Source organism: Talpa occidentalis, unplaced genomic scaffold, assembly GCF_014898055.3.
Source record: "Talpa occidentalis isolate TD23 unplaced genomic scaffold, MPIMG_talOcc4v2.1 talOcc4.5, whole genome shotgun sequence".
Taxonomy (NCBI): domain Eukaryota; kingdom Metazoa; phylum Chordata; class Mammalia; order Eulipotyphla; family Talpidae; genus Talpa; species Talpa occidentalis.
Window position 1 is genome coordinate 459,763 of NW_023604861.1, and position 66,679 is coordinate 526,441.

The window sequence follows — 66,679 nt, forward strand, 5'->3', positions numbered from 1 at the left end:
CCCCGTCCCCCGCACCCCCCCCGTCCCCCGCCCCCCCTCCGTCCCCCGCCGGCCCCGCGCTCGCGCCCGCGGGCAGCTGCCAGGGCCGCGCGCTCGGCGCCGCTCGGGGGCGTTCGGAGCCGCCCGCGGCCACTCGGGATCGCTGGGCCTCGCTCGGGGCCGCTCGGGGCCGCTCGGGGCGGGGCACCAGGAGCACGAGCGCCGCGAGCCGAGCGGGCGCCGCGGCCGGAACCTTTGAGCCCAGCCGGCGGCAGGCGGGGCGGAGCGCGCGGAGCGGGGAAGCCGTGGGCGGCGCACACGCCGGAAGAAGCGAGGCATGGTGGGAAGGGCCGCGGTTTCGGCGGGTTCCGTTAAAATGGCGCCCTCGTCGTCGGCGGCGCCCGCGGGGCCTTAGCGATCGGGGACGCCGGCGGGCGCGGGGCGGCCCTCCGCGGGCCCCCGGGCACTCCGGCGAGCATGGCAGCCCCGGATCAGAAGTCGCCGAACGTTCTGCTGCAGAACCTGTGCTGCCGGATCCTGGGCAAGAGCGAAGGTAGCGGGACCCGGGCCGGCGGCGGGGCCGGGCGGGGGTCGGGGCCGGGCGGGGGTCGCGGCCGGGCGGGGGTCGCGGCCGGGCGCGACCCCCGCGTGCCCCCGCCCCGGGAGGCCTGGGCGCCGGGGACTCGCGCTGTCCGCCCGGCCCGCAGCAGCGCGGGGAGAGTCCGCGCAGCGGGCGCCGCCGCCAGAGCCCAGGCCTGCCCAGCCGTGCTCGGTCAGGGACGACGCGTTTGTCATCTCCCGATGTCTGCCTCGCGGGAGGGAGGCGCATGGGGCTGCGCCCGTGAGACAACCCCGGGAAATTGGCGCCCCGGGTTACATGTTTCTTAAGCAGCAGGCGTGGAAAAGAAATGGTGCGGCCTTTGCAGAGACTTTAAACAAAATGACAGGGCGGTACTGAGGCCGCGGCTGGCCTTGCGTGAGTGGACAGTTAGGGCATCATCTGTTTGCTCTTGTCCTGAGCGCCCCCTCCAGGCCCATGATCACTGCAGGCCCCTCACACTGGCCGGTCAGATCCCAGTACGGTCGGTCAGAAATGGAATACTCTGATTGTAGCCGTGGATTAAGTGAGTTCATGGAAGAGTTGCAGTCTCATCCCCTCGCCAGGACTCTTGTTGGAGGGCCGTGGCTGGGCTGCATTTTAGAGCCTGCTGACTGGACTCCCCCAGGGAGCTGGACACAAGGGTCTGCGCCGCCTCCCAGCAGGCTCCCGCCGCCGCGAGCCTTAAGAATCCCACACATCTTCACATGTCATGGCTTTGTTTTCTTTCGGCTGGGGGCATTTGCAGGTCTCAAAGGCTCCCCTGGCCCGTGCACTGTTGACTGTGAGGCACAGAGGGTTTCCCCGACATCGCAGTCCGGCTCTGCTCTGTCCTTGCTAGAGAGCATACCTGGCATTTTACGCTGTACCCTGCGAGGCTTGTTCTGTGGCCCCGCGCAGTCTGGCTTGATGGGTGTTCTGTAAGCACTTGCAGAGGCCGCATCTTCTGTGCTTGAAGAGCTGTTCTCCGGTCTCAGCTCAGGTGTCTGGGGTTCAGGCCTGGAGCGGTGCCCTGAGGGGCTGTATCGCCCAGGGCCCACACACTGCAGGGGCTTGTTTTTGTCATTGCCTTTTGCTGGTGCAGGAGGGAGCTGCACTCGCAGGGGTTACCTGGCAGAGGGGGCAGCAGAGACCCTGGTGAGGGGATGCTGACCCAAGTCAGGTCTGCCAGTACCCCTTTATTTGCCTGGGGTGGGCTCACAGCGGTAGGCTTGTGGGGTGGGGGCGAGAGCCCAGGAATCCCTTCCTGACTTCCAGCCAGCCTGGCCTTCTGATCCACTCTCCAGAGGCATCAGAGGAGGGAGGCCCCCGTACCCGCTGCCAGCAGTGCTGGGTTTCAGGTTCTCCACTCAGTTTCTACCCCCCTGTGTCCCGGCATCGTCTCACACACATGGCTTCTCTCTGGGCACTTCTGCCTCGCTCCTCTGCGCTGCAGGGTCCGTCTGGGAAAGCAATCCTGCTCCTCTCCGCGGTGCTGCGCGGGGCAGCCACTGGGTCGGCCTGTTGCTGGCTGGCCCCGTGTCGCAGGTCTTGGGGGCAAGTGGCCGTCCGGGTGGCACATCCCCTTGTTCTGTGACTGTCTGGTCTGTCCGCTGGCGCCCAGGGGCTCGCGGCTTTCTGTGCCCGTGTCCCCGTGTACCCTGTGGGGCTGCAGTCCACACGCTGCTTCATTGTTCATTTCGGTTCTTAGCAGCTTTTCTGCCCTCCCAGCTGAGCCTGGGGGCGGGTGGCGGGCTGTGCCCCTCCCGCGCAGGCAGCGCCACGACGGGTCAAGTCGTGACCTGCACCTTCTGTCCTTGCAGCCGACGTCGCCCAGCAGTTCCAGTACGCCGTGCGGGTCATTGGCAGCAACTTCGCCCCGACTGTTGAAAGAGATGAGTTCTTAGTGGCCGAGAAGATCAAGAAAGAACGTATGTATTTTCCTGCACGTTCAGTGTCTGCGTGTCATTGCCAAGCATGTCTGAGCTGTAGGTTCTGGAACAAGCTGGGCGGCTCGCTGCTGTCTGATGGGAGCTTGGCAGGTAGGGGGTCCCTTGTGTCCTGAGGACGGGCGCCGGCGCCCGCACCTGGGGCCAGGAGCCTGCTCTCTGCCGATGCGCAGGGGAGAGGGCGCCCGGTGAGCGCATTCCTCGAGGGTGCCCCGAGGCGCCTCCGCACCAGCAGGGCAGAGGGGAGAGCTTTGCAGGGGGAGGCCTGGCACTCCCTGCAGTGAAACAAGTAGCAAAACGTTCAATACCTTTTGGTTTCTTAGTTTTTCTACACTAAGAGTGGGACACATTGTAACCGGGGATGCCTTTGTGTGTGGAAGTTCCTGCTCCCCTTCCTGTGCTTGCTCACCCCCCCCCCCCCGCCCCCAGCCCAGGCCAAGGGGCCTTCCGACCTGGCTTTCGTGAGTTTTCAAAGCTGGTAAGTGACGATGAACGTCACTGCATTAGGTCTGTGGCGCGTGCTTTGTTGCACTGCGTTTTGAACACGGTGTTGCCTGTCTGTGCGTGAGCCGCTGAGGCCTGCTGCGAGTGCCTGCTGCGGGTCAGCTCCGAGGCCGCCCAGCCCCGGGCTCACCACACTGGGTCACACCCGGGCTATGTGGGCTGGGCCTGTGGGATCGGAACACGGCGGACGCGCGCCCTCCCCCATGGTCGCAGGGTCCCCCAGGCCCGCCCCGGTGGTCTCCTGGGGGTGGCTTGGCTCGCCGGCCAGCCTCGCCCACGCTGCTGGAGACACTCAGTAATAAGTGAATTTCTGCAGGAAGGTGAGCCGTGAGCTATTTGCCTCTTATTCTGAGGCGGTAATTGACTGGCTCCACCAGCGGGGGAAGCTCTGCCCGCGGCAGACGGGGCTGGGGAGCGGTGCTCCGTCACACGAGCCACGGCGACGGGTCTGCGTGTCTGTGACTGTCCTCTGGACGCGGGCTGCGCAGACACCGCCCTTTCCTGCAGGGGCCCCGGCGGCTGCAAGGTGGTGGCCGTTTGCTCCGGCTGTTGGTGACTGCTCGGGAGAGCCGCCCTGCCCACTCCCGTGGCGCGCGCGCCGGCCGCTCTCTGCCCCTGGCCTGGCCTCTCGCAGGCCGCCTCGCAGGCGTCGGGGCGTAAGCGCATGAGCAGACTCTCCCGCTCCAGCGGCGTCCTTCAGAGCCGTCGCTCCTCAGAGGGCGGCGCGGGGGTGGTCAGGTCTTGGGGGCCGGCGCGCTCATCTTCTCGCTCCTTTCAGTTACCCGACAGAGGCGGGAGACGGATGCTGCTCTGTTCTCGGAGCTCCACAGGAAGCTGCACTCGCAGGTGGGCCCGGGTGGCGGGCGGGTCGCTGCGCCGTGGGGCGGCTCCGAGGGGCGGCGCCGCTCTCTGTGTTCTCGGGGATTTTCCGCTCGGCCGGCTCTGGCTGGCCGGGCGCAAGCCGCGGAGATGCGTGAGGCCGAGGCGGGCAGGTGGGGCACGGGCTGGGGCTCTGGCGCCGCCGTCCGCCCCGGGCAGCTGGTGGCTCGGCCCGCCCGCCGGTCAGCCCTGCCCACTTTGTGCTGTGTGCTGAGTCATAAAAAACTCAATTTCGCATGTTTCTGGTGGTGCTGGACGCTGAGAGCAGCCGTTCGGGGACCAGAGGACACTGACCGCTGTTGGGACAGGGTTGTTCGGGGGAGAGGGCGGGGGGCTTCCTGAGAGCGGCGCAGAACCAGTCAACGCTTCTCTCTGAGCAGGGAGTCTTGAAAAACAAGTGGTCCATCCTCTACCTGCTGCTCAGCCTCAGCGAGGACCCCCGCAAGCAGCCGCACAAGGTGAGCGCCCGCCGCTGCTGGCCCTCGTCTCCACCTGGGCTGCGTCGTGTTCTGGGTTGGCCAGCGGCGCTTAGGGGGCTGGAGAGCAGGGGTGAGCGGGCGTGCGTCCCTCCGCCCGGGCAGCGCCGGCGTCCAGAAGGCCCAGCCCTGCGCGGCTCCATGGAGGGACTCTGAGTCGAGGGTTGCGCCAGCGGCAGGGCAGGAGCTGTTGGGGGCAGCTCCGAACATAGGCAGAGCCCGTATGTTGGTGTTCTGGGCACTGGTCCTCACGCATCGCCTCCCTCCGCCAGGTCTCCAGCTATGCGGCCCTCTTCGCCCAAGCTCTACCCCGAGACGCCCACTCGACGCCCTACTTCTGTGCCAGGCCGCAGACACTCCCGCTGAGCTACCAGGACCGCGGCACACAGTCGGCACAGAGTGCAGGCAGCCTGGGCAGCAGCGGCATCAGCAGCATCAGCACGTACGCCTGTGCCCCGCCCTGTGCTGCCCGCCCTGCCATGTACCAGCTCACATCTGTGCGCACCAGCACGTCCTGTGGGTGGAAACTCCCTTGGGGGCCTCCCGGGTAGGGTGTCCACACGGGCCGTCAAGGGCCGCGCTCACCTCCAGGTGGTTCACCATCTGTGCATGCACCTTAGCCACTCGGGGCACTGGGCCCCAGCCCTGAGGGCTCTGGTCAGGCCCCGACAGGCACTGGTGAGGGGTGCTGCTCCCTGGTCTGGGGCTCAGTGCGCGGCATCTGCCACTTCGAGGTCAAGGCAGGTGCCACACTGTCAGGCAGTGCCAGAGAGTTGGTATTTGTTTCTCTGATGCCCAGGCCTGTGTCTAGTTCTTGCCTGGACATTGCCTTGTGGCAAGTGTTAAAGGGGGATTTTTCTAGAACAGTGGCCCAGGATTCATGAGCAGGTGGTCGTCCCACAGCAGCACACCGTGGTTATAAATCCTTGTGGCTTAACGTGTTCTGCACAGAAGGTGTGTCCATGGTACGGAAAGTCCTAGAAGGACAGCAGGTGTGTCCTGCAGCATCCTCCATATGCCCAGCCTACCTAAAGTTAACCGCTGTCCACCCTGTCGTGGAGTCTGAGCCTGCCCCGGCAGGTCAGGGGGCCGTGTGTGAGACCTGCAGCGAGCACAGGCCGGGGTCCTGCCTTTATCGGCAGGGCTGGGGGCTTTGGCTTAGTCCTTGCTCGTGACTAAAACAAAACAGTGAACACTTGGTGCGAGAGAGACCGAAGAAAGAGGGCAGATGTGTCCAGCCCAGCCAACCAGTCGCCTGCGCTGCCCGGGACGCCTCAGAGGGCCGGCGCCGGCCTGTGGGGCTGAGCCCCGGGTCGCTGCCTCGCTTCAGGGCCTAAGTCGGGGCTCACATCCCAGGAGGAGGCCGCGGGTGTCGGCTCGCGTGGGGACCTCCGCGGGGTGGGTGGTGCACCGGCGCTGTCCGCTGAAGGAGTCGGGTGGCCGTGCGTGCCGGGGCAAGCTGGCCAGGCCGGGGCGGGGGGCGCCTGCTCACTGCACCACAAGGGCTTCCTTCTTCCTTCAGACAGACTCACCCCGCCCCGGGGCTGGGCGAAGGGCTCCGGCAGCAGCTGGGCCCGCGTCTGGCCTGGACCCTGACGGCGCAACAGCCCTCGGCGCAGACCACGGCCTCCAGAGGCCTCCCCAGCACCGCGGCTCGCAGCCTGACGAGGCCCCAGAGAGAGGGGGGCACGGGGGGTGAGTGCCCCAACAGCGCCCGCACCTCCCTGCGCCGGTGTGGGCAGGGCCTGCACAGAACCTCAGGGCGCCCCCTGCCTGGGCACAGACCTCCCTCCTCCCTCCGCGGGGCCTTCCTGCACCCCGCTGTGCTGGTCGCGTGGACCTTGGACTTAGCTTTTTAACGAGGCTCGTGGAAGTCATGGGACGTCTCTGTCCCGTGAGCGCCTCCCCGTGTGGTGTCTTCTGTCGCTGTCGGGGCCGCTTCTCCCGAGCACGTGAGGCGACTGCTGCTCCTGCCCCAGAACGCGCTGCCGGTCTCTAGGGGGGGCGCGCGCAGACGTTCTCTCGCCCTCCTGCTCCGTCCTGGGTTGTGTGTTTTCAGTTTTGAAGTTGCTCCGGGCCCAGCTCCACGGTCCCCGCGCTGCGTCTGGGGGCGAGGTGCGTGGCGGTCACTGTTCACGGTCACCTTGCAGGCGCTGCGGAGATCACCGAGGCCGCCCTGGTCAGGGACATCCTCTACGTCTTCCAGGGCATAGACGGCAAGCACGTCAGGATGAGCAGCACCGAGGACTGCTACAGGGTGGAGGGCACGGTACGGCCTGCACCTGCGTCACGCTGCCGGCGGTGGGGCTGCTCTCTGGTGAGGGTGTCCGCGTGGTCAGACCCGCCCGTGCCACCTCCACGGGTCTGGCCCCTGGGCCGTGGTGTTGGCGCCTTCCCGCCCGCCTCCCTGATGCAGCTCCCGCTTGACTGCCCGGGTCGGAGCTCTGCGGGTGGCTGGCTCGGCCCGCACGCGGCACCTCTGCCTGCTCGCATTCCCTCCGGTCCCATGTCCTGTCCCTGCTGCACACGCATCCCCCTGGGCCAGTGGCGCCCTCCCCTGCTGCGTGGCCCTGGGTCTCGCCGGCGCTTCCCCTGTGGTGGAGCCGCGTGGCTGCCCTCAGGTCCATGTCTGGACGGCCAATGGCCACAGAGCCCAGGCCCGGGGCGGTGGGTGCGTGGCTCCGTGCTGGCCTTGCGGCTCCACCAGCCTCTCCCCCCAGGCCAGCCTGAGCAAGTCGCTGCGGGACACGGCCGTGCGGCTGTCCGAGCTGGGCTGGCTGCACAACAAGATCCGGCGCTATACGGACCAGCGGGGCCCCGACCGCTCCTTTGGGCTTGTGGGCCAGGTGGGTGCCGCCCGGGAGCCTGCGGGGTCCTTTCCAGATGGGGAGGCCTGAGGAAGCGCTGGCTGGCCGGCGGAGGTCCACTCCAAAGAGGGGGGCCCTGGCAGGCCCGGCCAGATGCCACAGCGCCCAGGACTGCCGTCGCTGTTGGGGCCGTGCGCGTGTGTGCGGCGTGGAGACCCCACATGTGTGCGGCGCGCGGCGTGGAGACCACGTGTGCCCCGCCCCTCATCGCCTGCCCCCACAGAGCTTCTGCGCGGCGCTGCACCAGGAGCTGCGGGAGTACTACCGGCTGCTGTCCGTCCTGCACTCCCAGGTCAGTGCCGCGGCGTCTTGCGCCCCCGCTGCGTCCAGGCGGACGGGCTTTAGCACCGCTCGTTAGTTGGAGAGGAAAATCACCGCTAGCGCCCTTCGTGAGGTCTGGTTACCTGCAGTTTCAGGGTGTCCTAAAACCCGCTCAGGGCTCACTTTCAGGGTCCCGTCTCCAGTGAAACAGACCCCAGTGGCAGGAGGGGATGGCGATTCTCAGCCCGCCCCTTTCTCACGAGAATGCAGCCCCCGCTGTCTGGCCGGCGGGCGCCTCGGGCAGTTCCCGTTCGGCTGGGGCCTGCCGGCAGGTCGCTTTTCATCCAAAAAACGTGCCATATGAACGAGCGCGATGTGTGTCCAGGCCCCAGAGTCACCCGCTGCCGTGTAGCAGATGGGCACGTCCCCTTTCAGGCATGGGGTGACCGGTGGTCCGCTGGGTCCCCGCTGCCGGGGCTGAGACGAGGCTGACGCGCACCCCAGCGGCGCTCACACCCGGCGTCTTCCTGGCCCCCAGCTGCAGCTGGAGGACGACCAGGGTGTGAGCCTGGGGCTGGAGAGCAGCCTGACGCTCCGGCGCCTGCTGGTCTGGACGTACGACCCCAAGATCCGGCTGAAGACCCTCGCGGCCCTCGTGGACCACTGCCAAGGTCGCGCGGCTCTCCACGCGGGCCTCCGGGCCTGCCTGCTCCAGAGCGGCTAGGGAGCGTTGCTGAGGTGCCCCTGGTGGCCATCCGTGTGGGTCGGGGGCAGCCTGGTGGGTGTGAGTGCACGGGGAAGCGGCCGGCTGCCCGCCCACCCGGTGCTAGCCCCTGGAGGCTCAGCTCCTCATCCAGGCGAGGGGAGAGGGGACCCGACGGGAGGCATCCCTGGGTCCCTGTTCCGGGGCCCGTCCCCGAGTTTGCCCTGCCCTGGTCACGAGCTGGTCTGCCGCGAGGCCACGGGCGCGTGTTGTGTCTCCCCAGGAAGGAAGGGCGGGGAGCTGGCCTCGGCGGTGCACGCCTACACGAAGACGGGGGACCCCTGCACGCGTGCGCTGGTGCGGCACATCCTCAGCCTGGTGTCGCACCCCGTGCTCAGCTTCCTGTACCGCTGGATCTACGACGGGGAGCTGGAGGACACGCACCACGAGGTGGGCCTGGCAGTGGGCCTCCCTCCCTCTCCCTCCCCGCGGCGCCCCTGCCGGCCCTGGGAAGTGCGGGCTCAGCCCCTCCTGGCAGGCTCCCGGCAGGCAGCGGTGCCACCCGGGGCTGGAACCAGTGTGAGGTGGCCGGAGGGGGCAGCTGCTCTGGACCCTTCGGCCCGGGGCTTGCCTGTGGGGTGCAGGAGGGCTCTCTGAGCTGGGGCGTGTGAGAGTGCAGGTTCTGGGGCTTGGGGGTGGCCCATCTGTGGGTTCCTGTTTTCCTCCAGTCTCCCAGTGTGGCCCCTTGGTGCCCTCGTGGCCGCCGAGCTTCACAGGCCCTCCCGGCGACACCCCATGCCTGCCGCGAGGAGCCCGGCCCCCCAATCCCGTGCGCACGAGGTGGCGCCTGCTCCTGCCGGGTGTGTCCGTGGAGCCCTGAGTGAAGCTCCGGTGCTGAGGGGCCTCGGGCCGCCTGCGCTCGGGGAGGCTCCCGGAGGGAGTGGTGGGGGAAGGGGTAGCCGGCGCGGCCTGGGGGTGCGGGCACCTCTGGCCGCCCTCCCCACTCTGGTCCCCCCGTCCGCCTGCCCGCCCACGGAGTGAATCTCTGTGGGGCAAGACCGGGCCACGTCCAGGCCTCTGTCCTGCGGGCCTCCGGGTGGCTCTGCCGCTGGGGCGAGGGCGGATTTTGGGTGCGAGCTCGCGTTCTCCTCCCGTCCTCGTAACCGCTTGGTGTGTCGCTCTTTCGTGGGGGACCCGACTGGCGGCCTCCCCGGCTCACGGCGGCCCTCGGTGTGGCTGGTTCCGGAAACAGTAGGTCAGAGTTTGAATTTCCAGGCCCCCTGGGTTGCCTGTCCCGTGACGTCTGAGGCCTTTGTCTCACCCGAGTGCTGCTCTCGCTGCCGCCTCCCGCCGGATCCCGAGTCTCTAGACGCTCCCCTTAGGTCTTTGAGTAACTGAGGATGCTTTTTGTTTATGTATTTGTTTTAAAGTTTTTTTGTGTGTGCAGAACTGGTGTGGGCCGAGGTACAGGGGGTGAGAGGATTCCCCAGAGACAGAGCGGGGAGCAGAACGGGCGGATCCACTGAGACACACTGCTGAGGGGAGCAGCGGGGAGGCAGGAGAGGTCTGCTGCGCCCTGTGGGTAGCTCCCTGGCGGGAGATCGCACTCAGGCCGCAGCAGTGACAGCCTTAGACTAACCGGGGAGGCCCCTGATTTTGGGGTGCTTTTTAATTCCCTCACAGTGGCGTGCTCATCGTAGCACAGGGGCCTCTCCGGGAGGCCTCCTCCGGGGCCGGGTGGCTATGGCGTCTCTCCCTTAGGGACGGAGCGTCCCCAGCACCTGTGCCCCGGCCTCGGGCCGGCACTGCAGGGACGTAGCGGGAAGGGGGCAGCCGCTTCAGAGCCCCCGGCTCCCTGGTTGGGGGGGGGGGCGCCCTCACTCCAGGGCCTGGGGACACAGTGGGCTGGACTGATGCTCTTGAAGACTCAGATCTCCAGGAAAGACGCGCTTTGGTCGGTCTTCGGTCTTTGAGCTCCGAGAAATAGATGTTCAGTGTAGAGAGGTCGGGCCGGGATGCTTTGAAACGGCGCTGACAGCGTGCTGGGGGGGCTCGCGGGTCTGGGGTGATGCCCCGCTGCCGCTGCCTGGGGTTGCGCCGCAGGCTCCTCTGCCACCTTCCACTGCTCTCTGCTTCCAGTTTTTTGTGGCATCTGACCCGACCGTCAAGACAGACCGGCTCTGGCACGACAAGTACACGCTGCGCAAGTCCATGGTGCCCTCCTTCATCACCGCGGAGCAGTCCCGGAAGGTGCGCCCCCCGCCCCCATCCGCCCGCTGCCCTGGCCCCCTCCAGTGCCTCGCTCACTCGCCGCGTCCGACGTCCTCTGGGTCCCAGTCGGCGCCGCTCGTGGCTGGCGAATAGGTGCAGTTCAGCGTTTGGTCTTCTTGTTCCGTAACTAACGGGTCCTGACTACGACGGGACTCTCCGCAGAAAGTTCTCGAGGTGGACTCTCCACACGGCCGCTTCAGGAGACGTGACGTGGGTCCCTGAGTAACTCCAGGGTCTTTTCCTCTTTCAGGTCCTTTTGATAGGAAAGTCGATAAATTTCTTGCATCAGGTCTGTCACGACCAGACGCCCACCACCAGGACCATCGCTGTGACGAAGCCTGCAGAGTCGCCCCAGGACGGTGCGCGGTGGGACAGGGCGGTGGTGGGGGGCGGCGGGGCAGGCGCGGGTGCCACGTGCGCGGCTCCAAGCGGTGTGACGGGACCAGCCGGCGCCTGAGTGTACATGTCACTGCCGGGACCCCTCCTGACAGGCAGCGGCAGCAGGTGCTGGGGTCGGCGTGGCCGTCTGACCCTTTGTGGTGACTTAGGTTTTTAATGACAAAGCGACCATGCTCCAGGGCCAGAAGATGCAGAAGCTGCTAGTGGGAGACGCACTCTGGGAGGCCCAGGCCGCTCTGAAGTCGGGTGGGGGGCGGTGGGCAGCGTTGCTCGGGCCCGAGAGCCTGTGTGCCCTGTTGGCTGCCCGCTGCCTCTTCCCGCGCACGCCGGGCTGGGGCTGGCTCGTGGCTTCCGACCCAGAAGCGGCTGTTTGCAGCCATCTGGGTTCATTCATGTCTCTGTGGGAGCCACAGGGGAGCTGACGTGGCTTTGCCGTGATGGTCCCCACGGGCTCATGTGAAGAGGCCAGATCCCTGGCCCTGGGCTGTGCGGGCTCTGCTCTGAGGGCGGCCTGTCCGGGCACCGCGGCTCCCTGCTGGGCCCCGGCCCGGAACCCCTGGCCTGCTGGCCGCCTCCTCAGCTCTGCAGCCCCATGTCCACCGTCCCACACAGCGGCCGCCTCTTCCTGGCGTGTCTCAGCGCCACCTCCAGGCCCTCATGTGGCCACAAGCATCACGAATTCTTCTTTTCAATCTGGCTTTTCCCAGCACCTTGCATCCACCAGGGGCCTCCACTCACATGGGGGCAGGAAGCTCGCTGAGGTCCTTGGGCCTCACACCCAAAAGTGGGGTCACTGGGTCTCGGGCGGATCTTCCCCTGCTGTCTTGAGCCCCCGGCCTGTCTTCCCTCCGGGCTGCCCCTCCACCCGTGGGCCCGCTGCTGGCCGGGCTGCCTGGTCCCCGTGCTGACCACCGCGCTGAGCCTGGTGGTCTCGGGTGCGCCCTGGAGAGCAGGGGTGCGGGCTCCTACTTGTGGGCCCCTGGCCAGCCGCTCCTTGTCCCGGAGGACTGGCTAGAGGAGAGTTCCGGAACACTCTGAGCGCTGCGCTGCAGGGCCGGGTGGTGGGCCGGGCCGCAGAGGCGGGAACCCTGTGCTGGGGAGTGGACATGGGCGCCCCTCACGGCCTTGGGGGGCTGGCGGTACGCTGGGGCAGCGGGCGCTCTCCAGGGACTGCCGTGCGGGGAGGCTCGGGCATGAGCAGGCTGGAAGGCCCCGACCGGCCGTCAGCGTGGGCAAGCTCGCCGGGTGGGCGCTGGGAGGCCGCGCGGGCCGCTCCTCTGGCCGGGAGCCGGTGCCAAGGTGGACATGCCTGTCCCTCCGCAGCCGCGGACCTGGTCTCGGACCTGGAGAACGCCTTCCAGGGGAAGATCGACGCGGCCTACTTCGAGACGAGCAAGCGCCTGCTGGACGTCCTGAACAGGAAGTACAGCCTGCTGGACCACATGCAGGCCATGCGGCGCTACCTGCTGCTCGGCCAGGGAGACTTCATCCGGCACCTGATGGACCTGCTCAAGTAGGCGCGGCGGGGGCCGGGGCAGCTCTGCCTGAGGCCGGCCCTGGGGGGATCCTGGGGTCCCAGCGCCGGGCTCCCGTCGCGGCCAGCCTGAGTGCGGCGTGGGCTGGGGAGGGAAGCGTCTGTTCCTTTGGTTCTTGCATTGTTCACGTGAGAGCCCCTCCGGCCAGCGGAGCCCCTGGGTGCGTTCACCGACTTGCTGGCGGCCTGTCCCCGCCCAGCTGCGTGTCCCCCTCACCCACAGCGACGTGGGCACCGTGTGCCAGGGCCTGTCGCGCCCTGTGACCCAGCGCTGCGGCCGGCGCAGGGGCCCTGCCTGCGCTTGTGGCCCGTGAGCATCTCCGCCAGCCGCTGTTGGCACCCCAGCCCGGCAGCTGCCCCCAGCCAGGCTGTGCCTGGGGGTGCCTGGGCGGGCTCACGTGGGCCCTGGGGGTGCAGGCGGCTGCCTGCCCTGGCCCGGCCCTCCCCCAGGGCGCCCTCGCTGGAAGGGACAGAGGCCTGGGGGCCCCTCAGGGAGGCGGCTGGGGGGCTGAGGCCGGCCAAGTGGCCACTCCTGCCGGAGGCGTGGTCGGCCGTGGGCACAGCTGGCGTTCCCGGCCCGTCCCGGGGTACGCCGGATGGGATGAGTTTGAGATCCCCAAGTAGCTCCTTCCCTGGGTGCCTGGTGAAACGGCTTCTGCTCACGCGGCGCTGTGAAGCTCGGCTGCTGCCGCCTCAGCTCCCTGCGTCTTTAATTTTTGAGATCTCAGCTCTTTAGAAAAGAGTCCTAAAAAGAAGCGCCTAGGAAGCTCTTGAGGAGATCAAGTGACTTTTCGTTTTCTCTCTGACCACCCCGTGAAGGCCAGAACTCGTGCGCCCGGCCACGACCCTGTACCAGCACAGCCTGACCGGGATCCTGGAGACGGCCGTCAGGGCCACCAACGCCCAGTTTGACAGCCCCGAGATCCTCCGCCGGCTGGACGTGCGGCTGCTGGAGGTGCGGCCGGTCTGGGCGCGGGAGGCGGGGGGGCCGGGCTGGCGGGGCCACACGCAAGGCTTGTTCCCAGCGCTGTCCTTGCTCCAGGTCTCTCCGGGCGACACGGGGTGGGACGTCTTCAGCCTGGACTACCATGTGGACGGGCCCATCGCCACGGTAAGCGTGGACACCGCCTCTTGCCGTCCCCTGGAGCCCGGCAGTGGCTGCCGAGTGGCCGGGGGCAGAGCCCCACCACATGGGGTGACTCGTCCGCTCCCTCGGGGTTCTGAAAAACCCGCCTGTTGTCCCATAGCCCTGGCAGCACGCAGCAAGTGGAGGTGCGTCTGCCGCCCTCCGCAGGCTGTGGCGGTTGCTTGAGGACGACTGAGAAGAGCTAGAACGTGTTTCAGGGAAGCCGAGTTTCACGCTGGTCCTGGCGCCCCGAGCTCTTGCCGGGCGCGCCCTGGGGTCACAGCCACGGCCGCCGTGGCTTGGCTGGTCCGTCAGGCTCACGAGCCCGCAGCCAAGATGCCCTCTGCCATGCTTCTCTCCTTCCTGCGTGTCCCGGTGAAGGGCAGCGTTTCCTTGGTTACTCAGGAAAACACTTTGTTCAGAAGCGTGGGGGTTGCCACCAAGGCTTCCCCTCAGAGTTCCTGGGGGTCAGCGCCGGGAGCGACTCCCGCGGACATCCCGCCTCCCTGCGGGTCCCATGTGGTGCCAAGCAGGGTCCGCAGGGGTCATGTCTGGGTAGACTGACCCCTTGGCTGGGTTCACAGACGCCCTGGCTGCTCAGGACACAAGGCGGCGTCTGGATTTCGGGCCCTGCGGGGGCGGCGCCTGGCAGTGAGCGTCCCCGAAGCCTCACGTGAGCCGGCGCTGGCAGAGGGCCTGGCCGACGCTGGGAGCCGGTCTGCAGAGCGAGGCCTTCCGTGTGTGCACCATGGCGCCCGCTCCGCCGCTGGCCTGGCAGTGGTGGTGGCGCGGGCAGCAGGGCAGAGGGTCCCCAGCACCTGGTGGGCTGGGAGTCCCTCCCCACCCTCCCAACCCGTCATCTGCATTGTGACCCCAACAAGGGCGCCCAGAGGCAGCAGAGAGCCAGCAGACCCTCGATGAGCCGCTGTCCTCAGACACAGGCGTCCACGCTGGGCGGCTGCTGGGCTGTCGCGCTCTTCGACTCGTTGGTCGAGCAGAGACGGCGGTGGGGGGAGGGGTGTCTGGGTCCCGCACACTCAGCCCGGCCCCCTGCCCGCAGGTGTTCACGCGAGAGTGCATGAGCCACTACCTGCGCGTCTTCAACTTCCTCTGGAGGGCCAAGCGCATGGAGTACATCCTGACCGACATCCGGAAGGGCCACATGTGCAACGCCAAGCTGCTGAGGGGCATGCCAGGTGGGCCCCGGGGTCTTCCCGCAGCCGGTCCTCTCCCGCGGAGTGTGGCTCCCCTCGGGTCACTGACCCTCTGTCCTGTCGTCCCCAAGATGGAGCCACCAAGTCGTGACACAGGCTGTGCGCGCGCGCCTTGCCCCTCCTGGCCGGGCGGTGTTGCCCGTGTCCCCAACAGCGTGATCACGTCTTGGGTTTGACTGGCGCGCGCGGCCGTGGGGGTGTCTGTCCAGGGTGACACTTGGAGATGGGCCTGCTGGCCTGGCCAGTGTGCATGTTCTCTGGTCTGTGCTCTGACCGCTACCCAGATGACACAGCCCTGCCACCCCAGGCTCGGCTCGCTCTGGCCGGGGTCGGGGCACGGACTCAGTGGCCTCTGCAGGTTGGCTTTGCTGGGGCCCTGAGCGGGGTGCCCAAGAGCTCAGGGGTGCTTAGGTGCCTCCTGGCACGCTCAGGCCCAGCCTCGGTGTGCCCGTCTCCCAGCGCACCTGGAGCCCACCTGACGTGGGCAGGAGACGCCGCCTGACATCAGAGGGGCTCGCTCCGCGCTGTGTGCGGCCCCTTGGCCAGGCGCCGCGGCCGCAGGAGGACCTCTCGGGAGGAAGGTGTTCCCGGGCTGTCCCTCTAAGAATACTCGACAGAAGTGTCTTAGCGCTGTCGCTGAGCGCTCCTCGCGCAGTGAGGCTGAAGGGGCGGGCAGGGGCCCATGCGGGTCAGTGCAAGGGAGAGCCGCCCCCACGGCCAGCGTTCATGCTGCCCAGGCTTGCGACCCGGTGGCGGATGACAAGGGGCTGGGGTCAAGGCCACTGTCTGGGGGACACGGCTGTGCCCAGGGGTCCATGCCCTGGGACCGAGCGGCAGGGCCAGTGGACGGCAGGGCTGGTCAGGAGGCCCATGCCGGGGGCGGAGCATGGCCGGGCGGTGCCGTCAGCTGACAGTGATGTCTTTTGTGCCTGCCAGTGGGTTCCCGAGTGTGAAGTGACACCCCTGAGGTCTCCGGCTAGCCCGAGGGCCCGGGAGGGAACTGTGGAGCCGCTTGCTGGCTGAGGGTTGGGAGTTGCAGCCTGTGATCTCCAGGCTCGGGGCCGGTGGGCGGGCGGGCGGGCGGGCGCACCCCCGCACGTCCCCCGTGGCTGAGACAGCATGGCCCTTGCAGAGTGCTCTGGGGTGCTGCACCATTGCCACGTCCTGGCCTCTGAGATGGTCCACTTCATCCACCAGATGCAGTACTACATCACCTTCGAGGTCAGTCTGGCGCGTGGCTGGGTGCGTGGCTGCGTGCATGCCGCGGCGCTCACCCACATCCCTGCACTGTCCCCAGGTGCTCGAGTGCTCCTGGGACGAGCTCTGGAACAAGGTGCAGCAGGCGCAGGACCTGGACCACATCATCGCTGCGCACGAGGTGTTCCTGGACACCATCATCTCCCGCTGCCTGCTGGACGCCGACTCTCGCGTAAGACAGGCCCGGAGGCTGCGGCGGGGTCTGCGTGGCCTCTGTCCTGCAGTCAGGCCCTCTGGGCGAGCAGGGCCGCGCGCCTGGTGGGGTGTGTGGGGCCGGCACAGTCCCGCCACACGGAGGGGCCCTGTCCCTGGGCGAGCCCACAAAGGGCCTTGCGAGTGGGCAGGGGCCCTGCTGGCCGGCCCGGCTAGGTAGAGAGGGCTGGCTGCCACCCTGTGAGGCTGCTGCCCAGACAGCCCTGCATGGCCCTCAGCGTGGCAGGCCTGCTGGGGTTTGCAGTTTCCCGGGTGCGGGCAGCCGGTCTGCGGGGTGCTTCCATTGCAGCCGTGGCTTCTTGCGGGCCCAGGTCGCAGCTCTGGCCTAGCTGCCGCGGGATCTGCTTCAGGGCCGAGCTCTGTCCACTTGTCCTAACCCGGGCGCCAGCCCTGGCTGGGACGGCCGCTGTTGATGGCAGCTTCTTGGCGAGGCCCGCGTGCCTGTCCTGGGGGCGCTGCGCGCTCCGCACGGCTGTCTGCACGTCGACGATCTCATCCACTTTTCCCTTCAGCATTGTCCAGACGGCCTCGTAGACCCAGCTGCTTCTCTAGAAAGGGGGTTTTGTTTCTCCTCCCAGGGTGTGTCTGCTGCTGTCGCTGCCTGCAGGTGCGGGCGGGGCTGGTGGGTAGGACGTGGCTCACCTCCGGCGCCAGCTGCCCCTGGGCGCCCCGTGTGGGGCCCATCCTGCTTTGTTCACCCGCGTCACGCAAATCTGTGGGCCCTAAATATCAACGCAATTTATTTTTCCTCACACTATTGGAATTACCTTTTTCCCCGGCTCAAACTGTTTATGGATTGAAAAGCAGCTGAGGGCACTGCCCTGTGCATGCGCTGTGTGGGCGAGCGGCCTCTGGACCTTGCAGAGCTTTTTCCAGCAAACATGCCGCCCACCTTGGAAACACCTCACTGACCTTGTTCTGGGACATCTTGTAAGGCTGTCCTTCCTCGCCTCTGCATGCCCCTTTGGGCGTCCACCTGGGTAGGGCGTGTGGACTCGCCTGCCCACCTGCGTTCCGGGCGGCACGGGCCTGGGCTCCTGGGCCAGGTACACGCCTCAGTTAGGAGCCTTTATGGCTCAGCTGCGGTCTCGTCTGTGCCGCCGCGGGCTCAGCGCTGCGGGGCCTGGCGCCTGCGTGGACGGTGCTCACCGGGCAGCAGCGGGTGGTGCTCGCAGCTTCCTAAGCTCACCGGGCAGCGGCGGCCTCTGCGTTCAGGAGCGACGCCTCTGGCAGCGGGGCCGTGGGTCGCGTCTCGCCCAGAGCAGAGCTTCTTCCAGACCCGGGGCCGGCTTCTCCACCTGCTCACTCAGGCCCGCGGCACTTCCACACCCTGGTGGCCCTGTGGGCAGAGCCCGGGGTGGCCCCGTGGTGAAGGGCCCCGGGCTCTCTGACTGCTGACGGCACTGGCTCCACTTGCGGTCACGGTGCTCCGCCGGCAGGACGGGCGGCTGTCCCCGCAGCTCCCCTTCATCCAACGCGCGCTTCTGGGCGACTTGCCGACTGCTCCCCGCGCCTCCCTGCGTGGGATGCTCTGGCCTGCCCTTGACCCCAGAGCCCTTGGCCGCTGTCCCCCACGGCGTCTCCCCTCTGGCCTCAGAGTGGAGAGCTGGGCCTCGCGGGAGAGGCGGCTGGTCTTCCTGCCGGCCCACGGGCGGTTTCTCGGCCGTGAGCTCCCGGCACACGGGCCCCCTCTCGGCCTGCCTCCCCCACCGGCTTCCTCGCTCTCGCTCCTGGCTTCGGCTCTTTCCTCTGCCGTGGGAAGCGCTCGCTGGCCCAGCTCGGGGCTGCTGTTTCTGGGGCAGGGGTTTCCACGGACCTTGTGCCGTCAGGCCCAGGGTCGTGTGTGGGCACCCCGAAGTAGTCGCCGTGGCGTCCTCAGAGGTCACTGATGACAGCTCCCTCACGACGCAGCGGGTTGGAAGGCGGGGGGCCCTGTGCGCCGCTGCGGGAAGTGCTGGGGCCGCAGGCGTGTCGGCCGGGCAGCTCAGGAGCCTGTGTCTCCCACCCAGGCTGCACGCCCCTGTGGGGCGCACAGAGCGCCCCTGGGCGCTGGTGACGGAACGTGGTCTTCCCCCAGGCCCTCCTGAACCAGCTCCGAGCCGTGTTTGACCAGATCATCGAGCTGCAGAACACGCAGGACGCCATCTACAGGGCCGCGCTGGGGGAGCTGCAGAGGCGCCTCCAGTTTGAGGAGAGGAAAAGGCAGCGTGAGGCCGAGGTGGGGCATTGAGCGGCGGGGCCGTGTGTTGTGGGGCCGGGGAGCTGCTCCAGGCGCCCCGCCTGGTCACCCCAGCTGCCCCTTTGTGACGAGGTTCTCAAGTCGAGCCTGGGACGAGGGGCTTTCTCTTGGCCTGGTCACACGTCACATGGCGACCTTGGTGCCCGCTGGGGGTTAGCTTGGTGCCCGTTAGCTCCCTGGGGTCTGCTTTGCACACCCCGCCCTGATCCTAGCCGAGCTGCGGGCCCAGCAGAGGGGTGTTGTTAGGTAGGGGTGTCTCTCACAAAGGCCATGGCTGTGGAGGGGGAGCCCAGAACAGTCTTTACGAGGGCCAGGTCGGGCAGGTGGGCTGGGCCCCTCCCCTGCTGCAGGGGAGGGCACAGAACTTGGAGTCGGTCCTGGGGAGGCCTGTCAGGCAGGACAGCTGGGAGACCCATGTAGGGTGGTGGGGTGTCACCCTCAGGCCTCTGCCCGCCCACCGTGCCCCTGCCGCCTGTGGCTTGTGCAGAGGGGGCAGCATCGAGGGGCAGGTTGTGGGGTTCCCCGTGGCTGCAGTTCGCCTGTGGGGAGGGCAGGAGGCGGCACAGCGGGGGATGCTCCCACAGCTTGCTCGGCCCACGGGGAGGCGGCCCCGCGCTGACCCACAGGGACAGCAGTTGTGGCGGCGCCCGCCCGCCAGCATGCAGTCCTGGGAGGGCCTCGGGTCACAGGGAGTGTGGCCGCTGCTGGCGACGGGGCCGTCGCCCCAGGGCTGGGTGAGGATGTGGGAAGACAGGAGACGCTTCGCGAGGCTGGAGGTCGCGCTTGCCAAAGCCAGGACCGGCCCCGGCGGGCTCCAGGCCTGTGCCGGCTCCGTGCGGGTGGCCGCGGGGTGGGCTGGGGAAGGCTAGCAGGAGGGGCGCGCCTAGGGGGTGCTCTGCCGGCCGGGGGCGCGGGGCGGGGGCAGCCCGGGAGGGGCCCTCTGGCCGGCGCAGGGCCCTGTGTGGCCGCACCTCATCGGCCTCGGCGCTTTGGTCGTGCGCCCCGCCCCTGCCGCCCGGCCTGCGATGCCGCTGCCGCCAGAACAGGCCCCAGGGCACGTTTCCACAGACCCTGCGTTCATGGCTGCTTCTGGCCCCCAGGGCCAGTGGGGAGTGACCGCCGCGGAAGAGGAGGAGGAGAAGGGCCGGGCCCGCGAGTTCCGGGAGTCCATACCCAAGATGTGCTCGCAGCTGCGCATCCTGACGCACTTCTACCAGGTGCCGCCCGCCCCCGGCCCCCGCCCCGGCCCTGGAGCTGGGCCGTGCGCCCGCTGTGGGGGAGGGGTCCGCGGACAGGTGGTTTCAGGGGGAACCCGGGGCACCCCAGGGCGCAGCCCAGCCCGGTCCTCTCGTGCACGCAGGGCATCGTGCAGCAGTTCCTGGTGCTGCTCACCACCAGCCCCGACGAGAGCCTGCGCTTCCTCAGCTTCCGGCTGGACTTCAACGAGCACTACCGGGCCCGCGAGCCGCGGCTGCGCATGTCCCTGGGCGCCCGGGGCCGGCGCGGCTCCCGCCCCTGAGGCCGCCCGCCTGGGCGCCTGGGCCGCGGATGGACTTGGGCTCGGGCTCGCCTCCGAAGACGCGGGACTCGGCCCCGACCCCGGTGAGGCGGACACTCGGCTCTCTCCAGAGTCCACTTCCTTCGGAGAAAGTCAGGGCGCTGGACAGCGCGGTGGTCGCCTCGTGGCCGTGTCCCTAACACGCCCTCGGGGCGGTTTGCTCTGCGCGAGGGAGCGTCTAGATGCCGTTATCGGCTCGGGCTTAGGACCCTGCCCTGGGGGCTCTGAGAACTCTGCCTCGGCCAGGGCGCTCCATCCTCCCTCCGCTGCACGCGGACCCCAGTCCCGTCGCCGCTGGCCCCGGGCGGCCGCAGCCAGCCAGGCATTGTGCTTCAGGTTCCAGCAGGCGTCGCCAAGAAGCGGACTTGGGTGGTGAAGATGTCCTTTTCCCTTGCCTATTTTTTCATTGTAAATGTTTGTACACGTGGGCGGAGCGCAGGGGCTGTGCGTGCCAGCGGGCGCCGCGCTGACCTGGCCCCGAGGGACACATTAAAGCGATTATCTTTCCCACGTGCGGCTGCTCCCTGGGCGTCTGCTGACCCGCGTCGCCGGGGGACGGCCCCCCTCGGCCCTGCCGTCCACCTGCGACCCTTGGGCCAGGCGGCCCGCAGAGGTGAGTCTGCACGGAAGCCGGGGCCTCGCGGGGCATTTCCTGCAGAAGCCCATAAAGCTGGCCACGGGGCAGGCCGTGGCCCCGCGAGGACGTCCTGCCTGGCCGCGCCCGCTGTCCCTGGTGGCTCTCCGCGCCCCGCCCTGGGGTGCGGTGGGGTGGGAGCAGGAAGCCCCTTGGCCTGGGAGCGGGAGGGGCCGCACCTGGCACAGACGCCCGCGGGGTCCTGCCGGCGGCGGCCTCAGGGCTCCAGGAGGCACTTTTTTTCTTTTTTGAAAAAAAAAAAAAAAAATTGGCTAAAGCCCATGGCGACGTGCAGCACCAACCGGCACCGTGCCCGCCGGGAGCCCACACGTCACCAGTACTGGGAGATGAGTTCGTGTTGAGCTCAGCTCACCACGCAACGTGATGCGACGCCGCGGGCCGCAAAGGCAAACAGGCCTGGAGCGGCCGACACCCAGAACGCGGCCCGTCCGCTCCCGCCCGTCGGCCCAGGCCCGCACCCCCCAGGCCCGTCCGCACCCACCCCCGCCCCCTACCCCAGGCCCGCGCCCCCCAGGCCCGTCCGCACCCACACCCGCCCCCTACCCCAGGCCCGTCCGCACCCACACCCGCCCCCTACCCCAGGCCCGCGCCCCCCAGGCCCGTCCGCACCCACACCCGCCCCCTACCCCAGGCCCGCGCCCCCCAGGCCCGCGCGGCTGCGGCGCAGCACCCAGACACCCCAGTCCCGGCGGTGACTGACCTGCTCTGGACGTGTCGCCGGCGTGGCCTGGAAGGGGTGTCCCGTCCCGCGTGTGTCCGCGCTCCCTGGCTGCAGCCCTAGGCGCCGCGGCTCGGGCGTCTCCGGGGCATCTGGGCGGGCCCTGGTCCTGGGCACGTGCCCACCCCGCCTCTGCTTCCGGGGAGCCCACGGGTGCTGCTGACGCGGGGGAGGAGCCTGCACCCCCTCCCAGAGGCGGCCCCTTGGCTGGGCCCTGGGTGATTCCTGGCGGGGGCGGCCTCTCCCCACGCGCGGGAGCCGCCCGGAGCCCAGCCTGCAGCGGGGTGGACGCCCCAGTCAGGGCCGAGGGCTGGGCTGAGCCCTGCGGGGCGGCCGCTCGCACTGCGCGGCCCTCCCAGGTGCGCCTTGTTGCTCAGTCCCTGAAATTAGAAGGCCGGGCGTGGCCAGGTGAGCGCCCGCCAGGGCCCGGAGCGGCAGCCGTGGCTGTGCGGGTGCGGGCTCACCCCACGCGGCCCAGGGTGCCAGGTGCTCCTCGCAGCTGGCCCTGGCTTCCTCCCGCCGGTGATGGCGGCTTCCCGGCCGGCTGTGCGGCCCTCGGCGGCTCCCCTGGCTGCTGCCTGCGCCCTTGGAGCCCCGGGGCCTTCGCGCCACCGGCTCTGCCCTCCACATGGCCCGGGAGTGCCTTGGGGGGCCTGGCCGGCTTCCTGTGACGGCCCTGGGGTGCCAGCCATGCCCTGCCGGTACCGGGGCGCTGTGGAGGGGAGCAGCCACCCTGTTGTCTGCTGAAGTGTGGGACCCCCAGGGCAGGGCCCCTCCCCCCACCGCATCCAACCCAGGGGCATGCCTCCCGGTCACTGTCCCCTCCCCGGCCTTCCGGCCTCCCTGGTGGTCTCACCCACACCCTGTTTTCGAGGGCCCGGGAAGCAGCCCCTCATCTGGCTGCACCTCTGACCACCCCAGGTCCCCGCTGTGGCGGGCAGGGGCTGGGGGTTGGGTGGTGGCCCCACAAAGCTGCACCCTGTCCTCAGGGTGCACGTGTCTTCGCAGACCTGGCCTCCTAGGGCCCCTGAGGTGGGCGTCCCAGTGGTGCCTGGAGCCGGCAGGGCCCGGGCAGCAGGCGGGTGAGGGCTCTAGCCTTGCCAGCCAGGGAGTGCCCAGGCGGGCCCAGATGCACGCAGCAGGGCGGGGCGGAGCCACGGAGCCCTTGGGGGGCACGCACTGTGTCCTCAAAGCTAGTCACGAGGAGGCGAAGGAGCTGCCCACAGGACACAGCAGCCCCCTCCTGTCTCCCGCTGCGCCCCTCAGCAGTGGGTTTCAGTGGCTCCTCCTGTCCTGCTCCCCACTCTGTCTCTGGGGCGTCCTCTCACCCCCACCTCTGGCCTGCACCCCGGTTGTTGTGTGCATCAGTAAACCTTAAAAACACAGACGACGCGCCACAGCGGGGGGAGCAAGCTGTCCCGGGAGGACTTGGGTAGAAAATCCCCGGGTTAAAGCCAGAGAACAAAGAACGAAACGTTTCAGAGAAGCGTGGCGGGGAGAGGCGGGAACTGCAGGGCCGTGAGGAACTGGCTTGGACCCTTGGGAAAGCCAGACGCCAGGGTACACTCCGGGCGTGCAACAAGGGACGGCACCCCAGGGCGTCCTGCCCACAGCGACGCGCAGAGGCGAGGCTGGATGCGCGGGTGAGTCTGAAGTCAAAGGAGCCGCAGCAAACTAACCATCGTGTTTTGCGGGATTTGAAATAGACGTGGCGTTAAATTCACGATGACGAAGATGGCTCGTCGGAAGGGCAGGAAGGGCAGCGAGCAGGTTTGCCATGACCCGGGCGCACGGGGTAGAGGGGCTGGAGCCCTCAGCAGCTTTGCCGGCTTTACTGGGGGGGGCCCAGCACGCGACAGGCGGGGGAGGCCGGAGGCCGGCAGGCTCCCAGCCCCCAGCAAGTCTTCCCTCTGCCTGGGCTCTGCGGCCTTCTCCGGCGGCCTCCGCTCCTGCTGGCGTCCCCGAGGCGCCGCCCCACACGCCCGTCTCAGCCCAGCTGAATCCCAGGCGCACAGGCCCACACCCCGCTGCAGGCGCCGCCATCGGGCGACCGCAGGGTTCCGTCCTCTCTCCCGAGGCGGGAGGGCAGGAGGGCCTGACGCTCTCACCCACCCTGCACTAGAAATGGGGTTCAATGTGCCCCCGTCTTTGCCGTTTCCCGGGGGCAACAAAAGCACCGGGGTGTTGTTATACAAACCTCCAGGGTGTCGTGGGGAGGCACAGCAGGGTCTCTAGACCGGGCAGGCAGGTAGAGGAGGGTCCCGGAGCCCTCGGGGCTGTTCGCGCCATTTCACCAGGTACCGGGGTGGGGGTGGGGGTGGGGGGAGGGGGGCGGGGGGCGGCCTCCCAGCTCCCGGCGAATCTTCACTCCATCTGGGCTCTCCGCGTCTCTCACGGGCTCGTCTCTCTCTTCTGCTTCCCTTTCGTTCCCTCGCTGGCTCTCCTTCCGGGCTTCCCTTCCTCTGGCGTCCCCGACGCGGCCCTCAGAGCCCAGTCTCGGCCCAGGCGAACCGGCCTGCGCATGCCCACCCCCCACCCCAGGGGGCCGCCGTCGGGCACGCATTCGGGACGCGGGACCCCGCTGATGGCGGGAGGGCAGAAAAGCCCAGCATCGCCCACCGCGCAGGTGGCTGTCGGGACCGCGCCATCACCTTTCAAGAAACGCTGGAAGAACGTGCGATGAGCGAGAGGGAGAAACGGAGTGAAAAGATACTTGACTGATGCAAGCGCAGTGATAAAGGGAAAAGGCAGGCCCGCGGGCAAAGCGCGCACAGCAAGGCAAGAGAGCGGAGCCCGGCTCCGGTGGTCACGACGTGAAACGGGGGCGGGTTCAGTACTCTAATCCAAGGACAGGAGGCTGAGAGAACGCGTCATTCTGTATATTGCCTAAAAATCCATACGTTATTCCGTGGCTGTCCTGCCACGGAAACGTGGGAAGGCCTAGCGCCGGAGAGGTCACACGCTCACGCGTCTCCCAGAAGGAAGTGCGGCGGAAACAGCAGCCAAAGCAGAGTCGAGGGAGGGAAACACTGCAGGTGAAGAGCACGTCAGGAAAGCGCAGCGGCGGCCGGGGGCTGGTGCCGCGCCCCTTGTGCCCCTTGTGCGTCTGCCACGGAGCTCTGAGATCCACAAAGCAAAACCCACCACTGTGAGGGAAGGCGCCACCAGCCGCAGCGGGGTTCAGTGCGCCCCGTGGGGGACACGGGGCCAGACACACAAGCGCGAGCGGTGGGCGGAATCTTGACGCCAAAGAGGCGCAGAGCGCACGTTCCTCCCGGGCTCCAAACGGGGGTACCGGCCCTGTCCCCAGGACCCCGGGCCCAGGGGTGTGGAGGCGGCAGCTGCAGCTGTCACGGTGTCCTGCTGGGTCGGTCACGGGCCCCGGGGACAACTGCTGGACAGCCCAGCTGGGAAGCACCGCCCGTGGGCTGGGCGGGGGGCGGGGAGGCCAGGACGGAGCGCCAGGGCCACTGCGGAGCCGGTGACCGTGACAGTGGGGAGCCGCCTTCTGGCTCTGGGTGGAAGGTGGGAGACCCCAGCACCAAGGAGGGTTCGGGGGGACGTGGGTAGAAACACGTCACGAGGCAGGAAGTGCTCTAAGCTCGCGTCGCCAGGGCAGCTCCGAACCACAGCTCGGCCCAGAGCAGAAAGCAGCCGGGCCCCTGGCGGCGGGCGGGGAGCAGGTGGGGCGCGCAGGGACCGCTCTGCCTCAGTTTCCCGTCTGGGCCCTTGGGTCTGCGTGGACGCCCCAGCCTGCGTTTATCACCGGCTTGGCGACGTCGGGAGAGGACCGGCCTTCAGGGGGCTGGCTCACTCCACCGCAACGGCGCTGAGGGGGCTTTGGAAGAGCCGGGGCTCCAGGCTGGCTTCTGTGGGCGCGATTGCTGGCCGCGACCGCCCGCCCACGCGCTGCCTCCGGCTGCCGCCGCTGGGTCAGAGCGCTGCTCAGAGGTGGGCTGTTCACCCCGATGCGGGGCTGACGCCCACTTGGGGCCCGGGGCCCTCACCAGAGACCCACGCTGCCTGCTGGTCGGGTCCCGCGGGGCCGTGTCCCGGGCCCCATCCCTGGCCGCTGTGATTTCAGACTCGGAAGGCTGACACCCAGGGGGACCCCACGGAGCTGACGGACAGCGGCGGGGGGCAGCGGTCGGGGCGCAGGGCTCCCCAGGGAGAGGTGTGGGGGTGCGTGAATATAAACTCTTTATTGCTAAGTAGGGGGTGGGGTGGGTGGGGTGCTCAAGCAGGCAGCGCCTGCCTTTGGGTTCCCGGGCTGGGCTGCTTCTCTGCGCCTCCTCCGGGACGCCCCCTCCGCTCACTGCAAGGAGTTTCCTGTTTGGACAGAGGCGGCTTCCTGAGAAATTGCAGGTCCACCCGCTTCCAGGGGCCTGCCTTTGAGGCCCCAGGGCCCGCCCGGCCTGGACGTCCGGGTCTGCGGCCCCTGTGGACTGGCCAGTGTTCTGGGCATTGTCCACAGCGCCGGGGCCCCGCAGGCAGCCTCTGCCCACTCCTGCCAGGCCTGGGACTGAGGACGGCCTCTCTCGGGCGGCCACGGCCCGATGCCCTGGCGCTGGCCCTGTCCTGGTTCTGTGGTGCCCTTTTGAGGCCTGGGGTGGGATCAGGGGAAGGTGTGGGTAGGGAAGGGCTTGTGGGGGCGTCGGCCCACCGCTGAGTCACCCAGTTGGTCATCCTCGGGTCCCGAAGCTAAACCCACAGGTCGAGAGAAGTTGCCACCTGGGCGTAGCGGGCTCCGGCCCAGCGTGTGTGCAGGTGCGGGCTCCGGCCCCCCAGCAGACCCCGCTCAGCCCCATGCCCAGGGGAGGCGCTCAGGGCACCCCACTTTGAGGACAAAGACGCCGAGGTCAGGAGGTGCCACCCCTTGCCCGAGGTCGCCTGCGGCCACTTGGGCCCCGGGTCGAGGCCGATGGCGCCTTGAGCTTGGACGCGGGACTCGGTGTCCCTGAGCTGACGAGCGCCAGGACGCTGCGAGGGGCGCCTGGCCGGCCTCCCGGGGCGCCACCTGCCCGAGGGGCCGCCCTCGCTCGGGGACCAGCTCCCGGGGGAGGCAGGGGTCTGCGGCTCCAGCTTACCTGAAGACTTCCCGATGTTCTGAAGGATCTTGTCCAGAACGGACAGCTTGTACTGATCATTTTTGGAGTCTTTCTTTGCTGTGAGGGGACAAGCACGCGGTCAGTCTGCGCACCGTCCGCTCGGGCAGGGACCGAGGCCACCCACGCCGCCGGCCCAGCGGAGGGAGAGGCACCGGGCACGGAGGGCAGAGCCGGCCAAGCCGAGGACCAGGAGTCCGGTGCCCAGCGGGCGGGACGCAGGTCGGGAGACAGACGCGGCCCCGAGGCCCAGCCTCCCGCTCCAGGAGAAAGGCCCCCGGCCTCGGGAAGGGCTCGGAGGCAGCGGGGGGGGGGGGTTCCTCGTCTGGGGGCGCCGCGGGGAGCTGGAGCAGGGGCTGCACAAACGCTCAGAAAGTTATGCCTGAAAAACCATGAACGTGTGAAAGACAAACTCGGGAAAGTATTTGCGACACGCATCTCAGACAAGCGTGTCTCCTTCACACACGAGGACCCGGAGGCTGGAGCAAGGGCGGCCCTGAGACAGCCGAGCGACACCCCGGAGGAGGCGACGGAGGGGCAAGGACGGGCTCGGCCTGCCTGGTGACCCACGCCCTGGCAGCTCAGGCCGGGCGGGGGCGGGGGCGGGCGGGGGCCTGGGCAGGGGGGGCAGGGCGGGCGGGGGCCTGGGCAGGGGCGCACCCACCCTCACTGTGCTTGGAGACGCTGTCCTCGGCGCCCGGGGCCGCCTGCACCTCGCGGAAGCGGTCGGGGCTGGCGTAGCTCTCCTCCATGCTGGGCTCTGCGGGCGGACGCGGGGGTGTTCGTGGCCGCCGTCGATGACCCCGGCCAGCGCTCGCGGCGAGCCTGTCCCGGCCTGGCCGTCCACCTGGGCTGGCCGCGCAGCCCTCCCCGGGCTTGGGCCCACCGGGACGACCGGGCGCACTTACCGTTGTTGAGGATCTTGTCCTCACTGCCCACGGAAAACCGCGGGTTATCCAGGAGCTCGTGGATGCTGTCGGCGTTCCCGCCCATCTGGTAATTCTCCTCCAGGCTGACTCCTGCGGTGGAGAGCGTGGGGCAAGGGAAGGACGTCCTCGGTCACGCACGGCGAGAGCCGCCCCCCAAGCACTGAAACCCGAGGCCGGGGCTTGGCGAGGTCTCGGCTCTGCCGCCGGGCGCTGGAACGGGGATGTCGGCAGACTGGGGCGCCCGCTGACCGCCGGAGCCCGGGGCCGGCCTGCAGAGGCGCCGGCCGCCGTCTGGGGCTGGGGTTCACGGAGGCCGACCGCGGACACGCTGAGCCTCCCGCCCCAGCGCCCCTCGCCCGGTCGGCCCGGCCCGCGCACCCTTCTGCGAGCACTGCCGACCGGACGCGCCCCCGGGGCCTGCAGGTCCGCTTCGTCCACTGCGAGCTGTGTGGCCCGGCGAGCCCCTCGGCCGGCTCCGGCCCCGGGGGACCGCCCTGTCCTCCAGGAGGCGTGGGGGCATCCACGGGCGGGAGAGGGCGTCGCCTCCGGTGCCCCGCGTGCACCCCGAGGGCAAGACTACGCCTGTGCGTGCACCAGAGCCCGGCCGAGCGAGGAGAGGGGAGCCTGTCCTGCCGGCTCGTCGGCCCCGGAAGGCCCCGCAGAGGGTCTGGGCCGCCCGCAGCTTCCCGCCCCCGTGGCTTTGGCCCGAAGCTGCTGACGTGGAAGACGCTAAAGCAGGAGGACGCGCACGCACGGAGGCCTCTGGGCGCGGCCAAGCAGGCCCGGACTGTGGACTTGCCTTGTTCCTTGAGCGGCTTTGTTGACATGGTCGCCGCCGTCCTCTGGGCCTCGCCCATGACGGATTTATTTGGGTTCAGCATCTCTTGCACCAGCATCTCATCTGGGGAGAAGCACAAACACGCGTTACAGCCGGTGACGGGGCCCACACCCTCTTGCTCCTCGGCCGCGGCGCCAGGGTCCCCGGGCTAGAAGCCGGAGCTCAGGGCGAGCAGGGGCGGAGCCGGGGCTAGAGGCCGGGTCTGGGGAGACCAGCGACCCCTGCGCAGGGTCCGGAACCGGAGCCAGCAGACGCCCCGGGTGTGAACGTCTCGGTGCCGGGGAGCAGACCGGCCCTTCCTGCGGCGGCGTCTGCCCCGCTCCGAGACCCCGAGGCGGCGTGCGTGGCCCTGGCCCGGCCGAGGGAGCCCAGCTCGCGGGTCCTGGCCGGGGCCCCCGCCGGCTCCACGCGCCGTCCTGCCCTCGCGGGGGTGGCTGAGGCCCGCCCGTGGTTTCTGTCACCCCGGCGTGGACTGGGCCCCACCCATGGCCGTGGGGAGCCCCCGCAAGGGCCACGGAGGCGCCAGAGAGCGTCTCGTCAGCCCCTCTTGCTGGCCTGGCCGGCCCCTGCCTTCGTGGGCCTCGAGCCGCTGGGCGCCCCGCCCGCTCCCAGGAGCTCCCCACCTGGCCCCACATCCCGGGCGCCCTCGGCTCCCGCGGGCCCAGTTCCGGAGAGGGCGGGGGCTGGACCGTGTCTGGAAGCCGGGACTCGGCCGGCACCCGGAGGAGACGTCCGGGCCGGGGGCGGGGCGCGCACCCCGGGCCGCTTGGGACCCTCGGCCGCGTGGCTCTGGGGCTCGCAGGGGTGAGTGGGGCCTGCCGGGCCCGCGGGGGTTCTGCTCCTGACACAAGAGCTGCCCCCCCTCCCCGCCCCGGCCCTGGAAGGGCCGCGATGCCCGCAGCGGTGGACGCCAGCGTGACCACAGGCCCAGGCCGGAGCCGGCCGGAGCCCTCAGGCCACGCCCCGCGGCCCCGAGCAGCCGGGACACGAGCCCACGCTGCGGCCAGCCCGCCCGGAGAGGGCCCGCACCCGCACCCGCCCGCGCCCGGGCAGGACTGGCCTCCGCTCGAGGCCCGCTCGGCGTAGCCCCAGGAAGCCCAGGGCCGAGGCTCCGAGCTCTTCCAAGGACCGAGGCTGCCCCAGGCGGCGGCCGGTTTGGGATTCTAACTCGGGCTGCGGGCTGGGCAGGCCGGCGGGGTCTTCAGCAGCCGGCACCCCACTGCCCACCCTGGGGGCGCGGTCTTCATGGGCAGTGCCCGGGGAGGAGCTGGCTGCGCCTTCCTGAACATTCTGTCTGGCCACACGCAGCCGGTTTGCCCCAAGCCTGCGCGGGCTCCCGCCGACCCCTCAGGGAACGGCCGTTTCGCCCGCAGGTGTGGGCCTGGCTCGGGCCCCGGGCACCTGCCGGAAGACCCTTCCCTGCCCGGCACTCTGCCCGCCTCCCTCCTGACCCCACGGGCGGGCCAGCGGCCGAGGTGGCCCCGTGTGGGCGAGGGGTCGGGCCCCAGGCTGCCGGGCCCAGCCGTCTGCTCCGAGGGCGTCTCTGGCCTCAGCTTGCCCGCGTGAAAGGGGGGCGGGCCGGGACCGTGGCCTGGGGACATGCGAACGTGGCTGGTCCCCTCGGGCTGTCCCCTGAGCCAGGAGGAGCCTGAAAGTATCCACTGATCAGGAGCCTCAGCACACGTGACGCGGCACCGGCAGGGAGCAGGCTGCTGGGGTCCGGCACCCCCGCTCTTCAGTGCGGCCACAGGGCATTTGAAACGACTTTCTGGGCCTCGCTGTCCTCTGCGGGGGGTGGGGGGGGGCGGGGGCGCTTCCAGCCCAAGGGACGTCCCGGGCTGGACACGGCATTTCCCACACGCTCCAGGCCACTCGGGCGCCCCGGTCTGCGGACTGGCCTGGCGAGGTGGGGCTCAAGCCCTTCGAGGTCTGAGGCGCCCCAGTTCCGTCTTAACGGCGGGAAGTTTGACTCGGGCCTAAGCCTAAGGCGAGGCGCTGGGATGGGGAGCCTGGCCTCGGGGCGGACCCCGAGCTGGTCCTGCGGGAGAGCCCCAGGCTGACCCCCCACCACGAGCAGGGTTGGGGCTCCCCGGGGTTCTTACCAAACACCCCAGGCACGTCCTCCGGGCCCTTCGTGCGGGGGGGTTGACGCATGTCAGTAGTTGAACCTGGAGGAGAGAAAGACCCTCAGAGCCCAGCAGTGTCCACTGACCATATGGGCCGCCCAGTGTGTGACCCTCAGGGCTCAAGGGAGCCTGTGCGGACGCGTGTGTCCCTTGTCAGGAGCCCTCTCCCTCCTCCAGCAGTGCGGGAGGCCAGGGCGAGGGCGCCCCCTCTGCTTCCATCAGCCTCTGCTTCGCTTTGGGGGGGGGGCAGGACAGGTCAGAGGCGGAGCCCCAGGGTCCCTGCCTGGCTGAGCTGTGTGAGGTTGGGGCCGGGAAACCGCACTGCGTCCTCCCTCGATGGCCCCGCCCTCCCTCAAGGTCCAGCTCAGCCTCCTCCTCCGTCCCAGGTCCTGTCTCCGACCTGAGAGGAGACTGAGGTCCCAGGACCGGCAGGGCCAGAGCATTCAAGTGGCGTCTGCAGACTGAAGCCCCGGCGCCAAGCCTGGAGGCTGATTTTCAAAGGCCTGTAATGACGGACAATCTGCATACCAATGGGCTCATCTGGCGGAGGCCTAACAAAGCGGGGGCTTTGCAAAAAGGCCGGGACGACAGTCCCTCCAGCGAGCGACCTTGTAAGCGGAGCAGACAAAGTGCAGTTCTCCTTGAGGAGACATTAATGGGCCATTAAGAGCGGGTGCAGCTGTGTCGCGCCAGCACTTTGTTAAAAATACTCTTCATTTTGCGCCGGTCCCGCCTGACAAAGGCCCCGGTGCAGCCAGCGCGTGCAGGGACACGCTGATGCTGCCTGACGGCGCGGTCGTGAGCGCCTTGGCCGCCGCCTGGACGCCCGCCTCCCGGGGGTGCGGTGTGGTGCGCGGAGTAGAAAATTGAGGTGGCAAAATGTGTGTCCGTGAGCCCTGACGGGCTCTGCTGTCCCTGCCTGGGGAGCCTGGGGAGCCTGGGGAGAGGGCCACTGTAGAGTGCGGGCGACTCTCTCGGGGTCTGGATTTTGAAAATCGAAAAACTTCTCAAGTCACTCCCTCCCCCAGGGAACACGTGGCGGCTGAGGAGGGCGGGGCCGCTGGGGTGGGCGGCTGCTGCCTCAGGTCAGGCCCAGGCTGGGGCTGGGGGGCTGGGCATCCCAGCGCTGGGTCTCTGGCCAGGTCTTGGGCAGTCTTGGGGCCGGGTCTCCAGGGCTCAGGTCTTGGCCTCAGGTCTCAGGGGCTCGGGGGCTGGGACTCGGACCCTCAGGTCTCGGGGCCCGGGGCTGGGGGCGGGGTCCCCCGGGCCATACTGAAGGTCATGTTGATGGGCTGGAGCTCAGCGCCTCGCCAGCAGCACAGCAGCAGGACCACCAGGCTCGCCGCCCCGGCCGCCATGTCCCTCCAGTGCCGAGGAGGACCTTCTCCTGTGGCAGCCCCTCCGCTGGCCCTGGTCTCCGGGAGACGCGGAACCCTGGGTCTGTGACCTCACGGCCCGCCGGGAGGGGGAGGGGCGCCCCGCCCCGCTGTGACGTCACAGGAGGGGGTGCGGGCCTGCCCCGGGGCGGTGCCCGGCCTGCTCTTCCCCGCCTGAGGCCTGTGGTGAGGAGCGTGGCCAGCGGCCGGCCTCCCAGCTGCCCCTGGGCCCTGCTCCACCCCTAGCAGGTTCCAGGGCTTCTGGTCAGCCCTGAGGAGGAGGCCGAGGAGCCCTGGGTCTGGGTCCCACCCAAGCCCTGCCCCCCCCCACCGCCGTGGAGCCTGGGCCCGGGAGGCCTCACCACCGGGCACCGGGCCAGCACCCCCGGGGCTCTTTGACCTGTTTCCTCGGGCTGACTTGGGAGCAGGGACTCCCGGGCGGTGGTCGTGGGGGCTCACAGCGTCCACTAGGGCGCGGCAGCGCGGCTGCGGTGGCCTGGGTCCAGGTCGGGGAGAGCCGGCTCGTGGTCTGATGATCAGCCAGGCCCCAGACCAGCAGCCTCAGCTTGGGTGGCGAGAGTCCAAGTGGACAGCGGCCGCGAGTGAGACCCTGAGCAGCCGCCATGGGTGAAACGACCCCCGGCGGGGGCCGCTGGGACCTAGTGTAACAGGGGGGTCCCCAGGAAAGGGGGAGGTTCCCTGCCCCACCCAAGGGAGGGTGGAGCTGAGCAGGAAGAGGAGAAGCTGCAGAAGAGACTGAGGAAGGAAGGAAGCAGGATGGAACCAGGAGACCTGGAGGAGGCGCGTGGAGCCGAGAGACACGTGAAGAAACTGCGCTTGTCTTTTGGTCGTGGACGGGGTGACACAGATGTGGGTGAGACCCGTGGGGAGGCGACCATGGCAGCTTTTATCTTGATGTTGATTTTGCTCTTTTCCTTCCGGGCTTGTCTGGTTGTTTGTGACCCTTTTCTGTGGGTCCCCACTGGAAGGTGCTTTAGACTTGTGGCAGGCTTTGGGGCCTTGCTCTGGCCCAATCCCATTTGGATGGACTTTTACCCACGAGGGGACGGGTCACTTTGGGTGCTTCATTTAGAAACTAGACTCTTTGCCTTCCCTGTATTGTTTCCTAGTTTTATTAAAGTTCCTTCCCATTAAAGTCTCCTATGTTTTGTGTTGATGCGGCGGATGGCAGAACCCATGTAGAATAGGCAGGTTTGCGGGGTTTGGGCTGCCCCTCTCCCTGTCCTGTAACACTAGTGCCCCTGGGGGACACGCAGTCAGCCATGTGTGAGAGCAGCGGACGTGACCGGCCCTGTCACCACTGGCCCAAGCGGCCCGAACGTGTCAGCAGCCGAGGGCGCCCGGTGTGGCCCCTCCAGCGGGCTCATGGGCCTGTCCAGTGCTGTGGCCTCTGGTCCCGGCCCCATCAGGCCCTGCCCTCGGGAGCCCCGGGTGGCAGCTGACCGGCTGGCAGCCGGCGGCCTCTGTCTGCGCGTCTCCTGGCCATGGGTCATTTCCACTTCGCCCGCAGCTCTTTAGAAAAGCAGTTTTGGGGCCAGCTCAGACCCCTGCGTCAGACTCCGCAGGGCTTCCTGTGCCCGGGCAAGTGGGGCAAGGCCGCCAGGTCAGCCCAAGACACCCGAGCGCGCGGCTGAGCTGCCTCCGGGGGACGGGCCCACGGGGGACGCATCCGCCTGGGCCAGCTGGTGGGGGGCTCGAGGAGGGGAGGTGGGGCCTGTCCTCGGGTGCAGAGGTCACCGGCCGGGCTGACCCCGGCTGAGGAGGGAGGTGGTGCCTGCAGCGGGGCACACGGGGCTCCTCTGCGGGCTCCCCGGAGGGCTGGCCCAGGGGCCTGGGTCTCGGCCAGAAGCGCTCACCCCCCTCCGGACAGGGTGACAGATGCTCTTAATCTCCGCTGCGTCTCAGCAAGGACGGTGCACAGTGGCGCTTTCCTGCATCAGAAGCAGAGGGGTGTGGGCGCCCCAGTGGCGTTTCTGGGGGGCCTTCCACGGGCAGGTGCCCCTCCCGGGGGCCGGCCCGGAGATCCCAGGCTGCCACCCCAGGGCCTCCGTCTCTGCCGCGTGACGCTCATCAGCGGCGGCTCGCGCACCTGCTGAAGCGAGTTCCGGGGAACAAGGCCGAGGGCCTCTCACGAGCCGCGTTCCCTCGCTGGCCCCATGTCTGGGGGGTGAGCGCTGGGGAGAGGAAGCCCCTCAGGGCACCGCCCAGAACCAGCACCCGAGCGCCTTCCAGCTCTCGCCCTCCGTAGTCTTCGGATTTCAGAAAACTGGTTCATGCATGAGACAACAAAGCACCCACGTAGCGAACACTCGCGTTTGGAAATGCGGACCCTTAGCCGTCACCCTGGCTGCAGCGGCAGCCTCCCCGCGGACGCGCTGACCTCGCCCTGCACGGCCGAAGCCCACGTGTGGCCAGCGGGGGGCGGGGGCTCTGCGCACGGCCGGGTGCAGCGCGGCCTCAGCCGCCCCTGCCTGCTCGGCTCTTGAGCGCGCCTCCGCCTCGGGCAGCCCCGCGCCTTCCTGCCGCGCCCGGGGATGGGTTTCTCGCCCCCCCGCCAGCCCTCGGGAGTGGCTGTGTTGGCTGGTTTACCAGGTGTGTGATGACAGGTCTCCACCATGTTAATTCGCGTCTCTCCACTGGCCGCCGCTTCGCGCCTCTCTGTGTGTTTGCGTCTGGAGACCCCCGGCGGCGCCTCGTCTGAGACTGAGTCATTCCCTCTGGTCTGCGGTGGTGCCGCCGCAGTTGGCGGTTGCCCCGAACAGCATCCTTTGGGACCCTATCGTCCTGGGCCAGCAGGCCTCGGGCTACGGTCAGGTGTGGGCGGGCAGGGCCTTCCGGGGAGTCTGTGCCCACGAGCCCGCCCCTCCCCTCTGCGGAGCCGCCGTGACCCGGGGCCGCGGAGCTGCTCCTCCGTCTTCAGATGCTCGGTCTCTGCTTCTTGCCTCGTCTCCCTCAGCCCTTGCGGTCATGCTGGGCCCTGGAGGGTTGAGTTTATGTGTCAGTGTGGCTGAGCCTGTGCCCAGAGATGAGGTCAAGGGTTGTTCTGGATGTTTCTGTGAGGGTGTGTGGATGAGATCTCTGTTTAAATCGGTGGATTTGGGTAACACAGGGTGCGCACCACGAACTGGGTGGGCCTCAGCTAATCCCAGCCGTCCCGGGAGCAAGGGTGACCTTCAGATGAGCCCCCCGGCCCCTCCGGGGCTGCAGCCACCGGCAGGTCTTGGACCTGCCACGTCTGCCATCACGAGCCTTCGTCTAAACGGCCCTCCCCATGTGACGACCCCGTGGGCTCTTTCCCCGGCAAGCCCTGGCGACTGCAGACCCACTCAGATAAGCGGGGCGTCTCCCCAGCTCAGGTGCAGCTGACAAGAGGCTCCGGCCGAGGCCTTCATGGCCCTGCGCACGCGTGACTGTGCGTGTCGTGTGACTCCAGTTACTCGCGGGGCGGGGCCAGGGGCCTCTTTGGGGACCACTGCTCTGCAAACAGCAGCATTCTTTGCTTCTTGTTGTTGGATGTTGAGAGCCCTCTGAAGCCGAAGGACACATGGTCTGCAAAAGCTTTCTCTCTCGCGCATCTGCAGAGTCCTTTGTGGAGCAACAGCTACTTGTACTTCGGCTGAAGCCGACGTGGTCTCTCCTCGTGCCTGCGCCTTAGTGTCGTGCCTGAGCCCCTCGCCAGCCGGGGGTCCTGCAGCCCTTCCTCTGCTGCTGCCAGAGGGCTCGCAACCCGATGCTCGCATCAGTGGTGGGTTTTGACGGGCGTGGGGTATAGCTAAGGCGCCCCCCTCGCCTCTGGGGTTAGGCTGCGCCCCTCGCCTCAGACGCCACCCCCTCTCGCCGAATTCTGCTTTCTTGCTGGGAACCAGCTGGCTGTGCTGGGGGCTCGTGGCGCCGGCCTGTGTGTTCCTGTGCCAGCAGAAGGCCTTAGGGCCATAGAGAGGCGTCACTGCTATCGTGGCTTCTTTTTAGACATTGTTTTAGCTTTTCCGGCTTCTTGCCCTTTCCAAATAGATCTTAGGGTGATTTTGTCTATTACCTGCAGCAACGTGTTTGCTGGGGTTTGGACGGGAGTCGCGTGAGGCCTGGCGTCTGGCGGGGCCTGGCCTCTGCCCGGGCTGCGCAGGGCTGGGAGCTGCTGTGTCCCCCGGCGCCGCAGAGCTGGCCACGGGGTCCCCAGACTCCAGGTGCAGCGGCTTCTGGTTCTGAAACCTCTGTGTGGCTCTGCCATGTCCTCACTTGCCAGAAGCTTGGCTCCCTCTGCTGAGACGCTCCAGCTTCTTGCCCGGAGTGTGTGTTCGTCGAAGGGCTCCATGGCCACCACTGGGCATCCAGGCCAGACTCCACCCACAATGGCGGGCCGCCCCGGGGCACCTTGTCTTTCTGTGGCCGAGGTTCGCGGCTTCTTTGCGTGGCCGGTGGCCTCCGATGGACGCCTGGGCAGCTCGTCCGAGGCGCAGGCTCTCACTTGGGCCTGCCCTTCCTCGGGGACAGGCCCCACTCTGCTGGGTGAGGGGTGGTGACCCCGAATGTCTTCAGACCTCTGCTCCTGCCAGGCATCTCCGGAGCGTTCGACGTGCGAGGTCAGGGTTTCCCCTGTGCTCACGGAAGAGGGATCGGGGGCCGTCCGAGTCCCAGCTGCGCGCCCCCAGCAGCGCGACTGTGGCCGAGAGGCGGGCTGGGGCCGGGTGGGCTGGTTAGCTCCAAACGGCCGTTCTGAAGGACGGAACCCCAGGCCGAGGAGGGCGCCGGCTGGCCGCCGCACGCGGGTCTCCAGGTCCTCGGAAGAAACTGCAGCTCCCAGAAAACCTGAGAGGAACAAACGGGGTGCTTCAACCCTGCGGGCCCTGCGGGTGTGGGACGCGGGGAGCACCGCGGAGCTGCGAGTCTCCAGCCCCCCGCGCAGAGCGTGATCGCGGCCGCGTCGCTCAGGGAAAGGCCCCGCAGCGCGCGCTGGCGACTCACGTGTCACCGATTGTTTTAAAAACCCCGGCGCTGCCGGCTCGTCTCATGTGAGCTGTTTGCTAAATGAAAGGATTAAAAGGACGTAATTGGAGAAGTACACAAATAGTGGTTAATGCGCCGCGCCTCGCCAAGACATATCACAACTTATAATCTGCCTTCGCGCGCGTGTTGTCGCGGCTAATCAGGCGTGGGGCGCTCAGGTGTTCCCGGCCGAGCCGTGTGATCTGCTGAGCTGGTTGCGTGACTCGTTGCTGGTGCGCCCAGCCTCCCTCTGCTCCTGCGTCTCTGGAGCTGCAATCTGTGTAATTGTCTTCTTACTTTTGTCTTTAGGGAGCTTTAAATAGAGTTCCCGGGAAGGATTAACCGTGTCAGAATCACAGAGCTCTGGCGCTTACAGACGAAGCGTAGAGGCTGTTCTGCCGAGGCCGTGGCGGGGGGAGGCCCTGGCCTGGCGTGGAGGCTGCCCTGGCTTTCGGTCAACGGCCCGTCCTGCCCAGCCGGGGCCTGTGGGTCACGGGGCCTGCGCTGATGTCGACGAGCCGGTGGCCGCCCACGAGCAGCTGTCCTTGGAGACGGCGACCTTGACCTCAGGGGGCCATCGAGGCTCTGTTCCGAGGCCCTTCAACAGGGCAGCCCGAGGGTGGGCGACAAAAGTTCAGTGACAAGGAGAAATGACGCCTCCTCTGAAGGCGCTCCAGGGAAGGCCCGTCCGGGAAGGAGACCCCTCAGACGTCGGCACCACCCACCGTCCGTCGTCCTCGAACCCTCCGCCCATCATCCACCCGCCCTGACCCAGCCGCCCGTAGTCCTTGAAGCGTCCGTCCTGCAGCACCTCCTTGCTTCTCCGGGAGTGTGTGTTCTGAGAGGATCACGTTCGATGTCACTGTCACAGGAAATCAGCCTGGTTGTAAATTTCTCCACCCAGGAAAGTCTGCTCCCTCGGCGGCCAGTTGGGGTGCCTGCCTGGGAGCTGGGCACGCTCTGGGAGGTGGCCAAGTGCCCTATTTTCAGGTTCTGCTTTGACCGTATTTTCCAGTCTCTGGAATTCAAAGAAGGAATCCGATATTGCTTCAAGAAACAATTCTGGCAAAACTAAATGCATACGATGCATTGTTATGAAAGGATGGGAAAGGTAGTTTACATGAAATTAAGTATTCAGTAGGAGCTAAAACATCGTCAGAAATGTTCCTCCAGGCCCGCTACTTGCAAAACCCCGCGCTTGGGGCTGAGTGCCAGGCGTCTGTTTGTGAAGAACCCCCGTCACCGCGGGCCAGGGAGCAGGCCGCGGGCCTGGGGCCGCCCCTTCGACGAGCGTGAGGCGGTGGCGCCTGGGCTGCGGCCGACCCTGCGGTGACGCCGGGGACAGCGTTCCTGCCCCACAGCGGCTGACGCGGGTAGAGGTGAGAGCCGGAGTCGGCCCCCCGGCCTCCATCAGAGTCCAGTCTCGGCTGAATGAAGGCCCGTGGGCCCACAGCTCACGCTCTGCGTACGGCGGGGGGCTGGGGACAGGGTGGTGCCCAGCCCTGGGCACCGACCCCCGAGGCTGCTCACGCAAAGGGGAGGGTGTCGGCGCCTGACAGGAAGGGAATATTGGCGCTCTGCCCGCAGTTAGCATGGCGCCCCGCCCCGCCCCGGGGAGGCGAGAGCCTGTTCGCTCTCCTGTGGCTGAGAACTGAGGACGTCACCGTCACTTGTGGTGGCCTCGGGCCGGCGGTGCAGGATCACATGGTGCTGAGCGGATGAGTCAAGCTTCTTTAAAAATCAGAACAAAAGTGCGGAAGACGCGCAGACGGGAGGACAGGGCGTGAGGCGAGCGGGGGTCCCGGCGGGGCTCGAGCCTGCGGACCTGCTCCGGCGTCACCCCTGGCCGCGCTGAGGGGCTCAGCAGGCGGCCGGGTGGGCCGGGCCGTGGCTTCCGCAGCCGCGCTGCCCCTCTCCCCGCAGGCGTTGCTTTCTGTCCCTCAGATTCCTCCAGAGCCCCAAGATACCAGAAAAGAGGCAGCATCCGTCAGTTTTTAAAAGAGCGCCAAGGCCTCTTCGTGTTCTCCTCATGTTCCGCAGCAGAGATCAAATTAACAAAGACATGCCCGGGAGGCTGTGAAATTGGGCGAGACTCACGGTCTCGCCCGCTGGCTCTCAGGCTGCCCTGGGTGGCCCGGAGAAGCGCCCGCCAGGCTGCTTCTGGGGTAACGCAGAGTAAACAAAAGCTGGGGCTTCGCCAGAGGAGGGGGCGAGGCCGGGCCTGGCCTAAGCGGGGGGGGGGGTGGGGGTGGGGTGGTGGTGCGAGGCCGGGCCTGGCCTGCAGCGGGGAGAGGGAGCAGGCGAGGCCGGGCCTGGCCTACCGGAGGGGCGAGGGCGCACGCGGGCCGCAGGGCTCCCGGCTGCTGAGCGCGGCCCGAGCGGCTGTTCCCGGCAGCGACCGCAGGTGTCGCCACAGTACGCGGCTCCTCCGGGGAGTTGAGCAGAGGCTGCCGCTGGCGGCTGGTTCTCATCGCCAGACCTTCCTCTGCTCAGGCGTCGGGCTGCTGGGGCTTCCTGTGCAGTTAGGCCCTTCCGGAGGGTAGCGGGCGGCATGAACCAGGGGGATGCTCGTGGGCTCATTAAAAGCCCAGCTGTGGACAGCGGCGCTGGCCGGGCCCCGAGCTCGGGCGGGCAGGCGGCCTCGGCAGGGGGGGTTTGCAGCCTGGAGCGGGGCGCAGCCTGGTGTGGGGCGCAGCCTGGAGCAGGTGTCCTCGGAGACAGGACGGGCTGGCGCCCAGGGCCGCCCACTCGCTTCTAGGTGTGCCTGGACACCCTGTGTCCTTCCTGTTTAGTGGAGGCGGGGACACCCCTCAAATCCACAGGTGCCTGGAATCCATGGAGCGGAGCCGGGAAGGGGGCTGAGGCCACAGCAGCAGGGGTTGGGGGTTCCTGACTCGTCTGGGGCTCCAGGGGGTGGTGGGAGGCCAAGCTGGGGGGTCTCCCCTCTTCTGCGAGGAACGGCGGCTGCGTGGCGCAGGCCCGTGGCCAGGGGCGGGGTCTCCTCATGAGAAGGGCCGATGCCATTCTGGCTGCCGGCTCCGTTTCTTCCCTCCTGACCTCAGCCCAGGCCGGTGGAGGCCGCGGCTTCCTGGGGCTGCCGGCCCTGTGGGGCCTTGAGGGGCAGCTGGGCTGACTCTGTTCTGAGAGTGAATTGGGGCAGAAGCTGGGGCGCCGATGAGTGTGCCGTGGCTGACCGTCTGCCCAGGGACGGGGCGGCCTGCAGGCCCATCTGCCCGCCCTCGCATTTGTTGTCCTGGAGAACTGGGCGCACCGCTGGCTTTGATGCTAACCCCCCTGCCATTCCCAGCCCCGCACACCCTAGGAGCCCGGCCCGCGGCAGCGGCTCTGGGGGATGTTCCTGGGGTGTCGGCCAGCAGGGCCCGGCCTCCGCCTGGCCAGGGTGGTGGCCTGGGTTGGGAAGGTGCAGCTCCCGGGGGCGTGCGGGCAGCGCCACCTCCAGCACCGAGGGTGTTGCAGAGCAGGCTGGGGGCAGCCCCCCGCCCCGCCAGAGCCACCCCGCAGCCCTGGAGCAGCCTGTCCGCCCCCCCCCCCCCGGCCTGGCCCGTCGCGCCGATGCCCCCACCTGGGCGGGTCCAGGCTGCCTGGAGGGACGTGTGCTGGTGGGGGTGGCTCTTGGGGACGCAAAGCTGGCGCCCCGCAGACCGTGTCCCCACGGAGAGCAGCGAAGCCTCAGGCGCCTTCGTAGCGGCCCAGCCCGCCCGCCTCGTGCCCCTGCAGGGCCTGGGAGGCTGCACCCCAGCTGCAGAGCGGGTGCCCAGCTCCTCCCCAGACATGGCGGGTTTCCCGGCATAGGCCTGGGCCAGGGAGGGGCCGGCTGAAGGCGCTCAGGCTGCCCCCTCCCTTGGGTGCCCCTCCAGGCCCTGGAATCTGTCATCCCCATGCTTGCACGTGCGCCCCCGCCCCGCCAGGTCTCCAGGACTATATCGTGCACCTGCTACTACCTGGGGAACCGCGTGTGCCCTGCAGAGGCGTCCACCGAGTCTGTTCACCGCATTGGCGCTCTGGGGTCAAGCCTTTGCCAGCGCCCGCATGGCCAGCCCCTTGCTATGGAGACCCACTGACCCCTGTGGCCTGTCCTCGCGTCTGTGCTGGGGACACTGGAGGGGCCTCTTGGGTCATGGGCCCCAGGTGTGCTGGCCGGGCGCTCTGGCCTCCTGGGTCAGCGCAGGTGGCCATGGCCTGGGGCTCACACAGAGGGCCTGGAGCCAGCTTCCCGGAGTCTCTGCTGTCCACGCACTCGGCAGGTGCCAGCGAGGGTGCTGTCCAGGCCTGTCCGAGTGGCCTTCCACCCCGGCCTGGCTGCCCCCGGAGAAGCGGGCCGCTCACGGCCGCTGAGAGTCTCAGAGCTTGCAGGCAGCTGCCCCTCTGGGTTTCTCTCTGGGCTGGTTTGTTGCAAGCTCGGGCCAGAAGGCTCACTCCCCGCCCCTCCCGCTGCCCGCTGCCGGCCCCCAGAGCAGAGGCAGTGCCGATGAAGCACCCGGGCCGCGAGCGCCCAGGGAGCGCCCAACTCAGGTTCTGACCCACAGGCCCCCACGCGGGGCCGCACGGACGGAGGATCCGGCTGTGTTCGAGGGTGGCGGTGGCGGGAGGGGGGCAGGCCTGGTGCTCGGACGCGCTGCTCCAGCTGCACCCGGAGCCCCACCCGCCCCGGCACCCCCTGACGCCTGCAGGGCAGGCACTGGTGGGGCGCAGGGTGGGGCCAGGGCAGCGAGTGGGCGACGGGGTGTGCGCATCTGCACCGCAGGCCAGGGCCGCCCCTCCCTGCATGCCTGGGGGGCCAGGGCCTACTCCAGTAGGGACGCCCGCTGTGTCCCACTGCGGAGCCTGATGCCGGACAAAACCAGAGCTGTGCCTGTGACGGAGGCCCCTGAGGCTCCAGGCCAAGCTCCGCCTGGGTGTGCGACGCCGTCCCTTTGCTCAGGGTCTGAGCCAGGCTGCAGCCCCGCAGGACACACGCTCTCCCCGAGAGACGTCCGGACACACCGTCGACACTCAACTGGTTGCGTTCCCGAGTCACCGGGATGGATGCTCTTCCGACAGCCCGGCCAGGCCCGGCCACCCGCTGGACAGCCTGAGGCGTGGGGGGCACTGAGTGCTGGGCGCGCCCCACAGGCGGAGAGGGGGCTGGGCAGACACACACCTGGCCAACGGAGCCCGGGGCCACGGGGAGACCCCAGACTCGACCCCCAGGGCTGGGGGAGACCCAGAGGCTTAGGGCTGGGGGAGGAACCGGGGAGCTGCGTCCCTGAAGCCCTGTTGAGAAGAGGCTGTTTGTGTTCCGGGCGTGCAAACGCACCTACCTCGGGCGACTCATTTTGAACATTCTCGGGCTCCCGGGAGGAGGAAGCTCCTGGCTGTAATTACCTCCCCGCTCGGCTCCCATTTGAATAAGAACTAGGAACGCTTTTTACTGTGTCAACACATTTTAAATAATGACATATTACCTTTAATTTTCCCATTTGAATTTAAAGTTTTCTTTTGATCAACATTGATTTGTCAGTTATTTCTACATTGCAACTTTTACTAAAATACACAGCGATGCCGAGCGCCGCAGCGGCTCAGCCGTCACCGTGTCACGCCTGTCAGCGTGGCCGGGAGCAGGAGTCTGCCGCCGCCGCGCCGCCCTGGTGTTCAGAGATTCCGCGAGGCCCCGGGCGCCGCGTCCAGGCGGCCTCCCCCACCCCGGCCCGGGCGCCGGCGCGAGCAGCACGGAGCAGGCGGCGCACCCCGGTGTGCGCCGGACACCCACGGCGCCCGCTGGCTCCCCTCCCGGGTGTCGTCTCGGAGGACGCGGGGGACTCGGCCCGGCCGGACGCGCACCTGGGAGAGCAGCTCCCCGGCGGCCGCACGACGGAGGACCCGGCTGTGTTCGGGGGCGGGGGGGGGGGGTGCGGCGGGGGGGGGGGGTGCGGCGGGAGGGGGGCAGGGCCTGGCGCACGGACGCTCTGCTCCAGCTGCACCCGGAGCCCCACCCGCCCCGGCACCCCCTGACGCCTGCGCCCCGCAACCCCCGCCCCCCGCGGGTGCCCTCCGCCCTGCTGCGGCAAGAGCTCAGGATATTTTTTAAAATTTTTGCTTCAAAACTCAACTTTTATCACTAACAAGACGTGCTGCCAGGCCCTTCCTCCAGGGACAGGCTGGCACCGAACTTTTGGGAAGGATCTGCCCCGCGGCGGGGCAGCCGGCAGCTGGGAAAGGCGCAGCTTCCCGGGGGCCCAGGTACGGCCGCCAGCGCCCAGGGCAGCGCCTCGTCCCCCCGGGGGCAGGAAGGAGCCCCGGCCCGTGGCGCCTCCTGGGGGGCAGCGGACGGGCTGGGAGAGACCACAGGGCACCGGCGTGAGGCGCAGCGGGGGCGGGCGGGGAGGCGGCGGGTGGGTGTGGGGCTGCCGCCTGGCACCCACGTTCCCGCCAGCCCCGGCGCTTGTCTTCACTCTGCCGCCTGGTGGCTCCCGCCGACCGGGCTCCCCAGGGGCCGCAGACCAGGACCCTGCCCTTGGCGAGAGGCCCCCAGGGCCCCCACCTGGCTGGCCAGCAGGGACTCGGCACTGGGACAATATCCCGCGAACAAGGGGGCCGTGGGGCCCCCCTGGAGCGCCTGCCGCAGAGACCTTTCCCCGGAGACAGGTCAGCAGGCGCCCAGCGGGCGGGCCTGGGGCCGGGGCCGGGCGCAGCGCTGCCGTCAGGCCAGCCCGAGACCGCCCAGCCCCGAGCAGGGGGCGCCCGAGGCTCTGCTGGGCCCGAGCCCGGCCGGTCTCCAGGCCAGAGTGTCCACGTCGCTGCCCGCCGCACTGGACGGCCGGGGCAGGTCAGCGGGGCGGGCGGGCCGTCCAGGCTGGGACAGTGGGGCGCGGCGGCCGGGGCGTGCGGGGACCGAGGGCTCTGGAGGGCGCGTGGGGAGAAAGACTCCCAGGAACGGGCCGAGGGGGAGGGACCAGAGGACGTGCAGGGCAGGGGCCGCCCGCTCTGACGGGCTCCACCGCGGCTGCGCGGGGCAAGGTGGGCCAGCGGGCGGCCCTCGTGCCCGGGACTTCCGTGCGCCCGGCGGGGGGCAGGGGGAGGCACAGAGCAGCCCCGCGCCGTCCGCTCGCGGTCAGCGCCCAGCCGGACGGTGGCCACGCGGGGTCCTGGGCGCAGGGGTCTGCCGCTCGCCGGAGCCCCTCCTGGCGGCCGCGGGGAAGGGGCAGGAGTGCCGGGCGGGCCGGGGAGCGGAGGAGCAATCGGGACACAGGCGCCACGGTCACCGCCCCCGTCCGTCCTCGGCCACGGCCGTGTCCAGTGTCTCTGTCCGTGCCCCCCAGTCCCCGGGCAAGGCCACGGCCGAGAAGCAGCGCGGCCCCTTCACGTCTCCCTCCACGACGGGCCCAGGCCCGCTTCCGGCTCCCCTCCCTTCCCGTCTCCCCCGCTCTTCCTGCCCCTGCCCCGCTCCCCGCGCCTTGGGTGGTCCGGGAGACCCTTCTCCCCGGCCCTGCTGCAGCAGGACTCTGGGGTCACCAAGAGGACGCTGGCCAGTGTCTCAGGGGGCGTCTCGCCGGGACCAGCGGCCCGGTCAGTGGTAGCGTCCAGCCTGGTGCAGAGTGAAGGTGCCTGTGGATGGGGCAGGCGTGGGGCGGCATGGGCCTGGCGGCGAGGACGCCAGGGTGGAGGCCCGGCACTTCCCGCCCTGGCCTGGGCCGCCCCCATGCAGACGGCCGTCCGTCTCCCGGGGGTGTCGGGCCGGGCCTGCAGGCTGTCCTTCCAGAGCCGCCCGGACAGCAGAGCGGCTGCAGCGGGAGCAGGCCTGGGGGTGGGGGGCGGGCCGAGAAGGTCGCGGAGCGGGGCACCTGCCGGCGGGCGGCCAGGAGAAGAGCTGGGACGGAGCGGCGGGCACTCCCCGCCAGGTGTGGGGCGGGCCTGCTTCGGGCGGGGTGGGGGCTCCCGTAGGGCTGGCTGGCTCGGGCGCCCCGCAGCGTTCCAGGGCAGAAGTGGGAGCCCCGCGGGTTTACCGGTTCACTGTTTCCCAGCTCACTGGGGTCTGCAGATGGAGTTCCAGCAGCCCCCCCGCCCCCCCACCCCCGGCCTGAGCCTCAGCCAGGAGCCTGGACAGGCGGGGGCCGCGTGGGGCTGCCCCAGGGGCCGGGCCGGGAGAGTCCCCTCAGCGGCGTGCCCCAAGGGCATGCTGTCTTGGGGTGAGTTTTCATAAAGGGCCCAGGGCTGGCAAGGAGGCCCTGGCGGGCACCGTGCCCTTGGCTTGGGGGTGATGGAGCCTCACTGCCCAGCTCAGCGCCCCCCGCAAGCCCGGCTCCGGGGTCACAGGGGACCTCAGGAGGAGGAGGGCGTGTTGGCGGCCAGGCAGGGCAGGAGAACCGGGCGCTGAAGTCCAGGGTCCTGATGCCCAGGCCTTCCCCGAGGCAGGTCAGGCTGCTCCGGGCCAGCTCGGCCGGCCTGACAGCTGGGGGAGGGGCGGGCGGAACCCCTGCTCGCAGCACTCAGGGCCTCTCATTTCTGCCGAGCAGGGGGAGGGGTCATTAAAAAGACAAGAAGATAAAAATCCCCTGTCAGCGGCGGCGGCAGAAGGCCCCTGACCCTCCCGGGTGGCCCTCATTACGGCGGAGGCCCCTGCGGGCGCCGCTGCCAGCCTCCCGAGGCTCGGCCCTAATTGCTGGGGTGTCCCCCGCGGGCGCCTGCACCTGGGCGCGGACCCGGGGCCGGGACGCCCGCAGATGCCGGCTCTTTTGTGGGCCGCCTATTAGTGGCGCTGCTGGGGGGGCGCCTGGACGGCGGACAAGTTCCCGCGCTGGGCAGAGGGTCAAAGGCTCCCGCCTCTGAGCTGGAGGATAATTGCGCGATTAGCAATTTTAATCACCAGGTGCTGGGGTCGGGACCTCACGGGGCTTGTCAACACCCCAGCGCCCCCGGGTCCTCCCCAGTCTGGCTGCTGGCCGTGGGCAGCGGTCCGGGGCACCTGTCCCTGCGAGGCCGACGGAAGCGGGTAAATGCCCCTCGTGGTCCTTTGTCCATTTTAAAGTCGCTTCCGTGTGTGCAGAGGGAGTGACCACCCTCCCCGCTCGCAGCCGCCGGCCCCATCTGCCACGGAGCGTCCACCCAACGGCGCCTGCGGCTCCTTTGGCAGAACTCGGCGTCCCCGTGCTCCTGGGCCCGGGCCCCGTGCTCTCGGGCCTGCACGGGCAGCGTGTCCTGGGTGCGCCGACCCCGCGTGGCACCCAACTGGGGCTCTGTGCCGCCGCCAGAGTGTGGGGGCCCCGTGAGGGTGTCTCCCAGGAGCTGGGGTGCCCCTTGCTGTGTGCCCAGCACGCAGGGCCCCACATGCTCTGCCTGTGGGGGGTGCCCCGTACCCACCTGCCGCTGGACCCCCAGCATGGGACGAGCTCCCGCGGCCACCGGCCACCGACCCGCACCGGCCTCGTCCCGACATGCAGCTCAGGCCCTGGAGGAGCCGCACCGCGGTTCGGACTGTGGACAGCCCCAATGGCCGCTGTCTGAGGAGGGAGGGACGGTGTTTAGCTCCCTCCTCCCTGCCCACACCCTGAGGCCGCCTGCACCCCGGGGCCAGCAGAGGCTCCCAGTGGGATCCTGAGGGCATCGAGGGCCCAGTGGGGCCTCTCTGACCGCGCCCCCCCCCCCCCCACCATGCAGGCCCTCCCGGCCCTCACTGCCCTCCTGGCACAGGCACCAGCTGCCCCCGGAGGGTGCTCAGAAGACCCGAGGGCAGCTCCCGAGGGCCCAAGGGGGCTGGGGGAAGCGCAGGGGTGCGGGCGGGGGCGGGTGAGGTGATGCTGGCCTGCCTGGCCTGGGACCCCAGGGTGGCCCCAGCTGTGACCTGCAAGCCCGTGGCGGCTGGACCCCAGGGTAGGCCTGCGAGGCTGGTGAGGGCCGGGAGGCGCTGACCGGGCAGCCACAGCCCGGATCACTCCCCAGAGGGCAACGCGGGGTCTCCAGGGCTGCAAGGCTGGGCCAGGGGCCTTTAAAAGTTAAAAACAAAACAAAACAAAAAACCAGCAGCTGCCCTCAGAGGGGAGGCAAGGGCAGGCGGGAGGGTAAACCGAGGCAGTGCAGAGGCCCTGGGCGGGCGGCTCTGGTCACGCAGGCGTGTGGCCACTTCCGCCCTCACTGCACGTCCGGAGGGGCGAGGTCACACCTGGGCGAGGGGGCCTGGCAGGTGGACGGGGAACCCTGGGGTGAGGTGGTGGAGGGGCGGCCTGTCTCCTCCCGACCTGCCCCGAGGCCCCGGGGCTCCCCCGGGCTGGTGGCCGAGTGGAGAGGGCGGTTCCAGAGGGAAGGGCCTCAGGGTGAGCCTGAAGTCAGGGCACCAGTGTGAGGGCTGTTGGGCCGCGGCGTCCCGGCCTGCGGCTGCGCCTGGCGGGCTGGTTCCAGAGATAGTGCTCCGGGGAGGCCAAAATAGACATAAAATTTACATTCAAATCATACGTCCATTCAGTGCCTTCAGGAGTGTGCTGAAATACTGCGGCGCGGCTTTGCTTGTGATGAGCGAGGTCTGTTCTATTTTGTCATAAAATTGTTTCTGGAAAAACGATCACCAAGATGCTGAGGCCGTAGCAGAGAGAGGACAGGGGCGGGGGGGGGGGGGAGTCAGGGAGAGGGGGTGATCGGAACAGGATGGAGAGGCAGAGACGGGGGAGGGAGAGAGGAGGAGGGAGAGACAGGCAGGCGGGCCCGGCGGGCCGACCACCCTTGGGTCCTGTCACCGCCCTGCTGCAGGCACTGCTGATGGGCACCTCCGCCTGGGGCCAGTCCGGTGGGCATGAGGGGCCGGCTCAGGCCAGAGGGCGGACACCCCATGTGGACACTGGTTCAGGCGCCCCGTGAGTGCACAGTGAGTGTGCACGTGTGTGCAAGAGCGGGCATGCACGCGTGCAAGCTGCCTCAGCCTGAGGCAGGGCAGGAGGCGGCGCGAATGGTCAGGCCCCGGGGGCCGGGCAGGGCCGCTGTCCGCGAGGGGCGGTGGCTGCGGGGAGCCGCCGGGCCTGTGCGGCGTCGGAACATGGGCCTGGCTTGTTCAAGGGAGCAAATACCCCTTAGGGATTTTTTGTTTCTTGAATTTAGTAAAAAGATTGATTTCCAGCCATCACTTATTTGCGGCGCGAACTGGGCTTGGAGGGACCTCAGCACGGCGCGGACTGAGCTGGAGCTGCTCGGCCCCCGCAAACACGCGGCGTGGGCTGGTTGTCAGTAAACACACGAAGGTGCTAATTACCCCCAGAGCTCTTGGTTAACACTTAAAAATACATTAAAAAGAAATAAAGGAAATGTCATTTTCCATTAGAAATTTAAAGAGTGTTGCCTGGAGGCTGCTGCCGGGGTCGCCTGGGGGGGCGCGGTCTGCCGTGCGCCCCCCCCCCCACCCCGCCTGCCCTGCTCTGCGGGAGTGGTCCGGACTGGGGACCCGCCCTGGCTCCAGGCTGCGGACTGGCCACTCCTCTACCCGCGCACTTGGCGTGGGCATTGGCCGGGCACTGGCCCTGAGCCTGAGGGCGGGGTCTCCGCGGGCAGGGGCAGGAGCGGTCAGTGCGGGCCGTGGGGCGGCCTCGGGCCAGCTGGGCCAGTTCACGGTGGGTCCTCGGACACTCCCTGGGGTCTCGCTGACCGCGTGGCCGAGAGACGGGCATGTGGCACGTGGCTGGTCAGGGCGCAGCCTGGCGTGAACGAGGCTCGCACCCGCCGGACCCCGCAAAGGCCTCGCCCACCTCATTTGTTAGACGTCTTGGGCGAACCAGGGTGGGGCAGGAGCGGCTGCCGGAGACGGGGCAGCGAGGTGGGCAGCGGCTAGCACAGCGGCCTCACTCACAGGGGCCTCGTGCCCCGCCGCGGGCGCAGTGTCAGAGCCAGCGAGGGGCCAGCTCAGGAGGCGGGCCTGGGCCCCTGGTGCCGGCCGCTCAGTGTCAGCCCAGCGCGCCCACTGCTGCCGAGCTCAGGCCCAGGACAGGGAGGCCCCGTCCCTCCAGGCTGTGAAACTCGGCGACCACGTGGGCAGCGCTCCTGGCAGCGTCCAGCGCCCCCTCCTCCCGTGACTTCTGACCAGGAAACAGAAAATGCAAAGCCAAGCCGTGCAGCCACCGAAGCAGCCGCCGGCGCCTTAGAGGCCGCGAAGGCTCCTCAGTGACGGCCGGGCCGGCACCTCCTGCGAGCTTGGAGCAGCGGCAGGCAGAGGCCAAGAATTTTTGCGGCTTTTAGCGGAAGCCTCCCTGCGCAGACGGGCTTAGCGCGGATTAGCGAGCGCGGAGGGCCAGGTGGGTCTGCGCGTGGCAGATAAGGAATCGGCGGGGCCAGAGCGGGCACGGCTCGCGGCGCCCGAGGGAAACCGGGGCTGAGCGTGGCCACGCAGAGACTCGCGTGGGGTGTTGCAGGGTGGTCAGCGCGCTCACTGCGGGGCACGCGCGGCGTCCGGGGCGGGGCTCCGCGTGGAGACGCTGGGAAGGGATCTGTCTTGCCACGAGCAGGCGTCCTGGCTGGAGGAGCTGCCGACTGTCCCGCGCCTCCCACTGGCTCCCTGGGGGGCCTCACTGCGCCCCGCGTCCCCCGCCCCCCGCTTGTGGGCCCCGCCCAACCCCTCTCACCAGCCCTCTGCTCTGGCCTCCTCCTCCCACCCCTGCACCCCGGGAAGGGAATGTGGCCCCCGGGCGGCGGGAGGCCAGGCTGGGCTTGGGTGGGAACAGGCCTGGCGCCCTTGCACTTTAAAACGTCACCAGAATCGACACTTCGGGGCTGGGAGACACGGACTCCTGTGAGGACGGCGGGTCCAGAGGGGAAGGGCCAGCACACGTGGCGGTCAGCCTCCACCCCGCAGCGCCCGCCATCCCGGCACGTGGGAACAGCAGCCTCCCACAAGCACTCCTACCCTCGAGGTCAGCCCGCCCTTTGTAGGGTGGGCAAGTGGACGGGTCAGGGGCCATCGGCTGCCTGCAGCTGCCACCTGCTACCCTGTCCCGTCCGCTGCCACAGAGAAACCCGCCAGGGCAGACATGAGATCTCCAGGGCTCCCGGGTCCCCTCGTGACAGCTGGACATAAGGTCGGACCCAGCTCCTGCTCGCTCCTCGGTGGCATCAGAAGGGGACAGGCCCACTGGCCCCACGGGCTCCGGCAGCCCAGGCCAAAGTCACGGCAAGCTGGTTCCTCAAGGGAGCATCGGCTGGCCGTGTAGCGTCCAGGGCGGGCAGCTGTGCAGCATCCAGCGGCAGCGGCAGTGGCAGACCCTGGAGAAGGCCTGGGCTGGGCAGATGGCTGTCCCCTCGGGAAGGCGGCCTCCATGAGCAGGACACGCCGTCCCCTGCCCAGTCCGGAGGAGCCGAGAGCTGGAGACGCACTTGGGGGCGTTGCCTTGACGCAGAGTTCAGGCTGCTGCTGGGGGAGCTGCGAGCCAGGTGGGGGGTCCTCTTGGGCCAGAGGCAGGGCCCCTCGCTTTCCGAGTGCCCCCTCGTCCCGCTGTTGTCGAAGGAGAACAAACTTCCCGCCCCGGCGGCGGCTCAGAGAGCGGGGGTGTGAGAGGAGAGCCCTGGGGGGCTGACTCGTCCGTGCCCGCAGGCCCCCAGAACCTGCCTGGCGCCCGTGCTCGCGGCACCACAGGCGGGGCTGCGCCTCAGCTCTCTGCCGGCGGGGCCTGGGCGGAGGGAGGCCAACGGCGCTGATGGCGCCAACAGGCAAAGTGCGCGGAACGCGGCCGCCGCCAACAGCCGGCGCAGCCGGTGCTGTTATTCGGGACAATTTGTGACTTTTCCCAAGTCCAGTGGGTCCAAACGTCAAATGAGGAAGCGCGAGTCAAAACGCCCGGGGGGAGCAAACGATTCCGAGAAGGAAGAACTCGGAGGCCCCAAGGTCTGCTGGAATTCGCCCTCGGAGAGCACGGCCTGTGCGGGGCGGGGTCCCCGGCGCCCCTTGGCAGCCCCGGCGCCGTGACCCCGCCTACCTCCGCCCCGACACTAGAGGGTCTGAGCCCCAGTCACAGAGCCCAGGCCTCGGACCCGGGCCCCGCCCTGCCGGACACGGCCGAGGGTGGCCCCCAACCTCTCGGGGGGGACCGTCCCGCCAGGTCACGAGAAGCGCCGGGCGGCGCGCGGTGGGGTCAGGCCGTGGCCGCAAGGGCTGGTGAAGCAGAGAGCAGGACGCCGGCCCGTCGTGAACCTCCGCTGCTGCTCGTGTGGACACGAGCTTCTTGGGCGGACGCACCGCCCACACCTGGAGCAGGCGGGGTGCTCCCTGCCCCTGGTGGTGCCCTGTGGTGCCCCCTCCCCCCGCCCCCGCCCGGCCTCCCCTGGAGAGCCAGCCCCCGCTTGCCCACCCCCAGGCCAGCGGCTTCACTCCGCGGCCTGCCCCAAAGGTCGCGTGGAACCTTGGTTGCTGCTCCCCACTTGGCTGTGGGAGCCGGTCCCCGTGCGCCTCAAGTGTGTGGGAAGAGCACGGCGAGGGAAGCCCCGCCCGGCCGCTGGGGGACACCAAGCCCCTCACCTGCCTCCGCAAGGCTCCAGCCCGAGCGACGACGGCGGGACCAGCTGGAGACGCCGGCAGCCGCGGGGCCACTCCCGTCCCGGCCTCCGGGGTCCCTGCTGCGGTGCCCCATGGGGCCGGAGCTCTGGTGTGGGAGCAGGACGGCGAGGACTGCACAGCTGGAGCAGCCGGCACCTTTGGCGGGGCCCCTCCTCTGGCAGCGCCGCCGCAAGGACGAGCAGCTCAGATGCAGAGAGGGGCCCCGCCTCGGAGGCTTCCGAGACACCCCACAGCGGCCCAACATTCAGTGCGTTCTTCCCAGAGGTCCCGACTGCCGGGAGAGGAAATCCAGCTCGACGGGACGCTGGTGCACTCCCACCGCGCCGGCCACTGTGCGTGTGCAGGGGCCCGTGTCCACAGGCCCCGTGTCCAGGGCCCCGCGCTGCCCGGCAAGCCTCTGCACGAGGCGGGGGCGGCGCGGCCGGCTGGGACATTTTTGCACGCGGGGGACAGGAGCTGCTGCTGCTTCCTCCTCTTTGGGGTCGGGGCCCCGTGCGCGTAAATGGAAACGCAGGCTGCACGCGGCGGGCCTTGGGATTCTCCGCGCGGAGGAGTCCAGTCCGCGTCCAGATCTCAGTCCTGAAACGAAGACCCGTCTCAGAGGCCGCACGGAGGAGGAGAGCGATCATCTCAGGCGTCACGCGTCAGACACCGGGAGAGAATTAATTCTCTGGGCCGGAGTGGAACTACTGTCACTCACGAACACGGCTATTATCCGCACGTCAACCAAGGCAAAAACGTGCAGATAGTTTCGTAAATCAGAAGAGAGGGAAGTGGGAGAAGGTGGCCGGGCCTCAGACCTTCCCAGCCCGCAGCTGCCGCCCGGCCTCCGGCCGTCTCCCGTGGCTTCCACCCACGTGGCCGCCGCACGGTGCCAGCGACGGCTCTGGAGACCGCGGGGCCGGCCTGCAGGCCGGGCGGGGTCCTGTGGGCCTGGTCAGCTCTCTGCCACGAGATCTCCGGCCGCTGTTTCAGACGGCGCCCCGGGCCGGACAGCGAGGGTGCGGGCAGCTCGTGGGTGTGCGGCCTCTCTGGGGGCCTGGAGATTGTCCACCCTCGCGCCATGGGAGGATGCCAGCTCGTTGGCGGCGAGACTCCCGGCGCCGTCCACAAAGGCCCACCCGCATGAGGTCGCTCCGCGCCCTCCTGGGCCGAGGGTCAATGCGTCTTTTGGGGAATGAGCTTTGCTTGAAGAACGGGCGGTTCTGCCTGGCGAGGGCGACTGGAAACCTGAGGACTCAGGAGCAAGGAGGCGCCTGCTCTGGGGGGAGGGCGCGGCCTGCTCCTCTCGGGTCTGAGACCCTCCCCGGCCCCGAAAAATGGCAGCTGGGCCCAGCCGGCTGCAGGGGCACAGGCGACCCGTCGCTGCTCGGAGGTAGCAAAGCCACCCTCACCCCTGCACAGCCGAGGGGGCGTGGACCCTCCCACCGCATGGACGCAGACACGCCCAGGAGCCGCCACCCATGGCAGGGTCGGGTAGGTCCCGGCAGCCTGGCCTGCGTGGCCGGGCCGGGTCCAGGGGACAGAGCACCTGCACCTGCCGGGCAGCCCGCCGGGGTCCGCTGTTGCTGGGATGTAGGGACCGGTCGGGGTCTGCAGGAGCCGAGCGGCCCAGGAGCAAGGACAGGAGCGCTGCGCGGGGAGTGGGGAGGAGGCGCAGATGGGGGCTGCGCGCCTGACCCCCGCTCCAACCTGTTCCGGGGGAGGGAGGGAGCCAGCGCCTCCCGGGGCGTCCCCGCTCCTGCTCCTGCTCCCTCTACCTGGAGTGACTGGCCAGAAGCTCCGGACCTGGCGGGAACGGGGTTCTGGCTCTGCCAGTGCCTGAGCAGCCCGTGACAGTCGGGGTGCGCGCTGTGGGGTACCTGGCTGAAGGCCGGGTTGGTGCCGGGCGGGGCTCCCCAGCTGAGCGGTTGCGAGGTCAAGGGGCAGGTAGGCAGTGCCCCCCAACCCTGCTGGGGGGCCGGGCCGTGCCGGGGTGGGGGGACGTGGCCATGAGGGAGGGGGACGCGACCGTGGCCCCAGCGCCGTCACCGGGAAGACCAGGAAGACAAGCGAGACGGGGAAAGCGGCGCTCGCTGAATTAATTTCTCAGCAGAAGCGGAGGATGGGCCAGAGAAATTGCATCAGAATCACAATTTGAAGCGTGAAACAATGATTAATATTGCAGTCCCCGGAGAAGAAGGCATGCAAAAATATCAGGAACATTTCAGGGGGCTATTTTCCTCATAGAAAGCCGATTCTTATAATATTACTGCATTTCAAAAAATACAATTTTCGAAAAAAAATGAAGTAGAGCTCTTTGCAGTGATAGGCGACAGGTCAGAAAGCATTTCAGAATAATTTTACACCTTTTAACCTTAAAAAATACTTTGCTGACAATTGAGCAGGGGCCTTAAAAGAAGCGGTGATAGGCATTCTCCCAGCGGGCGGCCGGCCCCATCAGGCCGCGCTCCTGCATAATGCGCCGTAATAAGGGCCGTCCCGCTGCTGCAGCGCCCGGACGCCTCGCGCACTCAGCCCGCGCGGGGTTTGCTGCCTGCAACTCGGGCCGCGAGGACGTAAACTGCCTGAGTCGGGACGCGAGCTGGAGAGCAGCTCTCCGCCGCGGGCTGACGCTGGCCAGGGGGCACCGAGGGGCGGGCGTCCCCGGGGCGACACCCTCCACCCGACGGGGGACCCGTGGGAGAGGAGGGCCCTGCCCCTTCTTTTTTGTTTCTTTAGGGATTTATTTAGTTATGCTACAAGAGCTGGGGTGCAGGCCAGGGGTGGGGGGTGAGAGGACACAGGAGGATGGACTGAGAACACTGCTGGGGGGGCCGGGGGAGGCAGCAGGGGTCTGCTGCGCCCTGTGGGGAGCTCCCTGGCCAGGGATCGAACTTGTGTGGCAGAGGCTGCGGACAGCTTCACAGCGCTGACATGTAACCCCTGTGCTGCCAGGGAGGCCCGGCCCCGTCCCTTCTTGGGACGGCGGCGGCAGCGGGCAGCAGGGCTGGCCAGGGCGACGCCTGTGATTTCCAGGCACGAGGTATTGAAGAGGAGGTGGCAGAGAGGACGTCTCGGCACAAATGTTCTTCCCTTGCTGCCGAGGACCCCGCAGAGCTGTCAGGGTGTCAGGGGGCTCCCGGCTGTGCCTCCCTCGGGGAGCACGGAGGGACTGCTCAGTGTGGTCACTACCCGGCGTGGGACTGGCCTGCGGGCTGACGTCGCCCGCCACCGGGACGCAGCCTCGTCCCTCCAGAGACGGGGGCAGAGGAAGACGCGCTGGGGCTCTGGCCTCGGCGAATCGCCGGCCCCGGGGACCAGGAGAGGCTGCCGTCCTGGGTGCACACGCCCACGCGTCACGCCCACGGGACACACGTGCACACGCGCCCGCCCCTGCCGGCCCCCGTGGGCACGGCCGGAGCTGACCGGCGCCGGCAGGTCCTTCTCCCCCAACCCCAGGCGGAGCCCCCAGCGCGAGTGCCGGTCACAAACCAGGGAAAGCGAGGCTCCCCGGCAGGCGGGCGGGGGCGCGCCGGCCAGGGGACGTCCCCGCGAATCCTCCCGACGTCGGGGCCTGAACTGAGTGAGGAGAGACAGCTGGGCAGGCGCCGGGCCCCGTGTACAGCCGCCTGCAGTGGGCGCCCAGCGGTGGGCGGGCTCTGCCTGGACCAGCGGCGCTCGGTCTTGTCTGAGTGGGGTTCTGAGGGTCCCGGGCCCCTCGCCCTCATGCCCACCCCAGTCCCCGCAGGTGCCGTGGTCGGCCGTGGGCCTGGGACTCGGGGACAGCGGGGCGGAGCCTCCCTGTGAGGCTCCAGGGGCTGCAGCTGCGACGCAGTGGGCAGAAAGGGACGGAGGGCGGAGGCCGCCTGCCCGCTCCTGGGCACTGTGGCCGGTGCGAGCTCTGTGGCCGGCCCCCGCCCCCCGCCCCGCCCCGGAGTGTGCAGCAGAGCCACAGCCGAGACCGCCGGGCAGACAGCTCCGGGCACCGGAGTCACAAGTCCAGCCGGGGCGCCTACGGCTGCTGTGACCGGGCAGGGCGGCCCTGCGGGTGCCCAGCTCCTCGGGGGCCGTGGGGCAGCTGGGCCTGTGGACACTGACCCCAAGCTGGACCGGCCCCGCCAGACAAGGAGGCCCAAGCGTTTCACCCACACGCACGCGGCCCTTCCGCAAGCAGAGAGACCGCAGCCCGGCCCGCCCGCGGCTCCCGGACGCAGAGGTGGGGGGGTCCGACTCGAGCGTTCTTCATCTCCCCATTTCCTGTGCATTTTAGGACTTGTTTCCTGCACTTCATGGTGACCGGGGGCCCCGGATTCCAGGGGGTTCTGTCTGGAAAGCTACGCGGGAACAGGCTCGCAGCCAGCGCGGGCTCAGGAGCGGGGCCGGGGGCTGCTCTCGGCGCCTCTCGCCTCTCATTGTAGCCGAGAAATTACTCCCTGCGCTCGGAACAGCATCGACGAGATGATGATGATTGCTCTTCGGTGTTGAAGAAATAGAAAGACACTCAGCGTGGATAATACAATTCCTGAGATTTTCTTAAAAAAGCAAAAATGTCAATGATGTTCTATTTGCCAAGTCTCCCCCAAATGCGTTTTGTTTGAGGAGAACGAGCTCCTGCAATTTAGATTTTCAATTTCATAAAACAACGCGCAGTTCGGGAGATTATTTTGAAGGTTCTCTGGGATGAGCAGGCCGCCCGCCCTGTCCCGCGGGAGGACACCGGCCCCTGGGAGCCGAGGACGGGCCGATGGAGGAGCCGAGCACCGGACCAGGCGTGGTCCCAGCACTGTCCAGGCACAGAATTTCATTAACTGCATTTTATCAACATTTGATTAATCCAAAGCCTTCCTTTTTGTGTGAGAGTCGCCCGCAGCCCCTCCCGCCAGACATCAGACATCGGGCGGTCTCCCCCGACGCCTACCTGGGCCGAGCTGCCTCACGCTGTTTATCAGCAACACAAAGGGCTGCTGGGGTGCCTGCGCCTGGAGCTCGACTTTGTGGAGAGTCTGGCGGGGCCCAGGGGCGCCCCCCACCCAGCACGCACCTGCTCCGGCCAGTGACCGGGTCTGTGGCTTCTTATTTTGAAATGAGAGTGCTTTTTGTTCTCAGGGGTGAGGAGGACACAGTTGCTATCCCAAGTACTGCTCCCTCGGGCACTCTGGGGTGCTTGTCCTTACCCTAGAGTCAGGGGTGCGCACAGCCCCGGCCTCTCCGAGGGTGCACGCCCCTCAGCCGGTGCCCGAGTGCCTCTGAGTGGTTCTTCCGAATCCTGTGGTGCCCCAGCGGGCACGTGGGCAACCGAGACATCGCGTGTCACGAGATGACAGGTCCTCTGGCTGCAGGCCCCTGCGCTGCGGGAGCATCTCTTCTCTGCCCAGCAGCCTGCTTGCCAGTGCTGCTCTGTCCGTCTTCCCTCTTCAGCCCAGCCTCAGGCACAGTCAGCCTCTCCAGGCACACAGGACGAGTGCGCACAGCGATCCGACCGCACACGCACGGGCAAGGCTCACAGTGGGCCTGTTGGCCTGTTGCACACAAACCCCCATGCACACAGCCCCTGGTGCACACAGCCCCCCTGGTGCACACAGCCCCTGGTGCACACAGCCCCCGTTGCACACAGTCCCCTTCCCGGTGCACACAGTCCCCTTCCCGGCGCACGCAGCCCCCCTGGTGCACGCAGCCCCTGGTGCATGCAGCTCCCCTGGTGCATGCAGCCCCTGGTGCACACAGCCCCCCTGGTGCTTGCAGCCTCCCTGGTGTTTGCAGCCCCTGGTGCACGCAGACCCCCTGGTGCATGCAGCCCCTGGTGCACGCAGCCCCCGTTGCACGCAGCCCCCTCCCCGGTGCACAGAGTCCCCTTTCCAGTGCATGCAGCCCCCCTGGTGCACGCAGCCCCTGGTGCACGCAGCCCCTGGTGCACGCAGCCCTCTCCCTGGTTCATGCAGCCCCCCTCATGCACGCAGCCCATGGTGTATGCAGCCCCATTGCACGCAGCCCCCTCCCGGTGCACACAGCCCCCTTCCCAGTGCACGCAGCACCCCTGGTGCACAGTACCCCTGGTGCACGCAGCCCCCAGTGCACGCAGCCCTCTCCCTGGTGCACGCAGCCCCCCTCATGCACGCAGCCCCTGGTGCATGCAGCCCCATTGCACGCAGCCCCCGCCCGGTGCACACAGCCCCCTTCCCAGTGCACGCAGCACCCCTGGTGCACACAGTCCCCCTGGTGCATGCAGCCCCCAGTGCACGCAGACCCCTGGTGCACGCAGCCCCCCTGGTGCATACAGCCTCCTCCCCAGTGCACGTAGCCTCTGGTGCACACAGCCCCCCCCGACCCCTGATCAGAACACACCTGGTACATGCAATGCATGCAGCACACACACAGTATATGCGGACACAGCAATGCACCACATGCAATGTGTACAGCAATGCACCGTGTACGTGCAACACTGTGCGCACCGTGTGCACAATATGTGCAGCATGTAAAATACATGCCATGTGTGGAATGCATGCAGCAACATGCTGTGTGCGGAGCACGCGCTGCTGCAGTGGTGCAGCCAACGATGCAGTGGTGCAGTGGGCGGCGCCCCGCATGAGCGTGTGGAGGCAGCTCTGCGCACAGGTCTGCTGGCCCCGGAGCTGACCCTCTCTGCCGTGGAGCCTGAGGTGACAGGCCCGTGGGCGCGGCGGAGCAGTCTGGCTATCTGCAGCCGAGCGCGCCCGCCTCCCGCCACCGCAGGGTTCGCCGCCTCCTGCATTCTTCTGGTCGGTTCCCACAGACAGAGGGCGAGAGGGTCAGAGTGGACGGACAAAGGCGACCCCCGCAGCGGCCTTCCCGGCTGTCAGCCGCTGATTCACTGCTTCTCCTTTCATCTTGCGGCGCTGTGGGGGCTAAAAAGGGACCCATTTTACAGCTGACAAGATTGAAGGGGCTCGGGGCCAGGAGGACGCCAAAGACCCTGAAGTTCCTGCTATTCAAACCACCTGCTAAAACAGCTCTGTCAGGCTCGCTCCTCGGGTCTCTCCCCACGCCACGGAGCGTGTTCCAGACACAGATGACCAGGCAGTTCCCGGCCGCGTGTTTCCATCGTGAGGCTGGAGGGGCTGGAGCGGGACAGAAGAGACGAAAATGGCGCCCAGCGCCCGTCCCGGGGCAGTGGCCGCTTTCCAGGCCCCGCCCGCACCGCCCCTGCGGCCTGCCCTGCGCCAGGGGTGCCCAGCGCCACGAAATGGCCTGGTGCCTGGTGACACCAGACCAGCTTGTGCACGCATGTGTGCACGTGTGCAGACATCTGTGCGTTGTGTGCGTGTGCACGTGTGCCTGGTGCAGCGCACTGCGTGCCCAGGTGTGTGCCGTGTGCACAGGTGTGCGCCCGGGGGCTGCCGGAGCAGGCGCAGTGCACCGGCGAGGAAGCGGTGTTTGTCTTTTAACGAGATTCTATTTGTGACAAGATTTTCCCCAGTGGCTCCTAATTTGCCTGCTCTGAAACCAGAAAATGAATCAATTTAACACACGTTTAGCTGATGATGGACATTCCGTCTCCCACAATAACTCAATCTAATTCTCTTTTAATCAATAGGGCTGCGCCTCCGTGAGGAGCTTGCTGGGGCTCCAGGCACGTTGCCGAGGACGGCACAGGCAGGCTCGCAGGAAGTGACGCGTGTGACAGAAAGGGCACAGCGTGTGCGTGTGCGCCTCTGGGTGTGCGCGTGGGTGTGTGCACGCAGCTGTGTGATGGCTCGCTGGGGTCTCCCCCCGGCAGAGCCCCGGGAGACGGTGGGCCGTGTGCTTGGGGCCTGGGGCTCCGGGCAGCCCTGGCAGCAGCCTCGGGGAGCCCATGCGGGGCTTTCTGGGGCCCCCATGTTCATTTCTCATCAAGGGGCTGCCGGGGCCACCCCACCCCGAGGGCCAGGTGGCAGAGTGGGAGTCTGGGCTTCCCGTGGCCCCTGCCGGGTCCCCACGCGGCCATGCCCGAGGGACCCGCGAGCTCAGCGTCTGCTGCATCCGCGGATGCTGGGGGCGGCAGGCTGGGTCGGGGTGCAGAGCTGGGTGCCCCCCGGGTCTGGGCGCACAGAGGTGCTGGTGGGAAGCCCTGTGGGCCCCTAGTCCCCTGCCGTGCCCAGTCCTGGCCTCCGTACAGGCAGTCAGCTGTCCGGCACGGCCCAGCCCGGTCTCGCGGGCCCTCCTTGCAGGCCAGCACCCGCAGGAGGCGAGTTCACGGCCGGCTTCCCCTCCCGTGCACACCGCGTGCGGGTTTGCGGCCTCCCCCGGAGCCTGGGTGCCCCCCAGGCTTGGGCTTCTGGGTGGGGTGTGGGCGGCGGGTCCCGGAGCCGCTGCAGAAGGGTCAGGGTGACTGTTCCCTTCTCCCGCCTTTGGCTCCTGGCCCAGGAAGTTATTTATAATCCAATAAAAATTAAGAGGACTTACGGGAAGGATTTACTTGCAGAGTGGATTGGATAAACCCTCAATTCATCGCTCGTGTTAATTCCTGCTCATTCTAAAAATTCTGCCTGAAGAGTCTTTTTCTCTGCAGGGATTTAACAGGTACCGGCTAGCACAGCGCCTGCTCCCGGCAGGCCACGGGGCCGGCGGCGCCTGCTCATGGCCGGAGGGCGAGGGAAAGCCAGACGCTGCCGTCGCCGGCCCGCAAGGGGGCTTGTCTCCAGCACAGACAGAGCACCCCAAAGTTGGCAGGTCGTCGTGGCGCTGTTTTGGCTACACTTTTCCCAAGACTCAGATGTTTTTCTAGTGGGTGGTGACTCTCGTGGACGTGGGGTGGTGTCCACTTAGCCTGGGTCACTCAAGGAGACTTCGGTGGCTCTGGAGCAAGCACAGCGGCCCTGGGCCAGCAGGCCGTGACGTCCGCGGCTGTCTCTGTGGGCCCCTCTTTGCGCGCCCGGCGCTCCTTAGGCCCAGTGTTGCCATCGTCCACCACCGGCTGGATTTGGGCCCATCTGCTGCCCCGGCTAGCCTGAAGACCCCTGTGGGCAGCGTGAGCTGTGAGCCGGCATCACTGCTTCGCCCAGAGCGTCGGGGTTTGTGGACTTGCTCGGGGGAAACTAAAGTGAAACCCAAACAAAACAAGAGAGCAGTTAATTTTTTTTTTTTAAAAAGATCTTTTTATTTATTTATTCATACAAGCACTGGGTACAGTCAGAAGCGCGGGAGGGTGAGAGAATCCACCAGAGCCAGAGCGGGGAGCAGAGCAGGTAGAAGGACCGAAGGACACTGCTGAGGGGAGCAGCGGGCGGCAGGAGGGGTCTGCGCGCCATGCGGGACCCTCCTCCGGTGGCCGGGGAGCAGCTGGGCATCGAACTGGCGCTGCAGAGGCTGTGGGCAGCTTCACAACCCAGCGCTCAACCGCTGCGCCACCGGGGAGGCCCCGAGAGCAGTTAATTTTTTAAAAAAGCTCCTGTTTCGTCCCAAACCAGCAGCACGAGTCTCTGCGAGTGTCCGGGCTCGGGAGAAAACGCCTGTCCTGGGTGATCCCGCGGCCCGGGCCTCCCCGGAGAGTATTTCCATGGTAAAGGAAACGTGTTCCCGACACACCCGCCGGCGCGGAGCCCCAGCTGCCGCCGTTCCGCTCTGCCTCCGAGGCGCTGGGCGCGTTTCCGTGATTATCCTGCTTGTTTTCTGTGTTGTCACGATGTCCCGGCAGCTCCTTGGGTGCTTGTTCTTAATTGCTTGCTTGCCTCCCCCTCCCCCGGGGCCTGGGGTGGCCAGCGCCCCAAAGGGTCTGCGCAGCCGCCCTGGCCTTCTGCCTGCTCCGAGGCGTGAGGCGCACGTGGCCCCCAGGGCGGGAAGGCGAGGGTGCGGGCGGGTGCCTGGCTGCTCCACCCGCCGTGGCCCACTGCCCACGGCAGGGCACCCCACCCACTGCCCAGGGCCCACCGAGCACTCGGCTGGGACGCCTCAGCCGCCCCGCGGGGCCCACGCGAGGCCACGGAACAGAGGCGGCGCGGGCAGCTCGGCCGCTTACATGCCCGCAGGCTTCCTCTGGGTGGTCCGTAGTCTGGATCACAGCCTTGCGGGCTTTTGTGGGCGCCCGGCCGCCTGTGCCCATCCCCCGCCCTCTCTTGGCTGCCGGGCGAGCTGGCGTGAGGAGGTGAGCCCAGCCGCCTGTGTGGTCCCTCCTTTGTCCACCAGTCCGGGAAGCCGTCCAGCCTGGGACTTCACCCCAGTGGTCCAGCGACATCTGAGGGCTGGTCAGTGTGGGCTGGCCGAGGGGAGCGGCAGTTGTCGCTGGGCCTGACCAGGGCCCGGAGAGCGGGGCCTGGGGGCGGGGGTGGCAGGTGGGGGCGGCCGGCGGGGGTGGGGGGTGCTCGAGGCCTGGGCTTGCTCTCTAAGTATTAAACCTTGAGGGTGTCCCTCCAAGGCCCATGTGGAGGCCCGGCCCCAGCAGCCAGGGCGGGGGAATGAGGTCGGGCAGCAGAGGAGTGACGAGGAGCTCACCCAGGCGGGCCTCTCCCCAGGGCTGGCGTCCCCAGGAAGGCGACACAGACACGCAAAAGGGCGGGCAGTGCAAGCGTGGCCGACGGGTCACCTATGGCCAGGGGACACCTAGACTTCAGCCACAGCAGAAGCCAAGAGAGAGCCGCCGGACACAGCCCAGCCTCACCCAGTGCCCACACCTGCCCCCAGGTGCCCGCCCCCCACACCTGCCCCCCACGCCCCGTCTGCAGGCGGGAAATGGAGTCAGACAGTAACCGGTCAAGAGGCCGCAGCAGGCGCCAGGCCGTCACTGCACGTGGAGGGGTCGCCGCCTCGGGGCCTGTGTGCTCCCGCACCTCCTGCTCCTGCCCCCAGGGTCCCTGGCTCCGTCCCCCCCGCCCCGCTCCTGCCCAGCGTCCACCTGGTGTGTCACACGATGCTTCCAGGGGGCCCCGCCCCACTCCAACCACTGCTGCCCCAGGTCCAGCTGCTCCCCAAGCCTTGCCCCCCCCCACCCTGGTTCTGCTGCGGCCCGAATGCTCCCAGGGGACCCTTTCTCAGAAAAAGCCGGTGTCCCGGGTCTGCCTGGTCTGCAGCGGCCCTGCCACCCCCCACGAGTCTCACCAGGCCCCTGAGAACCCAGCCTCTGCTTGAATAACTCTGCACTGCAGAGAGCCCGCGGCTCCCTCAGCCCTCAGGGCCAGCACCTCCTGCTCCCTCGTCCTCCCGGCCCAGCTGGCCTCCAGGTCAGAACTTTCTAGAAGGAAGGCAGAGCTGAGGACCTCACCACCATCGCCAGCCGGGATCGCTGTGTGAAGTGACTCCCTGATAAAATGTCTGACATCTCGTTTCTGACCCTTTCGGTCCTTAGCTCTCCAGCCCGAGGCCACCTCTTCCGTACGACTGGCTTCACTGCTCAGGGCAGCCCCGCGGGCCAGGGCCCCTGTCGGCAGCGTGTCCAGGGAGCCCCCACAGGCCCTCCTGCTCCCAGCCAGCCGCCCCAGGCCTGTCCGGCCCCCGCAGGCAGGCCCAGCGGCCCCCCAGCTCCGCAGCTGCATCCGGGCTCGGTGGAGGGGGACATTCCCATCAGCTTCTCCCCTCCCGATGGGACAGGCCACGGCCCCGCGGCCCCTCTGTGGCCCAGGTGAGCCTGCAGACCAGGCCCCTGGAGACAGGCGTGGGCAGCGGCCAGGACTGGCCGAGCAGCCAGGGGGACCCTCCAGAGCGCCCCTGGCCTGCCTTCACGGTGGGGCCAGAGCGGGGAGGGCTCCTGGGGCTTGGCTCACCCATCTGTAAGGGGCCCGCCCGCCTGCCCGGCCCCTGGGGACTCCTCCGCAGGTGCCCGGGCCCGGGGGACAGACCCGTGCCGGGGAGCAGGCCGGGCGGCGTCAGCGGAGACACACCGGCCAGCCCAGCCTTAAATCAGCTGCTGCCACGGAAGTTTCTGCAAAATATGAAGGAAGGGAAGAGGCGGAGGGGCGGGGGGAGGAGCCAGAGGGAGGGGACTGGAGGGGGGCAGGGAGGGGCGAGGGAGGAGGGGCCGCCCAGCGTGGGTCCGGGAAAAGGCCAAGAGCCTCTGGGCTCCTGCGGCCCCAGCCCCGGTCCGGGCGAGCCCCTGAACCCGGCTGCGTTTTGGTTTCTTCACCCGTGCGGGACCAGGGCCTGCCAAGCCGGCCCCTGAGTGGTGCCCGGGCTGGGGCGGCCAGCGAGGCGCTGGGGGGAGGCGCGGGCGTCCAGCAGGCTCTGGACGTGCTGAGCGGCTGGGAGCGGACGGCCGGGCTGTAGCTGGCACCCGAATCTCCCGAGCCAGGCCTGCCCGGCCTCCCTGCCGTCCCCTGGACCGGGATGGACACGGCGGTGACTGGCCGGCGAGCCAGGCCCTGGGCGCCCTCTCCCAGCCGGGCCGGAGGTCCAGGCCGCGGGGAGACAGGCCTCCGCGCCCCGCCCCGCGCAGCAGCAGCTCCGCCTGGGAGCGGGGGACACCTTCAAAAGACAACCCCGCGGGGCCCTGGAAGGCCTCAGCCCCCGCAGCGCGGCTCTGGGGACAAGGAGGGGATTCCAGGGTGCGGCCCCGGGCAGCCCTGGCGGCGGGGCCGCCCCACACAATCGTCCGGCTGGAGGCGCGTTTCCTCCCGTCCCCATTCACCGGCTTTTGTTGCCAATAACTCAAGCTCTCCTTGCTGCTTCTCCCTCCCCGGCTGCCTGCGCCTCCCCCGCGCCCGCTAATTGGAGGCCTTTGAAAGCGGCTGCGGCTTGTGGGCTCCGACGTTGTTTTCCTCTTTCTCGCGCAGACGTTTAGATTGGGACTCGGGAAGGAGCCGCGCTTGGCTCAGAGAAAGAGCCCGAAGTGAGTTGTGGACGAAGAGGGATTTTGAAAATAATATTTTTGCCACCACAGCACGGGCCGGCACGCGCGGCCGCCCCGCAGCCCACAGGCGGGCGCTGCCCGGCCCCTTGAGGGAGAGGCCGCGGGCCTGACATCGGCGGGCGGGACGCGGCTTCCGCAGCCGCCGCAGCCTGTCGCGCGGAGCGGGCGGCCCGGGCAGAGGTGATCTGCGCTGCGTTCACGGGGAATTTTCAAATTTTGAAACATTTTATTATTACAGTAGCGGGACTGCCATTTCCAACAGACGCACTGTCAGGAGGTTTAAAAAATGCATGCCTCGCGCATGCAAAAAAAACAAAGGTCAAAACTTTTAAAATGTCACTTCTTCGGCAGTTTTGCATAGAAAACACACTGGGTCAGTGGGAGGGCCCTGCCCATAGAAACAGCCTGGAGAGAAGAATGTTCCGGCGGAGCCGGGCCTGCAGCTGCGGCGGAGCAGAAAGGCTCTGTGGGAGCCCTTTGTGCCGGCTGGGGAATAGTTTTCTTATTTCACAGCCAGCAGCCGAGGGGGTGGGGTGTCTCCTAAAGCGCCTGCAAACATGTAACTCCTGCAAACAGAGCGCTCGCTCCCCGAGGAGCCCCGGAGTCTATAAATTGTGCGCCACTGGGGCCGTCTCGCGGTGGACCAGCACAAAGGCGGCCCGGGGTGGCGGGGCCGGGCCCTGGCGGCTGGGCCTGCGGCTGCCCGGCCGCTCCCTCCTTCAGCGGGCACCGCCGCCCGCTGCCCCCGGCCGGACCCGGCGCCCAGCGCCCGCCGCCCGGCCACTCGCGTGTTCTGGCGTGTTCTGTTTCGCAGGCGAAGGGTGGTTGTGTTTGTTGCCATGGAAACTAAGCTTCTCAAGGTGAGAAGTCAGGACCTCGCCCCACTTCCCGGCAGGAGCTGGGCTGCAGGAGCAGGGAGGAGCCGCGAGGCCCAGCGCTGGACCCAGGGAGCGAGGAGGCCGCGTGGGCAGAGCCTATACAGACTGAGGGGCGGGAGCAGCTCTGCCTTGCCGAAGCCCCCCGAGCACGGGTGCGCCTCCCTCAGGCCGTGGCCACAGCGAGTCCTGGGCGGCTTGCGACGTGTCCAGTTGGCGGGCAGTGAGAAACTGACCTTCTCACAGCACCCCCTGCCGAGAGCACAGAGCCTGAAGCCAGCGCCCGGCTGCCCACCCTGGCCTCTCTCCCCACCCGAGGGAGGCCTGTGCCTTGGCTCTTGGGGAGGGCATGCCTGCAGCCAGGCCCCACCGCCCGTCCACGCCCCCCACCTGGGCCCAGACTCCCCAGCCCAGGCCCAGATCCCCCAGGCCGGGCCCAGACCCCAGCTTGCCCAGGGCGCCCCTGCCATCGCTCGAGGAAGTGCCAACAACACGTGCATTTTAGCAAGACGGACAGAGTGGACAGACGCCGTCTGCGGGATGCCGGTCTTGCCCTGTGACCCCGGCAGCACAATGTAGAAACATGAACCCCGGACTGTGAGGAAGCAGCAGTGGCCAAGGCCACGCAGAGGGCAGGAGGAGTCGGGGCTCCCGTGGGAAGCCCGGAGCAGGGTCCCCGGAGGCGATGGGGGGCCGTCAGGAGCCCGGGTCGTGGAGCGCAGCCTCACCGCGGCCAGGGCTCTGCCCCTCTCCAGGCCTGCTGCGGGCCTCACAGCGCCCCCCCCCCGCCCCCACGGCCTTTGACCTGAATTTCCGCCTGCTCTAGGGACGCCCCTCCACGGAGAAGACAGGCCGGGCCTGGGGCCTGGGGGACCGAGGCGCAGCCCAGCCAGGGCCGAGGGGGGATGGGGCCTGCCCGCTCTGGGAGCGCAGGAGGCCGGCCTGGCAGGCGGGCACTAGCCTGGAGGTTCGCCTCGGCCTCCCCGTCAGGCCGTGAGCTTGGCCCCCGCCCACAGCTCGCCCGGAGACCGCCGCCGGTGCGGAGGGAGGGACATCCCCGCACGCTGCTGTGACCCGGGGAACCCCATGGGACCGCTTTGGCGCCCCGTTCCATGGCGCCCATCTCTCGCGGCCCACCACCACCCTGTCCAGAAGCCCCGCCCACCCCCTCTGGGGCCGCCGGGGAGAGAGGCCCAGGTCCAGCACCTTCCCTTCCCTTCCGGAGAGCCCACAGGGCGCTGGCAGAGGCCACCCATGACTTTGTTTCTTTCATGCGCGTTTCAGGAAAATCAGTTTCACATCTCCGTTCTCTGGTGCCCTGGCGGCGCAGGGGCCTCCTTGCTCCAGACGCTTTGTTAGACCTGACATTGCCCCTCAGTGTGAGGACGCCCGGGAGACGGCCCTTGAGAGCCCCTCTGGCCTCTCGGGGAGCCCAGACCCGAGGCGGCGAGGGGGCCAAGGGTGGAGGGCGCCGTGGGGTGGCCTGATCCTCGCCCCGGAGGCCTCAAGGCAGGATGAAGGCGGATGAGCACTGCCTGGTCGTGAGCAGACCCGACAGGCAACCGCTTCCGAGGGAGCTCAGCGCTCGGGCGGCTCCATGGGCCCCGTGCCAAGCCATGTGCCACCCCCGGGCTCTCGCCCGGCCCACAGGGCACCCACACAGTACAGGCACGCCCACATGTGCACACTGACATGTGTCACACGCACACACGTGTGCACACCCGGGCAGGCAAGTGGGAGAGGGTTTATAAAGGCCC

The 66,679-nt window shown here is 68.5% G+C and overlaps 2 protein-coding genes across 2 annotated transcripts; one reads left to right on the top strand and one right to left on the bottom strand.

Annotated features, from left to right (window-relative positions):
• Positions 1-394: 394 nt before the first annotated feature.
• Positions 395-19,974, top strand: TUBGCP3 (tubulin gamma complex associated protein 3). The gene is made up of 22 exons (XM_037528678.2): positions 395-532; positions 2,380-2,487; positions 3,788-3,855; positions 4,269-4,346; positions 4,637-4,806; positions 5,887-6,059; positions 6,515-6,633; positions 7,085-7,210; positions 7,455-7,523; positions 8,031-8,163; positions 8,479-8,645; positions 10,335-10,445; positions 10,717-10,825; positions 12,189-12,378; positions 13,219-13,354; positions 13,442-13,510; positions 14,586-14,721; positions 15,872-15,960; positions 16,037-16,168; positions 18,287-18,427; positions 19,549-19,665; positions 19,809-19,974. The coding sequence occupies exons 1-22, from the start codon at positions 457-459 to the stop codon at positions 19,965-19,967; spliced, it is 2,676 nt and encodes an 891-aa protein (XP_037384575.1). The 5' UTR covers positions 395-456; the 3' UTR covers positions 19,968-19,974.
• Positions 19,975-25,569: 5,595 nt separating this feature from the next.
• SPACA7 (sperm acrosome associated 7) lies at positions 25,570-31,810 on the bottom strand. The gene is made up of 7 exons (XM_037528131.2): positions 31,651-31,810; positions 30,354-30,419; positions 28,213-28,314; positions 27,393-27,503; positions 27,149-27,244; positions 26,467-26,544; positions 25,570-25,708 (listed from the first exon to the last, which is right to left on the bottom strand). The coding sequence occupies exons 1-7, from the start codon at positions 31,733-31,735 to the stop codon at positions 25,692-25,694; spliced, it is 555 nt and encodes a 184-aa protein (XP_037384028.1). The 5' UTR covers positions 31,736-31,810; the 3' UTR covers positions 25,570-25,691.
• Between the last annotated feature and the right edge of the window lie 34,869 nt (positions 31,811-66,679).

Excerpts from the sequence above, each read along its gene's own strand:
- SPACA7 (XM_037528131.2), bottom strand. The coding sequence starts at position 31,735 with ATGGCGGCCGGGGCGGCGAGCCTGGTGGTCCTGCTGCTGTGCTGCTGG. Across the intron at positions 30,420-31,650 it reads GCCCATCAACATGACCTTCA|GTTCAACTACTGACATGCGT; the intron begins GTATGGCCCGGG and ends TCTCTCCTCCAG. Across the intron at positions 27,245-27,392 it reads GGACAAGATCCTCAACAACG|AGCCCAGCATGGAGGAGAGC; the intron begins GTAAGTGCGCCC and ends GTCCGCCCGCAG.
- TUBGCP3 (XM_037528678.2), top strand. The coding sequence starts at position 457 with ATGGCAGCCCCGGATCAGAAGTCGCCGAACGTTCTGCTGCAGAACCTG. Across the intron at positions 8,646-10,334 it reads TGGAGGACACGCACCACGAG|TTTTTTGTGGCATCTGACCC; the intron begins GTGGGCCTGGCA and ends CTCTGCTTCCAG. Across the intron at positions 16,169-18,286 it reads TGCTGGACGCCGACTCTCGC|GCCCTCCTGAACCAGCTCCG; the intron begins GTAAGACAGGCC and ends GTCTTCCCCCAG.